This window comes from Lepisosteus platostomus, chromosome 5, assembly GCF_059453375.1.
Source record: "Lepisosteus platostomus isolate fLepPlt1 chromosome 5, fLepPlt1.hap1, whole genome shotgun sequence".
NCBI classification, from domain to species: domain Eukaryota; kingdom Metazoa; phylum Chordata; class Actinopteri; order Semionotiformes; family Lepisosteidae; genus Lepisosteus; species Lepisosteus platostomus.
The window spans coordinates 30,756,344-30,828,432 of record NC_142615.1 but is presented as its reverse complement, the minus strand read 5'-3'; the positions used below and the strand labels follow the sequence as shown (position 1 = coordinate 30,828,432).

Below are 72,089 nucleotides of genomic sequence, written 5' to 3'. Positions count from 1 at the left end.
AAATCATTACTGTCTCAATAAATACTTCAGTCTCTTAGCAAGCCTTTATCCCTGATAATACACCTGTCTGTAGTAATTCCCCAGGCTAAACATTTAATGTATTTTAAAAAATGCATTAACTTTACATAATTTTTATTTAGATATTTATGCCATAATTATGATTTTGCTATAACTTATCACTTAAACAATTTCTAATTAATTGCCACAAAGCTCTATTCAAAATATATTAAAAAATTGTAACATCTCTCCCTTTCATCAGAAGATTAATTGCAGTTTTTTTTTCTGAAGTTAATCAGAGTGATTGTTGAGTCTCTAAACACCATGATCCTGACTCCCAGTGTCTCTGAAGATCATCAACAGAGGCACTATTATTAACACTGCTGCCTTTACAAAAAGAAAAATTGCTCCTGACTCCCTGAAAAAATATATATGATTAAATTACCACAAAGCAGAATAAAAATAAAATATTTCCAATCTCAGTGCTCATTTCCACTTTTTTAGGGTTTATGGGATAATTATGATGAAGAACATGTACATCAGCAAATGAGCATTTATTATTTTTAAAAAATCTGAAATAGTTGTAGACAATAAAAATTCTGTAATTACTTATAGAACCACAAAATAATCATTTATAATATAATATCTGATACATTTCCACAAAACCATATTTAAAATAAAATAGAAAATTATATTAACCCAGGCTCATTTTGACAATACTTTGCTCTCCTTATAGATTTTGGGTTTAATTACAGTTTTTCTGCAGTTAATCAAGCCATCTGATGAGTCTGTGAACAGCCTGATTCTGACTTTCAGGAGAATCAGCAGAGAAACTAAAATTGACTTGCTAGATTAGAAAATGATAATGTTAATAAACAGCCAGTAAGTAAAATTAGAAATGAAAATATTACATTTTTTCATTACTTTATGTAAATGTGCCATTGAGAGATATCATCAGGAGTATGGTTCAATTATAGTTTTCAACAGTTTATCAAGCAGACTGTTTAGTCTTTAAACCTCCTTATCCCGATCTCAAGAGAAAAGAGTAAATAATTCTAAGCAATTAAATATTTTCTTTGTAAACAGACCCAGAAAAACAATTAGTGATAAATACCACACAAAACTGAGTTTAAAATAAAACAGTAAATCTCTCAACCTGGGTTTAATTTCATGTACAGATTAATTCCAGTTGCTATACAGTTAATCAACGTGACTGATTAGTCTCTAAACACCATGATCCTGAGCCCCCGTCTCTTAGCAGAGATGTGATTATTATCACTTCAGTTAAGTTTTTTAAAGAACAGACCAATGTTGTTTTAGACAATTTAATATTTTCCCTACTAACAGACAAAGAAAACAATCAATAATAAAAAACACATAATGCCGCAATTAATAAAATAAAACAGTAAAATCATTGTTCATGTTCAGATTACTTTCGGCTCCTTTTCCTCTACAGATTAATTATTTTTTTACAGTAATCAGTAACAACTGAGGAGTCTATAAACACCCTGATGCTGATCCCCACTTTCTCAGAAGAGAATTGTCACTGCTATTTTTTAAAGACTAATATATTTTAAGGCTATAAATTATTTTAACTAAGAAACCCAGAATACAATCCGTGATAAACAAGACTGAGTCCAAAATAAAAGAGGTTTTTTTGGATCTGGACTCCTTTTGATCTAAATATTACAGTTTTTATACAAACAGTATATTGGGAACAATACCTCAAAACCCTGATCCTGAGCCCCAGTCTTATTTTTGATGAATACCCACAAAGCTGAATGTAAAATAAACATTACAAATTGTTCAACCCACTTATTGCTACATTTACATAAAACATCTAATTAATTTAATTCCAGTTGTTGTCTGTCTGTCTGGACAGGAGAAGACTGGTCACTTACTGGCTGAGCTGTGCAGCACCAGAGAAGATGGACAGGCAGCTTTCCATTGTCATCAGGACAGAGCGCAGCTGAGACCCCTGTCTTCACCCTAAGACCACAGGGCAACTGAGCTGCTGCTCCGCACCCCAGACCCCCAGCAACAACACAGCCCCCCGCCCCGCCAATCACACACAGCACTGCCTTTTCAGACTGACAGCAGGAACCTCTCACACAGGCGGGACGCCAATCACACAGGGCCCTTTCAGTCTTCTCCATATATATCAGAGACACATCACTGTTTCCTCTCCCTGAAGACACTCCCAGCAGTGCGGAGGAGAGGAGAGACAGGAGCAGCTCTGTGTCTCACTGGAGGAAACACAGATACAGATACAGACAGCAGGGCTGCAGGTGCTACAGGGGCAAGAAAGGATCAGAAAAAATAAATTGCACCATTACGTATCTTTAATTAATTATCAAGTTAATCAATTATGTTCAATAAAAAAGGTAAATACAATTTGCATGTCAGTGTCAGGCAGTGTCCAGTGACTGGTGTCTTGCTGTGAGTAACAGAAAGGTTGCTGTCCCTCCAGACAGCAGTGTCTTCTGGTCCTGGTCAAGGACAGTGTGAGGAGAACCTGTCCTCAAGGGGGTAGTGAGGTCACTCACTTAGCAGAGGTGGACTGAATAAGAACTGGCTATCCTGTGGCTGTGATCAGAGATCAATACTTTTAATGAAAAGGAAAGAAAAGCCCAGTGGTGACTGTCCCTTCTGTACTGAGCCTGGTGGACAGCAGCTCTTCCAGTTGAGTCCCTCAGACCCCGAGTCTGTTCCTGTGCAGCTCCAGTCCACACAGATGTTCCAGCCCCTCCAGCTGTGGCCCCAGTGTGTGGAGCTGACTCTGTGACTGACACTCTAACAACACAGTGGAGCTGAACTGATACTTATACACTGATACACCACCAGGCTGAACACAGTGAGAACACAGCTCACCTCCTCCTCCTTATTCTTACAGGTAGTAGTAGCAGTAGGAGGAGCAGTAAAATATTAATAGAAGGTATTAATAGTAACAGTAGGTAGCAGTATTATCAGTGGCAGCAGCAGTTGTGGTACCAGCAGTAGTAATAGCTGTAGTAGTATTAGCAGTTATGCTGTATTTTTTCTCTCCTGTTCAATATAACAGAGCTCCTGTGTTATAGCTTCACCTTGATAACTGCAGTATTAGGAACAGCAGAGCAGGAGTCAGTTTCAAATTTGAAAAAGCAAGAGTATGATGAATTAAAAAAAAACAGTCCATCTTAATACAGCTTAACAGCAGTGATATAAGGCAGAGCTTTATTGGAGCCACAGGTCAGACACTGCAGTGAGTCTGTGGCTTGTGCTCCTCTGAGCTCTTCCGGCACAGGAAGCCAGGCTGTACTGTGAGGCTGTGGGTGTCAGTGTGATGAGGCAGCTGAGAGCTGAGCTGTACAGAGAGACACACAGGGAGCCCAGTGTTCAGAGCTCTAGTGCTGCACAGGGAGACACAGGAGAGCCCAGTGTTCAGAGCTCTAGTGCTGCACAGGGAGACACAGGAGAGTCCAGTGTTCAGAGCTCTTGTGCTGTACAGAGTGACACACAGGAGAGCCCAATGTTCAGAGCTCTAGTGTTGTACAGGGTGACCCTCAGTGTCCTCCTCTCCCTACACAGCTCTCTCAGGGTGTCTCTTAGGGCTGAACAGGAGGGGCTGTTCTTGTCAGAATGGAGGCTGACTTTCAGAGCTCCAGTGTCAGTATGAGGAGAAGCTCTCAGACCTGACTGCTGCCAGAGCCTCTGAGCCTGAGTGGCCATGAGCACTGAGAAATGCCTCCTGTCTCCTGTGGTCACAGTGTGGTTGAACACCTGCACTGTCTTCCTGCTCCTTCTCCTCTCTCTCTCCCTTCCTGTCTCTCTTGCTGTTTGTGCTCTTATCTGTCCATCTCTCTCTCTCCTCTTCTCTCACTCTGACAGTCTGTGCAGAGTATCTAAAGGGGATGTACAGATGCAGCCATTCAAAATGAGCGGTAAAAACCCGCGGTACAGTAACCAACCCGCAGGGCACCGCGGTAAGTGATTAGCTGGCCAAAATGACCGACAGGGGCACTCGTGGTGCATTGGTTGGTAGTGAAAAGATTTAATCATTTAATGTCTTTACTGTGCACATTTCAATCCGCTTAGTTTTTAATATTTATATGGAATTTTACCACTAAAAGGAAATTTTAGTAGCTGAGCATAAAAAGAAGAGGAGCATAACGCATCTGAAGGTCATTAACGATATTCATTTTGGAACATAAACATACAGTATATGGCTGGTCTCGGTACTTTAAAGAAAACATACACACCAGTATTCCATTTCTCCCTAAACATTTTAAGCATCGAAGTCTTTAACTAACACGATACCGGAGTCAACAAGCATACTTTTAGAATTTGATTAAAAGGGAATATAATATGGAATCGCGTATCTCAAGAAATTAATAACGATATAATTATATTCATGTTGCAAAAGAACTGCAACGGACATAAAAACTCCCTTGCTTTTAACAGAGCGTTCCAGAATTTCTAACTACGAAAATGCCAGGTGATAGGATTTGTAAACATATTTTGTTAAAGCAAGTCAGTTTTTTCCGCAAAACATAAAAGACATTTTTCCAAGAAAGTTTAGCCTTTGTCACTAATGAAAAGACTAAATAAAGACATAAATATAGAAATCTTAAGATTTGTTTTATTTAATGTTGGTAGCAGGATGAACTGTCAGAGTGTATATTTTGTCGCAGAGTTGCTGCAAGATGTTAACAGTGAAAAAGGTATTTAGAAATGAGTTATTTCAAGATGAAAATTTTCAGAATAATTGCAAATCTAGCAGGATAGAGAAAGCACAGAAAACTGGCAGTTAAGATTGATCAGATTAGTATGAAAAGTCATTTAGCAAAGGGAATGAGAAGAGTGACAAAATAGTATTCTTTAGATCTTTTTTTCTGAACCAGGGAAAATCTGATCATGTTTCATTATAACAATAATAAAAAACTTTATTTGATATATCACCATTCAAGGTGGCATCTCAAAGCAATACAGTAGATGTAAAAACAGATAAAAGGACCACAGATTACAAAGTAAATGCATATAAGAAAGACAAGCAGTTAGAGGTGCTAGCAAAATTAGAAAATGAAGCAGATACAGACACTAAGTCTTCTAAAAAGAAAGGTTCTGAGGTTAGATTTAAACTGGCCCTGGTGTGTGTGTGTTTGTGTCTGTCTGTCCTGTGATGGACTGGCGCTATGTCCAGGGTGTATTCTAACTTGTGTCCGTCGCTTACTGGGATAGGCTAAAATCCTCTGTACTGGGTAAAGAGATTAGAAATGGATAGAAGTAAAGGCACTGTGTGGATGGAACTATACACTGTGTTAGAAACCCACTAACCCACCAACAGCATCTCACTGAGAATAAAACATTTTATAGTGCTGGCTTAAGGAAACAGCCTTTCCACCTCTCTTGCACATCAGTATCCATACCTAGTTATTTATACAAATTGCCTCTAATTATAAACATCTTAATATGCTGGCTCTGTGGATCCGCATCAGCTATGTTTGCCCATTCCTTCAATTCATGTGCATCCAACATACAGTTCAACGCTAGCAACTACACAAAATCTAAAATATGAGCTCTACTTACCACTTACAATACCAACAGTACCAGCTAACTTTAATAGTGACATTTTCATGGATCTTTTTAACAATAAAATGTACAACATCAGACTTCAGACACAATTAAACAGGCCTCAAAAAAGTCTGGTACAAACATTTTCAGCATGGAATAAACTTTTACTTTAATGGTATAAACCTTAAATGGATTCATATTCTCAATAAGATTTGGTGCTCAGTAACATGACTTAGAAAATGACAGAAGACATACGTATCATGCTTATCCTTCTATTTTTCATAATCGTAAACTCCTTAAGGCAGTTACATTTTCTCTGTTCTGACCTGGAGTTACAGAGAAATTTAAATTCTAATAAGAGATTTGTAATGAGGAAAGTCATACCAATCACTCATACAGTACCAGGATTTGCAATTACAATACAAATACTTTCTTTCTGTATGTGTTTATTTTGCAGTTTGAGTCTATGGCATTCCTTTGGGGGTCTATACTCCAAGGCATGACTTTTGTATGTATAAACATCAGTATTTACTGCTATTAATTACTGTACGATTTATAGTTGAAATCTGAGCCTAGATATAAAGTTAGATATAAAGTTAAAATCTCGACAAAGCAATGTAGGAAATACAGAGAAAATAAATCCTTTCTGACATCTAAAATCAGTTTCGATCAAGGTCTCTAAAACGAACAAGAAAAAGAGGATTTTCGGAGGGCAATTACGCTGTGTTTATATAAAATAAGTGATTTATGAGCAATCTAATTTCTTGTTCGTTTAAAACAGTGAAATGTCAGCTGCAAAAGATCGCACCAGAAACAGCACTCTCTCTAGCTGTCATAGACGTTCAGGAAATGAAGTCATGGCTGACTTCAAGTCAGGCTGAATGAAGTCATGTCAAGTACAATAATTCGGTGATCAATAATAACAGTTGTAGGACAGTATATAAGGAGGATAAGGATTTTGAAGTTGACTCAAAATCAGATAGGTAACCAGTGCAAGGACTTGAAAACAGGTGTAATGCATCCCTGATAGGATTCTTGCTGTCATATTCTGAACATATTGAAGATTGCTCAGTGTGGATTTAATCTCCCCAGTGAACAGGATGTGCATTTATTAATTCTAGAAAAAAAGCCTTTCTTGATTTCTCTAGTTCTTAGTTTCTCTAGTTCCCTTTAAAATAAACTATTATTCCACAATGCAGAGTATTACATGGCCAGTATTTACACATGATATTTGTGATTTCAAGAAATTAACACAAGCAGCTTTTGGAGATTTAAGTGTTGGCTGTTATTGCAGGATAAAAGACTAGAGATGTTGGCAAGAAGAAGATAATTTGGGGAAAGCTGAGGAATACACTTATAACAAGAACACTTCCTAAGGGGGTTAGGCATACTTTTGATGAAGATGATGAAGTTAACAGACTATATGTTTACATAGATACTGAAATAAGGATTGTATTTTAGATTATGTGTAGTTGCTGGCATTGAACTGTGTGTTGGATGCACATGAATTGAAGGAATGGGCAAACATAGCTGATGCGGATCCACAGACCCAGCATATTAAGATGTTTATAATTAGAGGCAATTTGCTTAAATAACTAGGTATGGATACTGATGTGCAAGAAAGGTGGAAAGGCTGTTTCCTTAAGCCAGCACTATAAAATATTTTATTCTAAGTGAGATGCTGCCATTTCATAGTGGGTTTCTAACACTGTGTATAGTTCCATCCACACAGTGCCTTTAGTTCCATTTCTAATCTCTTTATCCAGTACAGAGGATTTGGAGCCTATCCCAGTAAGCAATGGACACAAGGCAGAATACACCCTGGACATAGCGCCAGTCCATCACAGGACAGACAGACACAAACACACACACCAGGGCCAGTTTTCCCATAAACCAATTAACTTACCAGTATGTTTTGGAGTGCGAGAGGGAGTCATATATGGAGAAAAACCATGTAACCCAGAGAGAACACGTAAACCCCACACACACAGGATGGCAGGAATTGAACCTAGGACCCCAGTGCTGCAAGATAGCAATGCTAACCACTTTGCCACCATTATAAATAGATAGATATCTTAGTTATCTTTCTAGTTCACAGGTTTGCATGCATAATTTAATTTTGAAAGCCACTGAGACATCAGGTACTACTGTTGTATTTATGAAAAAGAAACAAAACAAAAAACATACTAACAACTGTGCCATCCTACTCCTTAGTTAATACATTTTATTATTCATAAACAGTTAACATTGTTAGCAAAATATTTTGAATTATATTTAACCCTATTTTTTCTTTAGTTTTGTATTTAACTTATTATATGATAGTCAGATTTAATGTATATTTGAACAATGAAAATATATTTTTACAAGATTTTACATTAAGCACTTAAAATTAATATGGTTAATAATAGTAAACTGTAACATGCTGTAACAAGATCGGTTAAACTGCGAAGAAAATGCTTTCAGAGAAAATGTTTCAGGTGTGAAGAACATAGATCTCCAATGCAATTTCAACCAAACCTGTTCCCACACACCCTGCCCCCACTACCATCAGAATATACACAAAGCACTCAAATCTTTCGAGCTAATGATCAGGTGACCCGAGAGAGAGCGAGAGAAACACCAAGGGGTGTGGAACCAGGGAACTATTTACATAGAAAACGGGCGATCTCCCCAGACTGTCCGCCCGTTTCACTGTTACCTGGATACCTCTTTATTTAGAACTCACTAACACTGATTTTTAGTTTAGAAGGATTCAAGTAGGGTTTTAGATGAAAGGCAGCGACCTTAATCAAGCCCAAATCATAATTGAACCCATTCAGAGCCTACATTACATTTTAGCGTTTCATTCTGAGCAGAAGACCCTCACACCTGAAGAAGGGGGAGGTGTTTTTCGCTGGAAATCTCGCCTGCTTCTACTTTACAACCGGAGTGCTGGCTGTGACGAATTAAACCGGTTTTACAGGTTTCAATCACAGACCATGTGACATGGGAGTCAGGAAACTAACACACAGCGCCACCGGATAACGCTTTTTATAGCGTTTGATAACGCTATAAAAACGCTATAAAATAATGTGACTTGTCACAGAACAAGTTTACAGCACAGTACAATAATAAATGCTGACCATGACTTTAGAAGCATAAATTACCTTACACTCAATTTAAACACAAGCTGTCTTTAGCCCTCTAAGCTGGTTCATACAGAAATGTAGAGATCCAGGCTCAGAACACACAGCTTCATTAGGGAATACATATGCAGGACAACTAGAGAAGACGTTTTACAGAGGATGGATTTTTAGAAACATCCTATCAGTGACATCACTGAAGTCAACTCCTAGGTACTGTAACTGTCGTGTGGATAGTTTCACAAGAATCAGACAAAGGTTTAAGCATCACTTGTTCTAGATAAAACTGCAAAAAAAAAAACAACAACCCATAATGTATTTCTTTGCGGCTCTGTTTGCCCAAATCATATATTCACAACGTGAAATCTAGAAAATAATATTACGTAACCAAAATCCGCAATATGGAAACAGAACCTGTGTAATTGTTGATAGATGATGTACTCGTAACATTTTTTCAAGACGAACTACAACATTTAAAATATGACTTGTATGTACTTGATATCTCTAATCAATCCACGGGTCCCAGCACAAAACGAAACTAAAACGCATACCGTTTCGCGCTTCTTATTAGTTGCTCAAAAGTAATTTGATCGTATGAAATGCATAATATAAACCTAGAAACATATACGTGAGCAGTACTTAAGCACTGTAGTATCGGTGTTAAGACATACCTCTCAAATACTGTAAATCAAGTTAAAAATATCTCAAGACCGATTCTGGTCATAATGAAACCATGTTTCGTGTATGTTTTCTTTAAAGTACTGAGACCAGCCATATACTGTATGTTTATGTTCCAAAATTAATATTGTTTATGGCCTTCACACGCGTTGCAGTATGCTCCTATTCTTTTTATGCTCAGCTACTAAGATTTCCCTTCAGTGGTAAAATTAGATATGAATATTCAATACTTAAACGCGCACAGTTAAGACATTAAATATACATATACATACTGTATACAGTACAGTTTGCATACGGTAATATGTTTATGTTCCTAAATCAATCTCTTTTATGAGCATGTGAAAGGCATGGTGAATCACTGTACTTTGCATGATTGGAAACAAATGCGTGATTGCGAAATGCTGTGGTGTTACTTTTACAAAGACGGTCAATGAAAAAAAGAATGTTGACCAGGGCAATACTTTGAGTTTACACTTACAGCTTGTCCAAGGTCATTCATTATTAATACTATTAGTAATATCTTCGTTAAAGACTTTGATGGCCACAGCTCAAACATGAGAGGTTGAGCTTTATTAGCTCCACCTTGCGGAAATTCCGGATACTATTATTTTGCTTGTCGTATTATAGGAGAATTTACGGTAACTCGCGGTATTTACCGGTAGCTTGCGGTAGACTGCGTACAGCGTACCGCAAAATAATGCGGTATCGCCCGCGCATTTTGAATGGCTGCATCTGTAACATTGCTTGGCAAAGGAAAAGATTTCTCAGAGGCAGGATAAAAAAAAATCTTTATTTCCTCTCAGTCAGAATCACAGCTCAGACTCACACACAGAGCTCTGGGACCCTCAGTACTTTACACAAACTCCTACCTCCTGAACAGACAGAAGCTCATCTCCATACTTCTCTTTATCCTGACAATTCAGAACCAGAGAACATTCAGAGAATCAGTGCTGCTACATGAATAATATTAGACAGAACAGCCTGGACATCTCCCCCTTTTCACCTTCCTCACAGCCTCTTAGAGACAGAGAAGTGCTCCTGGTTCTCCACTCTGTAAACTGGGCTCAGGGGTCACTGATCTGGCAGCTGTGGTATCTGTTCCAGGTCAGAAGCAAGAAGTTTCTATTTACCCTTTCCAGGACCTCCAGCCCTTCAGTATTACTGCCCTGAATGACTGTAAATCAGCCTCCAACCCTCTGTCAGAAGTGTTTTACTGAAAATTGAGCAATATATGATTATCTCTTATTATTATTTTTACTTATTTAATGAACAGCAGTATTGCCACTATCAGTGTATAATGATTCTCAGCAGCAACATACCGATGGTCATGTCTACAATAGTGACCAGTTGACCAGTCTGTACCTCTGAGCAGTGGGACTCAGATCACACAGAAGACCTGTCTGTGTGTGATTGCACACCAGCCCTGGGATTCAGCGTCTCCCACACGTCTCTCAGAGAGAGTGTTATAAATATACAGTACAGTGTCTGATAACAGATATACAGTTAATGAAATCATCAAACTGGCTGATGAACTGAGAGCTCGAGTGGAAATAAAACCAGGAGATGACTTCTACCTCCAGGATCAGGAGTCTGATCCTCCTGGCTTCTATTCTGTGGAGTTTCGTGTAAAACGCTTAAATGCGCTCAGTACGCTTAAAAGCGCTTATTACAGGGGCTTGTGCTCTTTCTCTTCTGCTCTACGGGAGTAAGCTATACAACACATTAGTCTGTAAAGTTAATTATATATTTTTTCTGTTAAATGAATTTAATTCCTCGGTTTGTCGCTCTCCTTCTCCAGCTATTATGAATCGCCTCTCAAAACAGCCCAGTGTTTTTTTTTTTGTGGAGGAGATGTTATATCTATAAGAAAAGCCTCCCGGGCTCCGGACAGTCTCCTCCAGCGGAGACGCACTCTGCTCTGTCAGAGAGAGCACTGTGAAGTCACAGACACCAGCCAGAGCGCCGGGATCAGAGAGCGACCGCGGGAGGCGCGCGGTGTGCACGGAGGAGAGTTATTGATCACTTATCTATCGACAACCAATTAATTCAACTGAAGAACCGTAGAATAATCGATTAACCTTACTGATTGGTGACTACTGATTCTTTTCCCGTTCTTGACCCTGTTTTAAATATCTAGAAAACAGTCAAAACAGCATGTATCGATCAATTACCGTGGTGGGTTTAGTGTTAATAATGTTCAATCTGAAATGTAAGAATTATTATTCAAATTATTATTTAGGAATTGTATCCTAGAGCTAGAAAATTATATTCCAAGTTGATAAATTTGTGTAGGCAACAGTTTAAATGCATTTTTCCACTGTTTACAAATCATAAGTATGGTAACCACGGCAACATGTGCCACGTCACTGTGCCCGGCTAGGTCTCGACTTGTCACAAAGAGCTGTGTGACGTCACGGACAGCAACTAGTACTAATGCTAGTGTATTCATGTTAATAGTAGTGAGAGTACAACTTGTAGTTTTAATATTAATGCCAGTGTTCATGTGAGTATTAATGATGATAGTTTTAATGCTAGTATTTATGTTAATTTTAGTGATAATTATAGAGTTACTTTTAGGGTATTTACACTAGTAGTCATGTTAGTTTTAGTGATAGCATTACTGTTATTATTAGTATTAGTAGTGTAGTAGTAGTTTGTGTCAGTTTTAGTGGTGATGATGATAGTGTAAATCTTAGTGATAGTCTTACTGTTGTAATGTTAGTGGCATTTGTGTTAGTGTTAGTTATAGTGTATTTGTAGTTATGAGTGTATGTTGAGTGTGTTTGTGAGTGTATGGTGTTTGTGAGTGTGTGGGTGTGTGTCTGTAAGTATTTGCAGTGTCTATTTGAGTCTGTGAATGTGTGGGAGTATTTGTGTGAGTGTTTGATTGTGCGTACAAATATGTGTGGTGTCTGTGAGTGTGTGTTCTGTCTATGTATATGTCTGTGAGTGTGTGGTGTCTGTGAGTCTGTGTTGTGTCTACGTGTGTGTCTGTGAATGTGTGTCTGTGAGTGTGTGTAGTGTCTGTGTGTGAATGTGTGTGGGTGTATACAGATGCAGCCATTCAAAACGACTGGGGTACGCCACGGAAACGCAATGGGCGTGGCACGTTCTAACGCAATAATACCACAGTAAGATAATGGTATCCGAAATTACCACCAGGTGGAGCTAATAAAGCTTAACCTCTCCTGTACAGCATTTGAGCTTTCTCCAGAAAACAATTAGTTTAGAATACCGATCACTGCTGAGGGACAATCTTTATTCAATTAAGAACTTAAGTTGTATACTCTTTAGACTTTTAAATTTAAACTGTGTATTACAGCATGCTAACCATTATACATTAAAAAGCTGGCATATTTTATGAAAGCAAGATTGCTCAGTTGGACAAAAGTACACAACCTACCGCCTTTATCATAAATATTTTAATTAGGCAGAAACATCTTATGCATCAAAGTCTTTACCGAATATATTACTAATAGTATTAATAATAAATGACCCTTGACAAGCTGTAAACTCAAAGTATTACCCTGGTCCACATTCTTTGTAACCATCTTTGTAAACGTAAATACTTTATTTTTTCATTGACAAAAAGTAACACCACAGCTTTTCGTTGATCCAATCACACATTCGTTTCCAATCATTCAAAGTAATTCTTGAGAATCTCTGACTCACCATGCCATTCACATGCTCATAAAATATATTAATTTAGGAACATAAACATATTACTTTATGTAAACTGTACTGTACAGATGCAGCCATTCAAAATGGGTGAGGTATTTCGCGGCATACCCCGGTTGCCGTGTCACGGTATCACGCGGTATCACGCATTTCACGTGTGTCACGTGACTAACTATCCGGCGTCGCCTTGTAAAACCGCCAGGGGGAGCTTAACCTCTCATGAACAGCATTTGAGCCTTTAATTTTGAACTGTGTATTACAGCATGTTAATCATCAGTCATTAAAATGTTGGTATATTTTATGAAAGCAAGATTGCTCAGTTGGTCAAAAGTACACAACCTACCTTTATCAGAAATATTTATGCATCAAAGCCTTTACTGAAGATATTACTAATAGTATTAATAATGGATGATTTTGGACAAGCTGTATACTCAAAGTATAATTTCTTTAGCACATTTGTACAAGCACTTGGAATCTGTCCAAGCCATACTTTGTCAGGCATTTTGTTTTACTTCAACGGGCATAAAAACTTCCTTGCTTTTAACAGGGCGTTTCATAATTTCTAGCTATGAAAATGATTTAAAATGCGACACCTATCATTCAACTAGAGCTTAAAATATCACAAGGAAAAATACACACCAGTATTCCATTTCTCCCTAAATGTGTAAGCTTCGAAGTCTTTAACTAACGTGATACCGGAGTCAACAAGCATACTTTTGGAATTTGATTAAAAGGGAATATAATATGGAATCGCGTATCTCAAAAAATTAATAACGGTATGATTATATCCGTGTACTGCGGCAGGGCTGTGTAGGGCTGTATATAATATGGAATCGCGTATCTAAAGAATTTAATAACGGTATGATTATATCCGTGTACTGCGGCAGGGCTGTGTAGGGCTGTTTCGCCTACCTGATCATGCGAGCTGTCTTGTAGCCTACTGGTCTAGGTGCGTGACTACCAACTGGCAGGTTGTGTGTTCAAATCCAGCTGGTGCTGGACTTTTCATTTTTATTTATTTATTTTTTAATCGCGTAACATAAACATATTACCATATGCAAACTGTACTGTATACAGTATGTGTATGTATATTTAATGTCTTAACTGTGCCCGTTTAATTGAATTAAAAAAAATTATTTAACACGAGCATTAAGCTGTTTACATCTTCCGCCTGAGAACAGTCACCCGTTGCTACCCAACGCAGAATGGTGATTGGCTGACACTATCTGACACCCCTCTGATTGGAGAAAAAAGACGTGCTGGTGTGCTATACACACTACCAGGAAGAGGATTTCTTTCTATTCAAAACGTGTATTTTAAAAGTTTAAGAAGTAAAAACCTTACAGCGTACACAGATTTCTAAACTGATCAGGATCGTTATCTTTGTCTTATGCATAATAATGTTCATCGCTCTGTCCAGCAAATTAATAATAAACTTTATTTTATATAGCGTTTTAAACGAATAAGTAATTAGATTGCTCATAAACCTAATCACTTGCTTTTTCTTTTTATTTAGGCTCAGATTTCAACTATAGATCGTATTATTAATAACCATAATAACAACCAATCAACAAAAACAACCATATAAACATAATGGTGGTGCTGGACCTTCCAGTTTTATTTATTTATTTTTTAATCGCGTAACATAAACATATTACCGTATGCAAACTGTACTGTATACAATATGTATATGTATATTTAATGTCTTAACTGTGCCCGTTTAAGTATTGAATATTCATATCTAATTTTACCACTGAAGGGAAATCTTAACATAAACATACAGTATATGGCTGGTCTCGGTACTTTAAAGAAAAAAATACACACCGGTATTCCATTTCTCCCTAAACATTGTAAGCTTCGAATCTTTAACTAACGTGATACCAGAGTCAACAAGTATACTTTTAGAATTTGATTAAAAGGGAATATAATATGGAATCGCGTATCTCAAGAAATTAATAACGATATAATTATATTCATGTTGCAAAAGAACTGCAACGGACATAAAAACTCCCTTGCATGGTTTAATTACGACCAGAATCGGTCTTGAGATATTTTTAACTTGATTTACAGTATTTGAGAGGTATGTCTTAACACCGATACTACAGTGCTTAAGTACTGCTCACGTATATGTTTCTAGGTTTATATTATGCATTTCATACGGTCAAATTACTTTTGAGCAACTAATAAGAAGCGCGAAACGGTATGCGTTTTACTTTCGTTTTGTGCTGGGACCCGTTAATATCGTTATTAATTTCTTGAGGTACACGATTCCATATTATATTCCCTTTTAATCAAATTCTAAAAGTATACTTGTTGACTCTGGTATCACGTTAGTTAAAGACTTCGAAGCTTACAATGTTTAGGGAGAAATGGAATACCGGTGTGTATTTTTTTCTTTAAAGTACCGAAACCAGCCATATACTGTATGTTTATGTTAAGATTTCCCTTCAGTGGTAAAATTAGATATGAATGTTCAATACTTAAACGGGCACAGTTAAGACATTAAATATACATATACATATTGTATACAGTACAGTTTGCATACGGTAATATGTTTATGTTACGCGATTAAAAAATAAATAAATAAAACTGGAAGGTCCAGCACCACCATTATGTTTATATGGTTGTTTTTGTTGGTTGGTTGTTATTATGGTTATTAATAATACGATCTATAGTTGAAATCTGAGCCTAAATAAAAAGAAAAAGCAAGTGATTAGGTTTATGAGCAATCTAATTACTTATTCGTTTAAAACGCTATATAAAATAAAGTTTATTATTAATTTGCTGGACAGAGCGGTGAACATTATTATGCATGCGACAAAGATAACGATCCTGATCAGTTTAGAAATCTGTGTACACTGTAAGGTTTTTACTTCTTAAACTTTTAAAATACACGTTTTGAATAGAAAGAAATACTCTTCCTGGTAGTGTGTATAGCACACCAGCATGTCTTTTTTCTCCAATCAGAGGGGTGTCAGATAGTGTCAACCAATCACCATTCTGCGTTGGGTAGCAACGGGTGACTGTTCTCAGGCGGAAGATCTAAACAGCTTAATGTTCGTGTTAAATATTTTTTTTAATTCAATTAAACGGGCACAGTTAAGACATTAAATATACATATACATACTGTATACAGTACAGTTTGCATACGGTAATATGTTTATGTTACGCGATTAAAAAATAAATAAATAAAAAGTCCATCCAGCACCAGCTGGATTTGAACACACAACCTGCCAGTTGGTAGTCACACACCTAGACCAGTAGGCTACAAGACAGCTCGCATGATCAGGTAGGCGAAACAGCCCTACACAGCCCTGCCGCAGTACACGGATATAATCATACCGTTATTAAATTCTTTAGATACGCGATTCCATATTATATACAGCCCTACACAGCCCTGCCGCCATACACGGATATAATCATACCGTTATTAATTTCTTGAGATACGCGATTCCATATTATATTCCCTTTTAATCAAATTCTAAAAGTATGCTTGTTGACTCCGGTATCACGTTAGTTAAAGACTTCGAAGCTTACAATGTTTAGGGAGAAATGGAATACCAGTGTGTATTTTTTTCTTTAAAGTACCAAGACCAGCTATATACTGTATGTTTACGTTCCAAAATTAATATCGTTTATGGCCTTCACACGCGTTACGGTATGCTCCTATTCTTTTTATGCTCAGCTACTAAGATTTCCCTTCAGTGGTAAAATTCAATATCTACAACGGGCACAGTAAAGACGTTTACAGTAAGTCTTTCTACGACAGACCAACGGACCACGAGTGCCCCTGTCGGTCAACCAATCACGCACCGCGGTATCCTGTGACATCATACCTGCGGTATCTGTACCGCGGTGTCTGTACCGCTCACTTTTGAATGGCTGCATCTGTATATGGCTGGTCTTGGTAGTTTAAAGAAAAAATACACACCAGTATTCCATTTCTCCCTAAACATTTTAATCATCAAAGTCTTACATGTGGTTATTTTGGAAACGTTTTTATGTGCTCCTTCTGACCATGTTATGTATGTTTATATACAGTTTTAAGCTTTTCTGCAAATACGCTTGATACCGCAGTCAACAAGCATACTTTTAGAATTTGATTAATAGGGAATATAACATGGAATCGCGTATCTAAAGAAATTAATAACGATATAATTATATTCATGTACTGTAGCACAAACAGTAGTATATGTTTATGGCTATTTCACCACTTCTCATATGATTGTGTTACTGGTGTGATGTTTAAGTGATTGACTTATAAGTGAGAGGTTGGGTGTTCAAATCCTGCTATTACCACAAGTTTTCTTTGAAAAACTAAAATAGCAATATTATACTATATTGACTTTTTTATATTTCTAAATATCACAACATGTTTGAATCTAAGTCATTTATTAATAACAATGAATAGTTTCAAACTCCTATTGATATCATTATCATCAATATGTGAAAAAAGTGAATCCTGTTTTTTATGGTCTGTAGCTCAAATCCTGCTTAACTAAAAATTAGACACAAGAAGAGTATTATTGGACAATGCTGTGAGGCTAAAGAAATAAATAATGATATTAATGCAAAGATCTACATGTATTTAACGCATACGCCTCACATTAGAGGGTGTGTCTGCTTGCCTGCGTGGTGACGTCACTGTCTTTCCCTCTGAATACTTAGCAGGGACCTGTGCCATGTGGATCCCTTTAGATCTCCCTTCAGATTTAAAAGGTTATTAATAATATCTTCAGTGTCCCATTAACATTGGAATGTACTTCCAAGTGTAAAAAGAGGCAATACACAACGTGTCTCCTTCATACATTTTCAGTTTAAAGACAGTACAAGAACATTTTTTATGAATAACGTCTTCCATATCGCATTAAAATTGGAACGCAAATCCACCTATTTTCTCGCCGCTTCATCCAGGATGGGTAACAGTTTAACAGCTCACCCTCCCCCCTGCCTGTCTGACTTTCTTTTTAACCCTTCTGTGCCCAAATTGTTTTTCGTGCACTAAAAGTGGTTATTAACTATCAAAACCTGTTTTTTCACTTTAAAAGTAATGGAATTTCTAAGTTAAGCAGGAACACAACGTTACATCTCATTTTTAATTTTTTTAAATTAAAAAATTCGATTGCCCAGCCTAAGGGGCATTTATAACTTTGTGGCATTATTATATAGGACGGACACAGTGACTTAGACACTCGTTGAATGAAAAAGGGCACTTTATTTTTTTGTACAGCTGGTACAGCACCCCCCCTGTGTGCCAGCAGAGAGAGAGACACACAAACACACACTTTTTCATTGACAAAAAGTAATGCCACACTCTTGTTTAACAGGAATGTTTTGTTTCTGGACAGACTGTTAAACTAGAAAAGAGTGCCTCCTTCTTCAAAGCATTTCGTTGATCCGATCACATATTCTTTTCCAATCGCAAAAAGTAAGTGTTAAGAATCTCTGATTCACCATGCTACTAATGGTTTCCTGTAGATTGCAAGGCAAGACACTTTTGCCTCTGGACCCATCGAAATTTACTGATGTGGTCCACCCCCAGTAAATTTCAAAAGTCACAAGATTTCAAAACAAAAGGGCGGCGTAGCAGCGTAGCTGTCGGCTCTCGCTTTCCCATCTATGCTGATGCACTGCAAGTACAACCCACCCCTCCTTCTCTTGGCTGATGGGCAACAGTTGGAAATCTGGCATCTGTGAATTCCGCTGTGTAAACGGTGCTCTCCTGAGGGGAGATAGACATGGGGACAGCATCAGCCAAGTCCTGGTGTGTGCTCTGGGGGGGGGGGCAGAGAGCTGTGTGGAGATACGCCTTCCTCCATGCACTGCAACCTGCATTGTGGGGAGAGGCACTTATCAGGAGATGAAGGTCTGTTCAGAGACCTGCCCTAACATTTTAACATACTGTCTCTGGCTTCTGCATCTTCATGAGTGTCTCTAACCTCCCAATCCTCCCCAGTAATGAGTCGTACTGCTGCTGAAAGTCTCCATACAGGTGCTGCTTCTACAGGTTGGCACCCTGGCCAGTAGCCAAGAGCAGAGACCCACAGCCTGTGGCAAAATAACAGAATCCATGTAAGAAATAAAGTCACACAGTAATATTCAGCAGTTGTGGAACAGACATCAAAATAAACTTTTCTTTTCATCCGTCTTACCGCTTTCTTTTAAACTGTCCTGGTAGTCTTCGAAGATCGTTTCGCGTGTGCGGTGTTTTCCTGAAGAACAGGCTGCGAAGAAATATTTATAATAGAATGTATAATTCAATACAGCAATAATACCTTGTAATATGTGCTATAATTGCATATTTCAGATGAAACTTGCTGTATTTGCTTACCCTTTGCACTTTGCAAGCCGAACCACGTCTCTTCCCATAAAAGGTCTTTGTCTCCATACTGTACTATGGTCGCTGTAGTGCAGGCTCTCTGATTTTTTTGTAATGGGAACTCAACCCAATCCCTTGGTGTATTTATATTATATTCTTATATACAATGGCCCTAATGAGCCCAATGTTATGGATCAGATTGTAAAGGCGGTAGCATGTTGCGTCTTCCACCACTGTTTAAAGGGGGTTCTGGTTGATGAAGTGCGGCCTGTTTGATTAATCATCCAGGTCAGTGGGGTCACACATACCTTGCTATCGGGTACGCCGATGCGTACGATGATGTGTCGATTGCTGCATTGGAAATGTATACGTCTCTCAGTTTAGCCCGAATTTTATCAACTGTTCTGTACATTGCCAGGGGCCTGGGTACATATACTATTACACAGGATACTGAGCAGGGTATAAAGCACTTGCTAAGAAATATAATTGACAACCGATCACCATACAAATATGCACACTCCTTACTTGAAAATGTACATGGAAAAATACTAGACATGACTTTTGATGCGTTGCAAAAGAAACATTATACTTATTTTTACAGAAGAGAAAAATATCTATGTAAAACCAGGGCTGTGAAATATTCGCAATGTGAATAGAGCTTTCACTCTGTTTTACAGACACGGGTGAGCCATTGTCCGAAGAATGAAGAATTTTGAATGTATACATCTGCATTCTTATAAAGAGTGATTTACACTCTTCTTTCTGCAAAGCTTGATATGAAAATCAATGAACCGACTGCTAATGCCCATACATTTGTTAAAGAGATAGATGCGTTTGTAAAGAACATGAGTGAAATTATTGCGATTCTGCTGTTTTCAGATCAGAAACTGAAGCCTGGCGGTTTCAGCAGTGTGTATTCCAAAATACAACATATTTTACATAGAACCTGTGGTAACATCGTCCCTCTGATCATGCAGGCAAATTTATTTGCTCTGTTAGACAGAGTCGCCCAGTTCGGTGTTCACGGCTATAGAAATGGCGAGAGAAAGGGCGTCATGAACGCTTTTTCAGATGCTGCTGAGTTTCTGAGCAATGTTGGGGTAATAGCTACCTGTACCGAACTAATTTTCCACACCAACATTTAATTGGCAATTGCAACCAGAAGTCTATAACGTGTGTGAAATGTTCAAAAGTGTATACTGGGATGTTTCTGTATTCTAAAAACTGCGAATGAAATAAAGTGGTTCACATGCTATTTGTCCTGCGAGTTCTTTCCGTGACTTTACTCGGAACTTTACTTTGTCTGAAAAGGGGGTGGGATATCCGCTCATAGCGGCCTCCTGTTGGCTGAAAAGGGGGCGTGGTACCTGTCAAAACGTTTGATGAAAGGTGTCGCTTTATACCACTCTAGTATTCTTGTTAGTATTAATGAAACTGTAACAGTTTTAGTATCAATGCTAATATTCAAGTGATGATTGAGCTACTGTTAGTTTTAGTATTAATGTACTAAAATAATATTAATAATATTATAATATTATTCATGTTAATATTAGTGATAATTATAGTGCTACTGCTACTGTACCAGTGAGTGTGTGAGGTGTGTTAGTGTGTGTGTGTTTGTGGTGTCTGTGAGTGGGTGTGAGGGTGTGTACCTGTGAGTGTCCGTGTGTGTGTTATGTGTGTGTGGTGTCTGTGAGTGTGTGTATGTGAGTGGTGTGTCTGGCAGAACTGACCCATCAGCAAAGTGGACAGAGATGACTGAGGTCCAGAGCCACTTACGAGAGGCACCAGTTTCTAGAGTCCAGGCCAGTGTCCGGAGAGCTGTGAGTCCACTGCTTTCATCATGATTAGTAGTAATCTTAGCAGTAGTAGTAGAAATAATAGTATTAATAGTAAAAGCAGCAGCAGTTGACACCACAAGTTCAATCTGGAATGATGTCCCCTCAAACATTGTAATATCTCCAGACTGTTATATAGTATCGCCTTAGATAGAGTCTTCATGAAGGTATGCATCGGCTAGCTCTGCACTGTCAATTTACTGATCTTTTAAAGAAACCAATCTCATACAATGATCACACAAATTGTGTAATTTAAGGCACATGAAGAGACATCTGTGTGCTAATTGAGACAAAAAATGTTGCTACAAATTAGCCACCAAGTTGTTCTACCTGTCCGACCACCTCTTTCCCTCCAAATTGTGCAGTGAGCACAATTCTTTTAGTTTTTTCTCTTGTATTTTATTTGCTATTGTAGCGGCAAGGCTTAATAATAAGGCAGAATTAAGTGTTTCTGAGCTTCCCAAATGAGGCCCCATTTCTCTGTTCATCTCTGTGGTGCAGCCACAGAGAAACTATTCATGCAGGCTGATTTAAGGTTCCTGATAAGGACAGCTCCCAAAGGGGGATGCACTTAGCTAAGCCTGGCTATCATGATCAATGGTCATCCATTGGCGCCTATTTGTCTAGGGAGTGCCAGATGGACATCTGGACTGCATTCCTAAGTGTCAGGAGTAAGTGACTCATATCTCACCTTGATCAACCAATCAGGGACTGGTAGGGCCGAGTAACCCTAGTGGGACTCTGATGCCCATGGAACTTTCAGCCAATCAATGAGCTGAAATTCCTCCAGGTAAAAACAGGCAACACAGAGAGCCTGGGAGATTGAAATTCAGGGAGATTCAGTAAGATTCAGTAATATTCAGGAGAATTCTGTGGACTGTTCTAAAGGGAATTCAAAGGAGAATTCCAGGTCAGGACGGCCCAGGAGCAGAAGGCTCCCAAGGGCAGGACATTCTTGCAGCGCGCCTCCTGACCATCCTGAGACTCAGCCCGGACAACCACGGAACGGCCAGTGTGTCCGAGTGCCAGAACTTTCCTTTGTTCTAAGAGTCTAGATTGGAGGTTGCCAGAGAGTAACCAGCAGCAGACCTCGTGGACAGGTCGGAACTGTTGACAGCTGAATCACTATTCAGAACTAGCTCTTCATCAGGAACCGGTCCTCTTCCTGACTTGCTGGGACTCATAGTCATCTTTTCTCCTGTGCACAAACTTTGCTAGTTAAAGCCAACAGTGAGCATCAGCAGCGCACCGTCGCAAGCCGCACAGCACAGCCTGGCACGGAGCCAGAGAGCACAGATTGGACAGCAACAGCCTGCAACTGTTTCTTTGTGCCCGCAGGAGATCTGAATCCCCAGAGATTGGATGAGTATTCAACTTCAATGCATTACAGCTCGAGAATTCAATTGCTATCCCAACCAGTTGATATCAATTTAATTCCTATGAGTTATGTACTTGTTTTGAGTATCTAATATAGAAGTTATAACCAAGTTCATTTACGAAACGGTCTTAATGAATGATATACTGAACGTATGTCCTCTTGATATGTGTAACTCTTTGTAACTGACCGAATATACCTTTTGTATTCTGATAACCCTCTCGATAAGATCTGTTAGGTTTACATGCATATTCTATGTATTAATAAATGTATCCTCGTGTATTAGTACCTGTGTGTGTGCTTTGTTTGAGTTATGCCGCATGGTTGGACTCTAAAGCCATCAAAAGAATCAACTTTGTGATTTACTGCTACAATTAATAATTGTCTCAGTAAATGCCCAAACCCTACAGAACTGGTGCCTTCAGAGAGCCACTACATTAAATTTTGCTATGGTTACATATGATTACATATTTGGTGTCCCTGAGCCGGTTTTCTTACACTATTTTACTGTCCATTACCCCATGTGGAGATGAATCCACAGCCGAAACCTCTTTTTCACCCTGTGTTTGTGTGGTGTCAGTCTGTATGAGGAGAGCAACTTGTGCAGCTCCAGTGGTGCTTATACAGCAGTGCACAGCAGTGCATAGTAGAGTCATCCTGAAGTTGTGAGTTCAAATTTTACCTGGAGCAGCATTGTCTATATCATTATCAACTGAGAGTAACTGTGGACTTTGTCTGTTCTTTCCACTTGAAAGAGCTGTATTAATGCAGGCGCACCTGTCTCCAGAGGAAGGTTATTGCAGCTCCAAACACAATATACTGCAGCCTTGTCTGATACTGATACTGTCACTGCTTGTGGGCCACGTGTCCCTGCTGTCAGCCTACATGTTCATACCAGGCTCATACCTTGTTCAGCCACTGATAGAAATATAACTGCTCTAATAAAGGAGCAAAAGAGAAAAGAAAGCATACCAAGATTGAAAAGAGCAATCTTCTCAAACTCTTAAGTCAACACAGATGGGATCTGAAACTCACATGCATAGAACAAGGCAGTCTATACCCTTAGCAACTCAGCCACCTCATCAAGGGAGGGGAAGGGGGGATGGCACTCAAGATGGTCATCTTTCCCTGTCCTCAAGGGTCATTTTCCTCTTATACCTGCCATTTCACTATTTTCCTTGGGAGATGTCAAGTCACCAAACTTGTGCTGTGCTTCAGTGACGGGTGTAGAGAACATCCTGTTGTAGACGGAAAGCACATTGATCTCCTTGGACATGAAAAGTGCCAGATAAAAGACATCTCTCATTGTTTCCCTTAATGTTGGTGTTTTACAGCATGTAAAGGTGGCAACTTGCTCAGCGAGCAAGCTCAGCACACAAAGAACGCAGATCTCTTAGAGTGGTGTGTCCAAGTGTCTGTAAAAGGGCAGTGATCTGCTGGTGCTGTGCCTTAGTTGGTTAAAGTGCCTACCTGCTAAACAGGAGTTCCTGCCTTGTCAAACAGAATTGATCATCACGGACAATCACCTACCACTTAATTTAGTTTAATGCAAATATTCATTTCCTTTGTTGAACAGCTTGTTTTTCAAGAAATTCATACAGCTTGTGAAAAATGAAATACAAATCTTGCTTATGAGGTTGGAAAAAATGCTAGTGAGTTTTTTCTTTAATCAAAAACCTGCAAATGGAGATAATTAAATGTCAGAGTCACATTGGTGCAATTGGTTAGCATGTTTGGCTGTTATCTGACAGGTTGGTGGTTTGAGTCTGTCCAGAGAAACTCATCTCTTTATAGTAAACATCTCTGCAAAAGAAATGATTGAATTTCTCTACAGAACCTTGACTCTTTCCATATCTGCTGTTTGCAACGAGGCTGAAGTTGGCTTCTTATTCACTAGCATCTTCGTGTTTTTCGTTCCACCATAAATGCTGCTGCAGTGACGTTATATTGCCTTTCGCCTGTATATTGCTTTCTTCGGTCAGTACTAATCTGGATGGAATACTGTTGATAGATAGGTAATACTTTATTAATCCCGTAGGGAAATTAATGAAGACATCCACAGTGAAAGGGAATATCAAAATAAATAGCTGTAGGGAAAACCGGTTCAGGGACGCCAAATATGTAATCATAGTGGCTCTCTGAAGGCACCAGTTCTGTAGGGTTTGGGCATTTACTGAGACAATTATTAATTGTAGCAGTAAATCACAAAGTTGATTCTTTTGATGGCTTTAGAATCCAACCATGCGACATAACTCAAACAACGCGCACACACAGGTACTAATACACGAGGATACATTTATTAATACATAGAATATGCATATAAACCTAACAGATCTTATCGAGAGGGTTATCAGAATACAAAAGGTATATTCGGTCAGTTACAAAGAGTTACACATATCAAGAGGACATACTGTACGTTCAGTATATCATTCATTAAGACCGTTTCGTAAAGTGAACTTGGTTACAACTTCTACATTAGATACTCAAACAAGTACATAACTCTTAGGAATTAAATTGATATCAACTGGTTGGGATAACAATTGAATTCTCGAGCTGTAATGCATTGAAGTTGAATACTCATCCAATCTTTGGGGATTCAGATCTCCTGCGGGCACAAAGAAACAGTTGCAGGCTTGTTGCTGTCCAATCCGCGCTCTCTGGCTCCGTGCCAGGCTGTGATGTGCGGCTTGCGACGGTGAGCTGCTGATGCTCACTGTTGGCTTTAACTAGCAAAGTTTGTGCACAGGAGAAAAGATGACTGTGGGTCCCAGCAAGTCAGGAAGAGGACCGGTTCGTTCCTGATGAAGAGCTAGTTCTGAATAGTAATTCAGCTGTCCACAGTTCCGACCTGTTCACGAGGCCTGCTGCTGGTTACTCTCTGGCAACCTCCACTCTAGACTCTTAGAACAAAGGAAAGTTCTGGCACTCGGACACACTGGCCGTTCCGTGGTTGTCCGGGCTGAGTCTCAGGATGGTCAGGAAGCGCGCTGCGAGAATGTCCTGCCCTTGGGAGCCTTCTGCTCCTGGGCCGTCCTGACCTGGAATTCTCCTTTGAATTCCCTTTAGAATCTTACTGAATCTTGTTGAATCTGAATCTCCCAGGCTCTCTGTGTTGCCTGTTTTTACCTGGAGGAACTTCAGCTCATTGATTGGCTGAAAGTTCCATGGGCATCAGAGTCCCACGTGGGTTACTCGGCCCTACCAGTCCCTGATTGGTTGATCAAGGTGAGATATGAGACGCTTACTCCTGACACTTAGTAATGCAGTCCAGATGTCCAATTGGCACTCCCTAGACAGATAGGCGCCAATGGATGACCATTGATCATGATAGCCAGGCTTAGCTAAGTGCATCCCCCTTTGGGAGCTGTCCTTATCAAAAGAAAACATCTTGCATGAATGGTTTCTCTGTGGCTGCACCACAGAGATGAACAGAGAAATGGGGCCTCATTTGGGAAGGCTCAGAACACTTAATTCTGCCTTATTATTAAGCCTCACCGCTACATATCCCCCCTTTTTGAAGGCCACGAGGTCCCGAGGCATTGTTGCCTTCAAAACAAAACAGAGTTAAGTGATGTCCCTTGCCATTAGAACATTAACCTTAAATGTCCACATTACTCCTCGAGAATTCATACCGGAACCAGCATTGGATACAAACAGGATGAATAACATCTGGAGTATGTATAAACACGGTAGGAGACATTATCTCAGTCTAGGAATTACACATCAGGAAGTTCACTGTCAATATCTGATACCTCTTTAGTAGATATTTGGGGAGAAGTCACTTCCTTTCTTTTGACATGCTACCTTTGACTCATTCATGCTACCCAGAGTACATTTTGATGCAAGAGTACAGCATTCAGAGAACACTGTCAGTCATGATCCAGCTACTCGGCAGTATTGTTACAATAACAACAGTTCCTGTTCCCAGCCCCCGATAAACCACAACACCTGTGTTGGGTATCTGCTAGGGTGGTTTGGAGGTTTGTTCCATTAAAGCAAACTAACTACCTGTACCTCTTCAGGGCTTACTGTTTCTTGGATTTCTATCCAATTCAATAGTGTGGCACCTGAAGGCACCCAAGACCTCAAGTTTGGTCTTATATTGTCTGGTTCTAGACAGTACAGTGTTAAGTTCAAGCTGTACTATGGCCTCCTCGGGAACTTGCAGGAAAACTGTTTGATTAGGTAGCTGCATTGTGGTAGCTGTATCATGCCTGTCACAAGTCATAGTGACAGTTAAATGTGGTGTGCTTACCAGCCATTTACTTCCCACCTGCTCTTCATGGGGTTCATTAACCTCCCTCTGCTCGTTAGTAGCTTTACACCCTTCATTGGTGAATCATTTAGACACAGCCAATGGATAGCTTTGGTAGCCATACCCATCTCAAGATTTGGAACCGAATTCAATCTTGGATTGCCTTCTGGGTGAGCTATGAGCGATGGGGTTAATGTCACATACTCCTCTACTGAGAAGAGTGGAATCAAGTGGGTTGGGATTTGTGCCTTGGTTAGACTGGCTACAGTGGCACTAAACTCCCTTGACAGGTCTTGTGTCAACATTCTGGCCTGTTGCACACAAGCATAAACCCACTGTATAACACCAACAATCATGTCCACTGGTTGGGGAATAAGGTTTAACCCTGTTGCATAGGAAGTTGCCTGTAGGGTTTTCCCTAAGCTTTCCAACTTTTGCTGCTGTTGATACAGTCTGTCACTACCCTCTGGCATTTCTGACACCTGCCTTCTTGGGGCCGTCAGGGTGAGAGTGCCGTTAGCACACAAACCTACCAGAAATAGCAAATGTGCAACAGTGGTGGCAGCAATCAGTCCTCCCAAAAGTCTTTTCGGGTGGCTGATCCCAGTCATCTCCTTCTGAGTGACCGTTGCCTTTCTAAGCTGGCGCAGCGTGTACATGGTGTCTTTCTCAGTATGCCCTGTGGCATCTTGGGCACCAACATCCTGGAAATCTGGGGAGATCTGACGCAGCGGCTGATGCTGCTCCTCCGTTTCCAGGGCATCTGCTTTTTCGATTTGTCCATGCCTGTGCTCTAAGAACCCTGCAGGGGGCGGTGCAGCGGTGGAGCATGCCCGACCCTCGGCTGAGTGGTCATCTGGAGCACCTGAGTGATCTGGGATTGTTACCCCATTCTCACTGTTCAGGTCCACCCTGCACACTTCCTGATTGAGGAATCCCTCTATCGGCATGTTTACAATCGTTCACTGGGCGTGGGTGTAGGACACCTGCTCGCTCCCCCTTTCCCTCGCTAGGGGTTCAGGGAGCTGCCCCAGCAGTGGGATAGCTAGTTCACTGTCTTTGAACTCACTATCACTCACCAGGCCCATGTCAGTGCAGGCGGGGATTCTGACACCCCTCTTGCGATGTCCTGCACTGGCAGGCGGGTGACTTGACCATCCAGCTCCAGTCTGGCTGAACCACTGTTGGTCAGACTCAGACTGACAGACTGAGCTGGTGGCTGTAAGGAAACCGGCTCGGCTTTCATTCCCTGTCCCTTCTGGGGGACTGGGTGTGTTGGCAACCCTGCCGTTGAGGCAGGAACAATCAGGTCAGTCTCACTCACTACCTGGTAGTTGTGAGAAATAATGTTACCTGACTGCAGGTTCCCTGGGTCACAGCAGAGGGAATCAGCATCTGGGATCAGGTGTGTCCACAGCGCAGTAGCCTCAGCGTCCAGCTGGACCTCCTGTCTAACCTGTGAATGTTGCACCAGGGGCACCTGGCGGTGGCCCTGTGACAGCTGCTCAAGCAGATCCTCACTAATAGAGGACTTCTCAGGGCCAAGGGTGAGGGCCACATCACCAACCTGCTCTCCTGCCATCTGGATCCCTTCCACCACTGCGGGGTCGTGGTCCTGACCCCTCTTGGGTGCCAGGGTGCACAGGGAAAGCTCCTTTTCATCGCCAGGTGGGGAGATCTGCTCCTCTTTAGGGATGTAAAAGGGGTGTGCTTTACCTGGTGGATCAAGCAGCTGCTTGGAGCACCGCTCCTGTGGCATGGAGGCTGTTGGGACCTCAGCCGGGACACGACTTCCCTGTATATCCGGGGAACAAGGAAATATTTTTATTTCTTGTCCAGAGGGAACAGAAAGAATCTCCGCATAGGCTTCTGTGTTCGGTAGGCACTGTGTGAGCACAGTCTGCCTCTTGGACCCCTTTCCTTCTGTACAGAAGGCTTAGGAGCCTTGACCTGTTTCCACACCTTGCCTTTCTGGTGATCCACCAAAGGTTCCTCTCTGAGTCGCATGCCCTTTTCTTTTTCTACCCGTTTGAGCTTGCCGTGTGACATCAAACACCTCTCAACCTCAGTGTCAATCAGTGTCTCACTGGGTAAGACATCTCCAATGGCAGCCTTGAGGTAAAAGCTTCTTGCTTTTCCTCTGCGTTTTACTGCCTGCTCTGTGACTTCAGGGGTGGAGTCAGCACTCACTTGGGAGTGGCTGACCTTATCCAGGCAGGAACCCTTCCGCTCAATCAGATAGACTGAGGGAGGGAGAGGGGGCGGGTCTCCGCCTCCTCCAGTGGAGAGTATCAGCTCATTCACGCTTCCGGCAGCCTTGGGGAGCGGTTGTCCTTGTTCTAATAAAGCTTGTTCAAGCCTGGCCAGGCGGGCGGCTACTGAATCCTTAATATCAGTCATTTTCATGGTCTGTGCATCTGTATGCATTAAGATCATCTTTCTGACTGATGGGTGGAGATTCGCAATGAATAAACCCTTGAAATGTGTGTTCTCTTCGCAACCCTCATCATTTCGCCCTGCAAAATAAGTTCGTCTAAGTCTCTCGTAATATTCGCGAGGGGACTCTGCTCTCTCGTGCTTAATGTTAAGAGCGGCGGCTATCGCAGCAGTCGGGTCAATAAACGCACTGTATTCTTCGATAAGTGCTTGACAAAGCTGCTCAAAATCATTACAGACTTCTTTCATCTGCCTAGCCATCCACTCATGTACAGCTCTGCTGGTAGTTTTCCTGACCAGAAACACTTTCTCCTTTTCTGTGGCGTTTGGCAGGTACTGCAGGTTATACCTGAGGTCCTGAATATAAATCTCGATATTATTCTCTGACACTGCGGGGTCAAATCTCTCTATGTCCTTCGCTAGCTCTCTCAGAGAATGGAGATTTATTCTTCTAGCTTCTACGCTGACGGAGATATGGCAGAGATTGTGGTCAGACCTGTCGCTGCTAGAGAGAGTGCTTAATAGCGACTCGAATTCAGACCTTTTAGCAACCATCGTTAAACTTAAAGAGTATTACTTTTAAGTACGAAATCACAGTTTTACCACAGAAAACCACAAGATCTATGCAATCAACCCGGTAGATTGCAAAAGATCACAAAACAATCAAGCACTGCTTAAAGAGCAAAGAGGAACTTTTTTCCTTTCGGCTTTCAGCACACTGTATTGTCGTGTATGAAACCCGCGGTGTTTTATATGAATTATTCCGCTTGGTTGACTCATTTCAGTCTTGCCACGCCCTTGCCAGGGACGCCAAATAATGTAGGGAAAACCGGTTCAGGGACGCCAAATATGTAATCATAGTGGCTCTCTGAAGGCACCAGTTCTGTAGGGTTTGGGCATTTACTGAGACAATTATTAATTGTAGCAGTAAATCACAAAGTTGATTCTTTTGATGGCTTTAGAATCCAACCATGCGACATAACTCAAACAACGCGCACACACAGGTACTAATACACGAGGATACATTTATTAATACATAGAATATGCATATAAACCTAACAGATCTTATCGAGAGGGTTATCAGAATACAAAAGGTATATTCGGTCAGTTACAAAGAGTTACACATATCAAGAGGACATACTGTACGTTCAGTATATCATTCATTAAGACCGTTTCGTAAAGTGAACTTGGTTACAACTTCTACATTACATACTCAAACAAGTACAACTGGTTGGGATAACAATTGAATTCTCGAGCTGTAATGCATTGAAGTTGAATATTCATCCAATCTTTGGGGATTCAGATCTCCTGCGGGCACAAAGAAACAGTTGCAGGCTTGTTGCTGTCCAATCCGCGCTCTCTGGCTCCGTGCCAGGCTGTGATGTGCGGCTTGCGACGGTGCGCTGCTGATGCTCACTGTTGGCTTTAACTAGCAAAGTTTGTGCACAGGAGAAAAGATGACTGTGGGTCCCAGCAAGTCAGGAAGAGGACCGGTTCGTTCCTGATGAAGAGCTAGTTCTGAATAGTAATTCAGCTGTCCACAGTTCCGACCTGTTCACGAGGCCTGCTGCTGGTTACTCTCTGGCAACCTCCACTCTAGACTCTTAGAACAAAGGAAAGTTCTGGCACTCGGACACACTGGCTGTTCTGTGGTTGTCCCGGCTGAGTCTCAGGATGGTCAGGAGGCGCGCTGCGAGAATGTCCTGCCCTTGGGAGCCTTCTGCTCCTGGGCCGTCCTGACCTGGAATTCTCCTTTGAATTCCCTTTAGAATCTTACTGAATCTTGTTGAAGCTGAATCTCCCAGGCTCTCTGTGTTGCCTGTTTTTACCTGGAGGAACTTCAGCTCATTGATTGGCTGAAAGTTCCATGGGCATCAGAGTCCCACGTGGGTTACTCGGCCCTACCAGTCCCTGATTGGTTGATCAAGGTGAGATATGAGTTGCTTACTCCTGACACTTAGTAATGCAGTCCAGATGTCCAACTGGCACTCCCTAGACAGATTGGCGCCAATGGATGACCATTGATCATGATAGCCAGGCTTTGCTAAGTGCATCCCCCTTTGGGAGCTGTCCTTATCAAAAGAAAACATCTTGCATGAATGGTTTCTCTGTGGCTGCACCACAGAGATGAACAGAGAAATGGGGCCTCATTTGGGAAGGCTCAGAACACTTAATTCTGCCTTATTATTAAGCCTCACCGCTACATAGCGATTGTCCGAATTACACTTTTCTATGGAATGTATTTCAGAAAACCAGAAAATAATTTTAAAAACTCACAATAACATGAACTTACACTGGAAAAAGGTGATTGTACTTTCTGCTTATTACTATGGCCCTCCCTCCTGATGATAAAATCATCTTACAATTCTGACACCGAGGTGTGAGAGACAATGTACCAGACTATCAAAATCCTGACCTTCAGGAAATTTTACTGTACAATTTATTAAAATATTACCCTCTGAACATTGCATGAGAGAATACATTGGCAAATGGTGAGTTTTATTCCATGTTGAAAAGAGAAGAAAGAAAACACAATTTTGTGGAGCCTTCTTCAGGTGCAGTCAGCAAAGATAATCTTTCGGTAAGAGCGGTTGAGGTCGACTTGGGTTTATGGGATGTCCTGCTTCTTGGGGACTGAGGCCTTTGCTGGGAAGAGATTGCTCATCCTGTGAAAGGGAAAGGTCAGAAGGTATAGCAACAACAAGGTTAGGATTGGTGGAGGTGGTAGGGGTCTTGATGTTTTTTCCCTGTAGAGGATGATTGAGTTTCTTATCCTTCTCTGAAATGAGAAACTGGAAAGATTTGGAGTTAAGGGATCTTATGAGGTTAATTGTAAAAGGAAGATGATGTTGAGCTCTTAGCATGAAAAATTCCTTAACGTCTTTGATGTTGTCATCAAAGATAAAATGCAGGTCAGCAAAGATAAAAAGATAATTATCTTTGCTTACTGCCCTATCTTTCTTACACTGAAGAAGGCTCCACAGCCAAAACATTGTGTTTCCTTTCTTCTCTCCGTAAAGGTCGATTGGATTTGTCAGTGAAACCGAAACTTAACCCTTTTTATAATTGCAGGAAATGTGAGTGTTTAACACATGTCAGTATCACCGGGAATGTCCAATAATGCCCAACATCCCAACTCCCCAGAAAACCATATTCACCCATGAAAAATTATCATCGAATGGCTGGCAGGAGACATTATTTATACTCCCGTTGCATCCTCTGCTCAAATATTTTAAAAATACAACCCAGATTTGTTTGAGAATGTGACAAGCATTGTTACATTAGCGCTGTGCATTTGGATTTTGATATTTTGACAATTTTATATTTACCTTAATTTTAACATAAATGCTATACGATCTATTGTAATTTTGTTGAAATTTTAAAATATGTCAGCTAAGGATGCAAAGGGACGAAAGGGAAAGGTCAAAGGGTATAGTAACAACAAGGTTAGGATTGGTGGAGGTGGTAGGGGTGATGATGGTTTTTTTCTGTATAAGATGATTGAGTTTTAAGTCCATTCTCTGACATAATAAACTGGTAGAGGTGGGAGTTGAGGGGTCTGATGAGGTTAGTTATAAAAGGAATATGATATGGAGTTGTTACCCATAAAAATTCCTTAACTTTCTTGATGTTGTCATCATAGATAAACTGCAGTCAGCAAAGATAAAAAGATAATTATGTTATGGGAACTAGAAGGTGTGGTGGTGGTGGTAATTAATTTAAGACGTTTGTGGGAATTACAAGGTGCTTGATTAGGATTACCGGGAGGTGTGTCAATCTGGCGCTGATGATTGTTCTGATTAATGCAGTATCAGTAGGTAGCTGCGTAAGCATGCGTAGGCTACAAAGGAACAAGTAAAGGTTTATTCAATGCTGAAAAGAGAAGAAAGGAAACACAACGTTTCGGCCGTGGAGCTTTCTTCAGGTCACCCATATGAAACGTCGTGTTTCCTTTCTTCTCTTTTCAGCATGGAATAAAACTTTTTCCAAATCGATACATTGTTCTTTGGTGATTCTTCAGACTATAACATTCAGTATAATACTGTAACAGTATTGTAGAACTCACATCTTTAAAAAATATATATGAATATTTTATTATCATTGTGTTTATATTTGGAAATGTTAATAATTACTTGTTAATTTGGAAAATTCCTTCCCCCCAAAAAAGCAGGCATTCTAACATTTCCAGCAGACAAAAGGTTAAATGAGTTCTTAAGGGTTCATAGTGAAAATCTATGAAACATTGTTTTACACAATATCTTCCTGTTATGCAAGTATACAGATGCAGCCATTCAAAATGCGCGGGCGATACCGCATTATTTTCTGGTACGCTGTACGCAGTCTACCGCAAGCTACCGGTAAATACCGCGAGTTACCGGTAAATACCGCTAGTTACCGTAAATTCTCCTATAATACGACAAGCAAAATAATAGTATCCGGAATTTCCGCAAGGTGGAGCTAATAAAGCTCAACCTCTCATGTTTGAGCTGTCGCCATCAAAGTCTTTAACAAAGATATTACTAATAGTATTAATAATGAATGACCTTGGACAAGCTGTAAGTGTAAACTCAAAGTATTGCCCTGGTCAACATTCTTTTTTTCATTGACCGTCTTTGTAAAAGTAACACCACAGCATTTCGCAATCACGCATTTGTTTCCAATCACGCAAAATACAGTGATTCACCATGCCTTTCACATGCTCATAAAAGAGATTGATTTAGGAACATAAACATATTACCGTATGCAAACTGTACTGTATACAGTATGTATATGTATATTTAATGTCTTAACTGTGCCCGTTTAAGTATTGAATATTCATATCTAATTTTACCACTGAAGGGAAATCTTAGTAGCTGAGCATAAAAAGAATAGGAGCATACTGCAACACGTGTGAAGGCCATAAACGATATTAATTTTGGAACATAAACATACAGTATATAGCTGGTCTTGGTACTTTAAAGAAAAAAATACACACCAGTATTCCATTTCTCCCTAAACATTTTAAGCTTCGAAGTCTTTAACTAACGTGATACCGGAGTCAACAAGCATACTTTTAGAATTTGATTAATAGGGAATATAATATGGAATCGCGTATCTAAAGAATTTAATAACGGTATGATTATATTCGTGTACTGCGACAGGGCTGTGTAAGGCTGTTTCGCCTCCCTGTTCATGCGAGTTGTCTTGTAGCCTACTGGTCTAGGTGCGTGACTAACAACAAACAGGTTGTGTGTTTAAATCCAGCTGGTGCTGGAATTTTCTTTAAACAAACATTTCTTCGAAAAAATAGAATAGCGATATTATGGACAATCAATTGACTTTTATATTTCAAAATATCGCAACATGATCGATATTTGCGATATTTTGAACATATCTTCCCTTCTGACAGTGGTTCCTGCTTCTATTGTGTGTGTGTTTGCAACAGAGTAAATTTTTATAGAGAAATGGAGGCTGGACAGTATGCGTTACAATATAAACATTTATATTGATTTAAATCGTGTTCTGATTTAAATTGCAAACCGTGTTTAATTATGTGTTTTTTAATCATAATCAGGCTAATGCATTTCTACATTTTCTGTATGAACCAGCTTAGAGGTTCATACAGAAAGACAGCTTGTGTTTAAATTGAGTGTAAGGTAATTCTACTTACACTCAATTCCCTTACTCAAAGCAGAAGGGAAATCTTCTGCCCCTTATGCAAAACCCTTATGCAAAATCAAACCCTCCTCCCATCCCAGTTTACCCTCTTTATCATCCTCAAAATCTACCTCAATTTTCAACTTAAAGCATTACTGCTTACTGGGTTTTTGAGGGGGAGGTGTCTTTCGCTGGAAATCTCGCCTGCCTCCACTACTCAACCCCCTCTCTCCCGGAGTGCTGGCTGTGACGAATTAAACTGGTTTCAAAGGTATTCAAAGTAGGAAGTACAGTGTTAAGTGGTAGCTGGGCTACTCCCTCAATAGAATCGCTTTAACATGCTAATGCGTTGGTTTAACAGTACGCTGGGCAAACATTCCGAGGTCAAATTCTTCCAGCACGGGGGTACCTTTAAAGCGGAGACGAAGAAGACAGTACGTACAGTTATAATTCAAACGGAATTAAAAACTACACATCCCAGTTACCATGGTGGTGCTTGTGATCATTGCGTTTAACCAACGAAACAGGGCGAAAAATCTTTGGGGCAGAGTTTCGAAAGTCCCTTAAATACATTGAGCACAGCTTTCTCACCACTTAAGATTGCTTTTGATACCATCCTTACACAAAGCAGAAGGGAAATCTTAGTGCCTGAGCATAAAAAGAATAGGAGCATACTGCAACGCGTATGAAGTCCATAAACTATATTAATTTTGGAACTTAAACATACAGTATATGGCTGGTCTCGGTACTTTAAAGAAAACATACACACCAGTATTCCATTTCTCCCTAAACATTTTAAGCATCGAAGTCTTTAACTAACGTGATACCGGAGTCAACAAGCATACTTTTAGAATTTGATTAAAAGGGAATATATTATGCAATTGCGTATCTCAAGAAATTAATAACGATATAATTATATTCATGTTGCAAAAGAACTGCAACGGACATAAAACTCCCTTGCTTTTAACAGAGCGTTCCATAATTTCTAACTACGAAAATGATTTAAACTGCGACACTTATCATTCAACCAGAGCTCGAAATATCACAAGGATCCTCTAGAGCACAGCAAAGACTGTATTAAAAGAATCGCGTATCTCAAGAAATTAATAAGATATAATTATATTCGTGTAATTCGTATAATTATATAATCAGTTTCGATCAAGGTCTCTAAAACGAACAAGAAAAAGAGGATTTTCAGAGGGCAATTACGCTGTATTTATATAGAATAAGTGATTTATGAGCAATCTAATTTCTTGTTCGTTTAAAACAGTGAAATGTCAGCTGCAAAAGATCGCACCAGAAACAGCACTCTCTCTGCCTGTCATAGATGTTCAGGAAAGGCTGAATGAAGTCATGTCAAGTACAATAATTCGGTGATCAATAATTACAGTTGTAGGACAAGAAACAAAAGATAGTGAAAACTTAAGATTTTTAAGGCTAAAACTCAAATTAATTCTACAAATTAAGGCAAATGAAAATTCAGGATGTTAAAGTGCTAGAGGTGTAAAAAATACAAAAATGCACATGAGCAAAAAGTTTTAGAAATTGAGCAAACAGAAAAAAAGCCATGCCTATAGTGCAGAAGAGGGATGCAAGAACACTTGCTTAGATATACAAAAAAATCACAAAAAGGTGTATGTTACAAAAGAACATGCAAACATGTACATCAATTTCCCTTCGCGATCAATAGTCTTATCTATAAACATGAAACAGAGTGAGGAATCAGAAATTAGCATGCATACAAAACAGCAATTCTGTCAGTGAGCCCTAAATGAATTAATAGCAACTATGGTTTCATGGAGGGCTTCTCAGATAGTTGGGCATTCAGGTAAACTGCCAGGTGAAAGGATTTGTAAACATACTTTGTTAAAGCAAGTCAGTTTTCTCCGCAACACATAAAATACATTTTTCCAAGAAAGTTTAGCCTTTGTCACTAATGAAACCACTAAATAAAGACATAAATATAGAAATCATAAGATTTTTTTATTCAATGTTGGTAGCAGGATGAACTGTGCTAAGTGTATATTTTGTCGCAGAGTTGCTGCAAGATGTTAACAGTGAAAAAAGGTATTTAGAAATGAGTTATTTCAAGATGAAAATTTTCATAATAATTGCAAATCTAGCAGGATAGAGAAAGCACAGAAAACAGGCAGTTAGATTGATCAGATTAGTATGAAAACTTATTTAGCAAAGGGAATGAGAAGAGTGACAAACTAGTATGCATTCGATCTTTTTATCTGAACCAGGGAAAACTGATCATGTTTCTCTATAACAATAATAAAAAACTTTATTTTATATATCACCTTTAAAAGTGGCATCTCAAAGCAATACAGTAGATATAAAAACAGATAAAAGGACCGCAGATTACAAAGTAAATACATATAAGAAAGACATGCAGTTAGAGGTGCTACCAAAATTAGAAAATGAAGCAAATACAGACACTAAGTCTTCTGAAAAGAAAGGTTCTGAGGTTAGATTTAAATGCACTCAGGGTACGTGACTGATATCACTTGGAATACAAATTGAGAGCTCTGGGGTGCAGCTAGAGAAGACCCTGTCACCCACCGAATGTAGATGTTCTTGAAGACAGCTAGAAGACCAGAGTCAGACGGACAAAGGTGGGGAGTAGACAGATAATAAGCCATATATTGTAGGTACTGAATGAGGATGAGGATTTTGAAGTTGACTCGAAACCTGATAGATAACCAATGCAAGGACTTGAAAACAGGTGTAATGCATCCCTGATAGGACTCTTGCTGTCATATTCTGAACATATTGAAGATTGCTCAGTGTGGATTTAATTTCCCCAGTGAACAGGATGTGCATTTTTTTAATTCTAGAAAAAAACAGCCTTTCTTAGTTCTTAGTTTCTCTAGTTCCCTTTAAAAAAAACTATTATTCCACAATGCAGAGTATTACATGGCCAGTATTTACACATGATATTTGTGATTTCAAGAAATTAACACAAGCAGCTTTTGGAGATTTAAGTGTTGGCTGTTATTGCAGGATAAAAGACTAGAGATGTTGGTAAGAAGAAGATAATTTTGGGATAGCTGAGGAATACACTGATAACAAGAACACTTCCTAATGGGGTTAGGCATACTTTTGATGAAGATGATGAAGTTAACAGACTGTATGTTTACATAGATACTGAAATGAGGATTGTATTTTAGATTTTGTGTAGTTGCTAGCGTTGAACTGTGTGTTGGATGCACATGAATTGAAGGAATGGGCAAACATAGCTGATGCGGATCCACAGAGCCAGCATATTAAGATGTTTATAATTAGAGGCAATTAGTTTAAATAACTAGGTATGGATACTGATGTGGAAGAGAGGTGGAAAGGCTGTTTTCTTAGGCCAGCACTATAAAATATTTTATTCTCAGTGAGATGCTGCCATTTCATAGTGGGTTTCTAACACTGTGTATAGTTCCATCCACACAGTGCCTTTACTTCCATCCATTTCTAATCTCTTTATCCAGTACAGAGGATTTGGAGCCTATCCCAGTAAGCGACGGACACAAGGCAGAATACACCCTGGACATAGCGCCAGTCCATCACAGGACAGACAGACACAAACACACACACACCAGGGCCAATTTAAATCTAACCTCAGAACCTTTCTTTCGTACACGAATATAATCATACAGTTATTAAATTCTTTAGATACGTGATTCCATATTATATTCCCTTTTAATCAAATTCTAAAAGTATGCTTGTTGACTCCGGTATCACGTTAGTTAAAGACTTCGAAGCTTAAAATGTTTAGGAAGAAATGGAATACTGGTGTGTATTTTTTTCTTTAAAGTACCAAGACCAGCTATATACTGTATGTTTATGTTCCAAAATTAATATCGTTTATGGCCTTCACACGCGTTACAGTATGCTCCTATTCTTTTTATGCTCAGCTACTAAGATTTCCCTTCAGTGGTAAAATTCAATATCTACAACGGGCACAGTAAAGACGTTTACAGTAAGTCTTTCTATGACAGACCAACGGACCACGAGTGCCCCTGTCGGTCAACCAATCGCGTACCGCGTCATCTTGCGTCATGATACGCAATACCACAGCCAATTACCTGTGGTACGTGTCTGTACCGCGCACTTTGAATGGCTAACAGCTGGCAGGTTGTGTGTTCGAATCCAGCTGGTGCTGGACTTTTCTTTTAACAAACATTTCCTCAAAAAATAGAATAGCGATATTATGGACAATCAATTGACTTTTATATTTCAAAATATCGCAACATGATCGATTCTAAGTCATTTTTGATAACAATGAATAGTCACCTTCTTCCCTTCTGACAACGGTCCCTGCTTCTACTTCCTGCTTCTATTGTGTGTGTGTGTGTAACAGAGCAAATTTTATAGAGAAATGGAGGCTGGACAGTATGCGTTACAATATAAACATTTATATTGATTTAAATCGTGTTCTGATTTAAATCACAAACGCGTGTTTAATTATATGTGTTTTTTAATCATAATCAGGCTAGTAGTATAAAGCGACACCTTTCGTCAAACTTTTGACAGGTACCACGCCCCCTTTTCCATCCAATGGTCGTCTGCGGTGTTTGGTTGTCCCGCCCCCCAGCCATCCAATGGCGTGTTGTTATTTGTGCATGTCCGCCCCCTGAGGAGCCAATGGTGTGGGTCGGAACCCCACACCGGTCGGTCGCCCCGGCGCCTCGGGGTCCCAAAGCCCCCAGCCGGCGCATCCCTGGGTGTGTGCGAGTGTGTATTGGTTTGGAATGGGGAGCATGTCTGCCGCGGGGTTGAGTGCGCTCTATTATAACCCTAGGAAATCGGGCAGTTACGGCGGCGCAGGGGGTCTGTTGCGGGCCGCGAGATCCCGGGGTGTGTGCGGCGCCAGCCGCGGCCGGGTGGTCGAGTGGCTGTCCGGCCAGGCTGCTTATACGCTGCACAAGCCGGCACGCGTACGTTTTAAGAGAAACAGGACGCTGGTGTCCGAAATGGACTGGCAGTGGCAGGCCGACTTGGTGGACATGAGAGAACACCACGCGTTCAACGACGGTTTCTGTTACATCTTAATGTGTATAGACATGCTGTCTAAATACGCTTGGGCCGTGCCACTGAAAACCAAGACTGGTGGGGCCGTGACAGGCGCTTTCCGAAATATACTGCAAGAGGGGCGTGCTCCTAAAAAGCTACAAACGGACGAGGGTAAAGAATTTCTTAACAGGACCTTCCATAATTTTCTCAAACGTGAGAATATTGAACATTTTGTTACGGCCAGCGATGTGAAGGCTAGTGTGGTCGAGAGGTTTAACAGAACTATTAAAACAAAAATGTGGAGGTACCTGACACACAAAAACACCTTTCGTTATATCGACGTCCTTTCAGATCTTATTTACGCTTATAACCATAGTTACCACACGACTATTAAACGAACCCCGGCTTCTGTTACGCCCGACAACTCCCTTGAGGTGTGGAGAACGGTCTATGACGCGCACTTTAAGAGAAAACCGTCAAAGTTTTCATTTAATGTGGGTGATCGCGTGCGGGTGTCCAAAATAAAGGGAGTGTTTGAGAAGGGATATGAACAGACCTTCACAGATGAAATTTTCATTGTCAAAGAGCGGTCCGCGGCTCTGAGACCCTATTACAAACTGCAGGACTACGCAGGCGACGATATTAAGGGTTCCTTCTATGCCGAAGAGCTACAGAAGATAAACCCGGATGTTGAGAACGTCTACCGCATCCAAACGATTTTAGCAAACAGGGGTCGTGGCAAAAACAAACAGCTTTTGGTAAAGTGGCGTGGCTGGAGCGATAAATTCAATAGTTGGGTGAAGGCTTCTGAGGTCCGAGACATATAAAGGTGGTGAAAAATGAACCCCAATGGTTTCTATGTGACGCTGGCCAGTAATTCATCCTCAAAGATGTTTCCAAAGAACACTAACGCCTGCTTCACAGAGCATCTGGCAAAGGCGATTGACCTGGACGGGGGCTGGGAAGTGGGCCTGGTCGAACTACACTATCCGAATACACTAAATACTTTTGATGAAGACGAAGTTTTTCTGTTCATCAGCGAGGAGCTCAAGACTATCTGGACCTGTACCTTACCGAGAGGGTACTACGGCAACATCGAGCAGCTCTTGCATGAAATGAAACGGGCTGCTGAAAAATCCAAGTTAACGGCTGTAAGTCTTAAATACAACCCCATTAGCCGGTCGGTAAGAATTGTTAGTGATAAACGGTTTGTTATGCAGCTGCGTAATCGCCTAGCGCGGATGTTGGGTTTCAATTCGGGTGTCGCGGGTGTAAAATCACCGCACCCCGTCGATATGACTGGCGGATTTAACACCATGTATATATACACCGATATCATAGAACACCAGTTAGTAGGCGACGTCTACGCACCGCTTTTGCGTTGTGTGCCCTTCAGAGGCGTGGATGGTGAATTCGTCACAGTATTGTATGACAAACCCCATTACGTGCCGGTGAGCATCGACCATTTTAACAACATCACTATTGAAATAAAGACGGATCAAAACGAACACGTGTCATTTGCATTTGGAAAGGTCATCGTCAAGCTGCATTTCAGACCTGTGAAAGCGTCAAACATCTAAAAGGATGACGGTCATCAAGAGCTACGGGGATCCTTCTCTGTATACGCACTACTACAAACAACAGGCTGGTTATGGATTACCAGGATTTTCAGGGCTACCGGTTCAGTACGGCGCTGGTATCGGGGGTATTTTCAGAGCGCTATTTAGAAATAGCGTGCCTTTTCTGAAACGCGGGTTTGAAATAGCTAAGCCGCACATGGCATCGGCAGCTAAAAACATCGCCAAAGACGTGGTCGGCAACGTTACAAGCGCGGTCATGTCTAAGGTGGCTGCACATCAGCAGGAAGGTTCGGGTCTCGCATACATCCGCAGGGGTGTCAGTAGAAAAAGACAGACGTCATCATCCCACCGTCGGGGGCCGCCGAAACCTGATAAAAGAACGGCTAAGCGCAGACAGGCAACTCATAGAAGCTTCAGGTCGACCAAGAAGAGCGTGACACACCGCAATCAATGCGACACGAAAAGAGACATATTTTAAACATGGCTTTTGATCACGGCTGGTCTGCAGAATGCGCCAAGTCGGAGCTGGACATATTTCAATTAGCACCTACCCAAACAAGCGTCGAGAAAAGTTTTTACATAGAAGTTCCACCCCTCACGGCCCTCACGGAAAACGCACCTCTGGAGTTCTACGTCGCAGGCAACGGTGAAGATTATTTAGATTTAAACAACACGCTGCTCTATTTGACCTGTAAAATAACGGAAGCAGACGGTCGGGACATTGATGCGGCAGCCCGTGTGAGCCTGGTGAACTACCCCATCGCTGCCATCTTCAGCCAGGTTGACATCACCGTAGGAGACCGATTGATCAGCCAGAGCAACAACTGCTATCCTTACAAAGCCTTTATTGAGTCGGTCCTGAACTACAGTGACGCAGTATTCAACAGGTCTCTTTTACAAAGACACAGCCGGGGAACACGAGTCCACAATTTTGGATGGTCCCAATCAGGGGTTCCGAAAAAGAGCATCATACACGGCGCAAAGCCGAAAACTGGAGCTCCTGGGTCACATTCACGCCAACCTGTTTTTTCAGGACAAACTACTACTGAATGGCGTAGACCTGAAAATATAACTGACGCGAAACAGAGATGCTTTCTGCTTAATGAACAACGCCGGAGAACACAAACTGAGCGTACTCTCTGCATCTTTGTTTGTGAAAAGAGTCAGAGTGTCACCCGGGGTCAGACTGGGACACGCCGAAGCACTCCTGATGGCCAACGCTAAATACCCCATAGACCGCGTACAGATGAAAGTCTTCAGCCTGCCAGCAGGGAGCCGTGTGTGTAACCAAGAAAACCTCTTTCTCGGGCAGTTACCCAAAGTGGTCATTTTGGGGTTTGTGGACAACGCGGCATTCAGCGGCAGTTTTACCCAAAACCCCTTCAATTTTAAACACTACAACGTTAACTTTCTGGCTCTCTACGCGGACGGGGAACAAATCCCCACTAAACCGCTTCAACCAGACTTCCAGAATGGACATTGCGTCCGTGAATATTTTAATCTGGTGGAAACAGCTGGGAAGCGTCTGAAAGACAAACCAGTTCTGGTGGACCGCGAGGAGTACGCGCGCGGTTACACATTGTTCGCTTTCAACCTCAGCCCCGACGACGAGTGCACAGGACATTATTCACTTATCAAAACGGGTAATCTGAGAGCTGAAATACGCTTCGCGACCCCGCTACCCACTACAGTTAACATGGTTGTGTACGCGCTGTTCGACAACGTGATAGACCTGGATATGAGACGTCAAGTCATTTACGACTTCAGCTAAAAAGCACTGGGAGACCACACAACCTGCACATAAAGATGAACACCAAACAGCTGGAAGACATTCTAACCCGAGACCGCTACACCCGAGACAGTTTTCTAGGCGTGTTCCCCAGTGATGCCCTACCGAGCGAGAGACTGGCGCGGCGCCCTCTGAGTTTAATAGTTAATACTCACCCACACGACCGCCCCGGTGAACACTGGCTGGCTATTTACTTACCCGACGACGAGGGCGCAGAATTTTTCGACTCCTACGGATTTTCACCCGAAGCCTTTTTCTTTCCCAAGAACATTATTGATTTCTTAAACAGAAATGCTAACTCCATATTTTACAATAACAGACAATTGCAAGATTCTTTTGCAGTGACCTGCGGTCTACACTGCGTCTTTTTTCTATACCATAGATGTAAAGGTTTATCTTTTAGAAACATTTTAGAACTTTATTCTACGGATGCAATCCAGAATGACCGCATGGTGGAAATGTTTCTGAAAAACCGACGTCGTGTGAGACGGAGACCCCTGTACCCTTTCAAGCCCTTTGAAAATACGAATGTTCAATTATGCGGGTGTTTACGACAATTTAAAACATGTCATAAATGTTAATCGATCGTCTAAAATAAAAATGAAATCGAACCATTTCGACGTCTGTGTGGTTATTATTAAAAAAGAACACAAAACATGAATGAAAATCAACACAATATTTTTATTATACATTCGCTGTTACGGCGCTCAAGCTTTTTTTAATACACGTTACAGACAAACCATTTTTAAACATATTGCGCACGCTTTTTAATATACATTTCAAGTCATTTAACACAAACACACAGACCCAGAGAAAAAAATGCTACAAAGACAGCCATGTGGGTCTAGGTATTAATGATCGTCTCCTTTCAGCGGTTATCTTAGAGACCGGGTCGACCGTCGACAACTCTACCGGTTGTTTTAAAGTTTTGGCCGACACGGCACACCCCGGCGGGGCAGCCTTGAGTTTTTCAAGTAGCTCTCGGTTACCAGCATTGGCTAGCAAGGTGCCCGGCACGTTGATTTCAGCCATAGCCTCCATGAACACATCCCAACCTTTTGGCTTCTTACCGCCAGCAACTGCTTGCTGCTGCGTGAGAGCCCTGACAAGATCAATCATGTGAGAGCCCTCAACGGGTGCCCCCTTGTACACAAATTCCCCCTTTTCATTCCAGGCTATTAGTGGTTCATTGCGGGCCATGGTCTTTAACAATATCTCGGCATTTCTCCGGAACCTCTGAGACACGCTGTCCAAAATATACCCAAAGTCAGCCTCGCTCGATGACGGCGGTTGTGCGAACGTACGTGATAGTTCGGTGGGTGCATTTTCCGGTAGTACAACGGTTAAAGTCCCCTTTTCGGAAGTCTCCTGGCGTACTAATGTCAAATACCGTTGCAACACCTGTCTGTACAATTTCACTTTTTCATATTCGGCCAGATGCGCGTTCTGCAGAATGTCACGCATTTCATCATCCAGCCGACGGGCGGTTATTTTTCTTACATCGCTTTCGAACCCAGACCGCTCTCGGAGTCGATCGAGCTGTTTCTGAGGTACCAGGTACATTTTTTCAGCGTGCTCCATTATCGACGTTGTAGAAGCCCCGTAATCAGTGGTACTGCAATACTCAACAGGGCCCCGATAAAACCACCGGACTGGTTCACCAAGAGTCTCTTTTTTTTAAGAGAAAGACCCTTTCGACTCAAAGTCTTTATAAGCTTACGCTTTCTCTTCAGGGTCCCAAACTGCTTAGCAGATAACGGTATGTTCCCTTTCAAGGTATTCAAGGCGATTTCAGCTATGGCCTGTACAAGATCATTTGTAGCCCCGCAGAGAATAGCTTTCCGCTGTTTGGGGGTGGCTTTTACCAGAAAATTTAAGAGAGTCAGGTTTCTCCGAACGCGTGAAGACATGACGACGCCCCGAACGTGTTTTTTCGACTGAGTCGGTGGTTGTGAGATCACCGACTTTTAGATTTTTTAAACACATAAGCCGTGGGTACATCTGGGGGGAAAAGACCTGTTCGCAAGCGATAGTCATCTGGGGTGTCGGCATTTAAATCCACCAACAAGTAACCGAAAGGTTTTTTAGTAGCGTCATCGAACGCTTCCAAAAAAATTGGGCTTTACCGGGGTACATCTGCCGGGACAGGGTTGTAATCTGTAGTTTATTTCTAGGGTTTTTAAACAGCACCATGTACTTTGTATTTAACGCGATGGTTCTACTTTTCCGGCCTTGACAAAACACATTTTGGACGATATACATGATGCTGAGGTTTCGGTGGTGTACGTATTTGGTAAAAGCTTTTTCTATCTCATTATTTTCACACGCAGACTCCATCAAATCATCCACTATAATCAAATTTACTCTACCCAGCGGCAGTAGCTGGTCGTTGGAAAACGACGTCGGTAGTCCTTCTATAAACTGAATGTATGGAAATTTCACAAGCAACTCGTCGTATAGAGGTTGCCAGCAGCTGTAACACCAGACTATGTTTTCGGGTTTACGAGTCATAACGGTATCACCGCTCTCCAAGAGCTGTTTTATAAAATAACTTTTACCGCAATTCGAGGGTCCGGACAAAATGCACGAAAAAGGGTGTTTTAACCTGACATCGATCGTGTTAGTATCCGTAGGGCAACGATGTCAAATTTTCTTGCAGCACCCACTTGTCGTACACCACCTTCTGGGTTTTCTTTAAGGTCCGGGTCTCAATGCGCCAATCCTTTTTAACACGCACGATCATCGGCTGTTGAATAGAAATGTGTTTAAATTCCCGGCACTCTGCATAAGGGTTAACGCCATAGTCAAAAACCAAGTCCCGCAGACTCTCAAAGTTAACTTTTTCACAATTGTTCACATTGAGCGTAATGCCTTTTACCTTTAAACAGGCTTTCCCTCCAGACAGTTTGTACCCGTACGACTTGGGTCCTGTTGACACAAACTCGGTGATGTGTTGACCAGCATCGATTTCGCTGGTCAGCTCACCCAAGTAGTCGCCCAGTTCCGGATTCCACTCACCCTCCCGGCTCACAAAGATAACAGAATCTGTGTCATGGTAGAGACAACGGCCTTGCAAAGCATTTAGCAGATTGTATAACTCCAAGCGGGCATAGGCGGTTGTAAAGCTAGGGATGAAAATGTTAGTGTTTGAATGGCCCGTATAGTGGTGTTTAGTGTGTTTCCACGTAACACAGGCTGTGTTTTCATCGATAAACTCGCAGGCTGACACCTCATGATATGGCGTAAATAAGTACCTGAACAATTCATCGGGGTTTCTCACAATGGTGGTCTGTGGTAAATTGTCTCTTTGCCCATACTTGCCCCACAAACTGTTCAAGGCAATTTTTGAAAGCTGTCTTTTGGCCGGATTCTTTTTAATGTTGCCGGGGTCCAGCCGGACACCCTCTTTTTCATAATATTCGCCGATATATCTTTGTTGTTTCGCAACATCTGTACACCACTCTGGAAACCCCGAAGCTTCCTGCTTCCCTTTCAGATGCAGTTTGATGTAGTCGGTAAAAAGATCGTGTGAGGCCTTTTCGAAATGCCAAATTTCGTAAATTTTACACACTCTATACCCCAGGTCTAAGGCCTTCTGTAATTCGGGGGTGCACCAGACACCAGTCAAGGCGCGATCTTCATCACCGTGCTCACAGGGGGTGGTCTGTTTTGTTTCAGCACACGTACGACACAACGTGAAAAACAGTTTTTTGTCAATTTTGGTTGGAAGAACTGGAAAGTACAAACGTCTGGGTGGGTAAACTTTCACCTTCGCTAAACCGAAATACCGTTTTAAATCTTCAAAGTTGTTATATATTATTCGGGAGTGGCCCAGTGGGTATTTTTTAGTTTTGTTCACAAACGGATACAGACTGGTGAAATCATAGTAATGAATTTTTTCACCCGGCTGCGCTGTGTAATGCAAACAAATCGCATTTGTTCTCCCCCCAAAAAGCGACTCGCGAGGTTGCAGAGGCTCTGGTAATTGTGCGGCTGTTAGAAATTTAGCCAAACCCCCATTTTTAACAAGCGTGTCTCTGAACTCGTGCTCCCACAAAACACGCACTTTAAAACCTCTCATTTTGAGAAAATTAATTTTCACCATCGTCTTTCTGTACAACCAACCAAAAGTAGTGTTTGTCAGCTGATTAAAATCGTTTTCACAATAACAAACGCTACAACCGTGAAAAAAACAACCGTTGAACTCAAAGGCTGTCGGCACGCCGTCAATTACAGCATAACCATCCAGAAAATATGGGCCAACCTTGAACTCACCGGCCGTGGTTAACGCGTGTTGGATTTTAACGGCTCTGTGTGTTCGATGTACATAAGCCATTGAATGCTGGGTGTAGAAAATCGCTTTTGCTGGCGGTGGTAATTGTCATGGGGTAGCAACGCAATCGTCTCTTCCTGTAAAAACATAAGTCTGAACATGGCCATGCAGACACTAGCGATGGTCACAAACTGAAAGGGGTCGATGCAGACAACGCAGGCGGCCCCTGACTCAGTCACGCGTGTCTGTCTGGTCATATTCATGACCTCGTCCCGAAACCTGATACAGCCTTCTCTTAGAACTGCCACATCCAACTGGCAGTAACGTTTCAACTCTCTCTGTAAGTTAAACACACTTCCCCGGCATTCTTCATACCAAACCAAAAACTCTGCTTTCTCGCTCGGCAGCATGTAGTTAACGCCGTAAAGTTCAGGCGGAGGCATCGGTCCGACATAATTTTGGTTTTCTGCAGTGTTCATCAAGTGTGGAAAATGACCCTTACACCCGGGGAACCCCATGGCGGCCGGCAGTTTGCTTAATTTCATAGGCAGAAAGTTTAAAGAATCGATAAATCGGATGTTCAGAGCTTTTACGGTCATACACATTATCTTACCACCCTGATTAATTAGTTCAACGTCCATCTTTTCAGCTAACAACTGCCTGATCACTAGGTAATTGTCATATCCCTTGCCATTGTGCGATATGAACGTATGGTTTTTGAAACGTCTATCGATAAATTTACACACAAAATCCTTTAGACAAGTTTCACCATAAAATTCCCAGCTGCGTTTATTGTCAATATGAAGGGCGTGGACGTAATTTGGTATGTGGGTCCCCGTTTCCTGCATGCATTCAAAGTCGAAAAAAATGTACTTGTTTGAAATTTTGGGGTTGTCCAAAGGCGGTATGTAGCACAAATGTGTGTCCGGGGTGTCGATCACGTTGTTACAACGCGAGCACAGTTTCTCTTTACATTTGTGACTTGCGAGGTTATAAACCCCACATTTCTCACAAAAGACACTGCGCTCACACTTACTCACACCCGTTGCATTCCGCAAGTGTCTCGCCAAACACTGTGAGCTACGACAAAAGACCTTACAGGCCGGGCAATTCTGAATTTCAGCATCAATTTCGCAACACAGGTTTTACAAGCTTTAACACAGGCGTGTGCGTTCTTGTGGCTATACGCTGCGTGGCAGTTAGTGCAAAAATACGCCGCCCCCACAAAAGCTTTAATATTTAAAACCCCATAAAAATGCTCTTCATGCAGTAGAACAAAAAGTATTTTAGAATTTGGTGGTGTGGGTCCCGTTGTAAAATATTTCCAATCACCCTGGTCGTGGTACAAAATTTTAATAACCACCTTTAAATGTTTTTCAAAAGCGGTAATGTCTGACAAACTAATTTTCCGATTCTCTGGAAAACCCAACTCTTTGTGCATTCGTTTAGCGCCCTGTAACATTTCCCCGTCGGTACAACCCTCATTCAACAAACCGTACACACTCCCGGCTAAACACAGATTACCGCCCGTGTAATGTAAGTCGATAAGGTGCGCTTTTTTCTGCGCAATTACCCGGCTGTACAGAACGGATTTAAATCTTCAGCGGGCACCCCCCTGCATATTCCTAACTATCGTCACCACTAAGCGGAGGGTGTCATCGGTGAGAACCTCTGTGTGGCTCTGTAAGAGGTCCGAGATGTGGCTTAAAAAATCGGCCGCATTTAATTCTCCGGGGTGTCTCCTGGGTGAGAACAAGGGTTTGTTAAAACCACCCGCTGTCAAACGCAGCTGTACAAAATCATTCGCCCCGATGTTTGGAGAAAGTTCATCCAATATTCTCTGGACTGCACCATGCACAGCGTCTATAGCCTGTACATACGAGGTTATTCTGTCGAGATTAACAAAACGAAATTCTTCATGGTGCTCTGTTGCTCTAAAATTATTATAAGACCTGTTATAACGACGTATACACTCCAGGAAAACCATGGGGTCTCTATTCACCCCGGCACCGCCACCAACCTGATTCAGATCGTTCAGTACAACCGGTTCTGGGTTACCACCATCCTGTTCTGCCACAACAACCTCGGGCCTTAAGTTATTTTCTACCACTGCATTTTCATTGCGTGGCTCGGGCGACCCTTGGGAAATCTGATGCCTCGCTCTGAATCTTTGACAACGCAACAAACATGCTTTTGCCAGTTTAATTCTTGTATTTATGTACAAAAGCTTGCGGTTGGCAAGCGGTTGGTCTTTTAAGCACTTTTTAGACCGCATGTTTAGTCATTTATCACCGGGGATTTGCACCGATGAAGCATGAAATAGCATCAACAGGTTCTGAAATCCAGAGGTTAGATCGGCATCCTCTTTAGAAATTATATCTAAGAGGTTAGCGGTGAAAACCTGGATCAGTTTTGGAAACAAGGTCTGTACACCGGCTAAAACCGCTCTTAGACGCTCTAAAGCTCGTTTTTTGGTCACCTCACTAGTGATCGCCGTTGTTAGTGTCTGTGTAATACCGCGCACGGAATCTAGCACATCACCCAACACCAAGTCTTTAGGCGCGTTATTATTTCGCTCCGCAGGCTTGACACGTCTGGCTTTGGTCGACGTCTTAACAGTCGTCTCGGATGCAGTCACCACCTTGGGTTCCGACGTTTCCACCGCATTTGTTTCACCGCGCGTCGATACAGATGCTGTGTGAAAAAATAAGACTTTTTATTACCACGCCAATGCTCCACATCTCAAAATCTGAAAACAACACTGTGATAAAAATAAAAGGCTTTTCAACACAACAATCAATGAAATCTAAACTGTCAAAGTCAGAAAACTACGATAACTATGATAAAAACGCCACGCATATGGTGCATCCTTACACAAAGGGCTGTGGGTGAATGGAGCAAGTTACCCGGCCATGTTGTTACACCGGTTTCCTTGACGTCGGTGGTGGCGCTACTGGGTCAAGCGGCGTGCTAACGGCCTGTAGACCCTCGCACACACCAGTCGCTTTTAACTTTAAAAGCTAGGCAGTTTTAAAATAAGGTTTTTTAACACCCCCAAACAGAAAACTCCGCGAAGTAGGATCTTTCAGCGAATTAACATCCTAACAAAAGAAGTAACGTTTACCGTAAGTGGATCATAACACATCTTGACCACGCTTAAATTATATTAACCTTTGCTTGTTGGTTTCAGCCGTTTTGAGCTCGATGCCCCAGTTAACTTGTTGGCGCGCCGCAGTTTATTTTTTGAAGGTCCGGGGTCTGCACGGAGTGGGAAAATACCATTAGTGAAAAATATAGAAAAACGGTATGTATTTTTATTATAGACACGTTTAAATGACCAGGTTAAAAGAATGTTTTATATAATACCAACCTCTTCTCTCAGGCGCTCTGATAATATCCACCGCACCGTCTGGTATGATGTGAACATCGGCCTGTGTCACCACAAGGTTTTGGGTTGGTAATGCAAACCCCAAACGGGGTTTTTTAAATGTGTAGCGACTTGTCCCCTCGCCCGCGTCTGTGGAATAGACACATACGCGTTTTGGTGCGGCGTATATACCCCTGTGTCTTTAAGACTCACATGGGCGTAAAGCGTTATTCAAAACATTGTCGTAATTACTCACCGGTGTTGTGCTGCGCCGTAACTGGTCTTTTTACACCCGTGGTTTTCGGGGCTATTGGAAATGAATGGATACACACAGTCACGACCACATTACGGCCCCAATCCCCGGTAATTCCATTATATTCATTCAATATTACCTAGTATACAAATATTATACAACGTTTTGTAACTATAGCTAACACGAGACATGCACCGCGACGTTGTAATTGTCTCACAATAAGCCAGATATACATACCGCTGAAATTCGTGGAATCCGCGGCTTCGTCTATCAAGTCGAACAGTTCTAATTCTGTAAACAGACTATCTTCAGACTGTTGCAATTGATCGGCGTGGTCCATTCTGACGAGTTAGGCGATAACGTGAGACTGTAGGAATTGGAATGCAGCTAAAACTTCGCCTGTTAAACCGCTGGTACTTATACTCAAGCCGCTAAACATTCTCTTCTAAGAAACACACATGGTCCCCCCATAAAACCATTAATCTTAGGTATCGTTGGGGGGTGCACGTACTGGTCTGTAGAAATTATTTTAAGAAACATTTTAGAAAACGTTTTAGACCGTTATAATGTTAAAATCTATATTATTTTAAGACATACAACGGTGTCTAAAATTTCATAGCTGTTAAAACGTGGTGAAAACGTACCGCGATGTCTTTGTTTGATTCACCAACAGACCGCTAAGAATATTATCAAGCAAAATGTTTTTTATTATGTATCTTTATTCTTTATAGGGACGTGTTCACAAACCAAGCTTGACGTTTTGAGGTTTTATTTTTCCGCGCTGCGCTGTTAAGAACATTTTTGCGTGAAATACATGTGGTGCTTGTAAATTAGAAAACTTTACATGAATTTAAAATGTTTGTAAACTTTCACTGGTGTCAATTTTAGCACCCCCTTGGCATTCCGGAGCCTGTAACCCCCCCCACTCGGCATTCCGGAGCCTGTAACTAACCCCTCCCCACACCCCGTCTCCAATATCATCACAAATCATCTCTACCGGGAAACAATTTTAAAACTTTAAGAACAATCCGTTACAGTCTGTAGAACAACACCCCACCATTTGTTGTCTGTTAACACCTTAAAGACTTTTATGCTGGCGCTGTGTGGAAATTTATCCCAAACTTTCGAAAAAGCTGTCGCGAATGTGTTATTAAAAATAAACTGTGTCTTATTACGTTATTTTAAAAACTTTAAGACCAACCCTGCGTGTTCAAAATTTATTTTCGGGTGAAACACATCATTTGTGTTTGCGTTGTGTGTTTATACTTTAAAACTTATAAACTGATATGCGAATACTTTTCGCTCTCGATAAATCGGGGGGGGTCATCACAACCAATTGTAAAATGTCTTGTAATGTAGGCGTGTTACACCATTGGCGCATATTCTTAAACGCTCCGACCTGACAGGGTCGCAGTGCGTGCTTGGAGCTGTCAGACACCACAGAGCTGCTGAGATGGCTTCTTTGTGTGGAGAAACAACGGGGTCCGCTACTCTACAAAGTGAAGAGGTAGGCGGCTAAAATATTTTTCGGCTCGTGGAATTGTTGTATCGGTGCTTAGCGTATGTCATTTTAATACTTGGTCTTCTTTTTAGCAAAACCCGAACCCACCCTCTGAACCCTGTGACAGCGGCGGGGGTGTGAGTTGAGCTGGGGTACCAGATGTTGAAGAACAGCCGGGTGCTAGCGATGATACCACGCTACAAATGGTAAATATTAACGAAAAACCTTAGCTCAAAAGTGTAAATGCTCGGTATTTTAGGTGCAAAGCATGTCTATTTTGTTAAGCCTTCCTTTTCTTTTTCCTTTAATAGAATAAAGAGGATGTGGACGGGTCAATCTTCAGCCTACCGACACATGTGAATGTCTCGTGTCTATGCTTGTGTGTTCGCCCAAATGTTAATAAAGCTGATGCCCCTGTCCCTAATGAACCCGATGTTATGCCCCAGATTGTGAAAGCAGTAGTTTATTGCATCTTCAAACACTGTTTAAAGGGGGTCCTGGTTGATGACTGCCCGGCCTGTTTGATTGACCATCCTGGGCAGCGGGGCCACACATGTCTGTCTGTCGGCTACACAGATGGGTTTGAAGATGTGACGTTTGCCGCTTTAGAAATTTATAAGTCTCTCAGTTTAGCCCGAAATTTTATCGGTTGTTCTGTACACCGCCCGGTGTCTGGGTTCGTACACCATTACAAATGACACTGAGCGGGGCATAAAACAGTTGCTAAAAAATATAATTGAGGACCACTCCCCATACGAGCATGTACACGCCACCCTTGAACAGCTGGATGAAAAATTAGTAGACGTGACTTTTGATGTGTTGCAAAAGAAACACTATTCTTATTTTTACAGACGCAAAAAAAAGATCTATGTAAAATGTGAATACAGATTTCACTCTGTTTTACAGACCCGAGTGTGCCATCGACCGAAGAATGAAGAATTTCGAATGTATACGTCTGAATTCTTACTAAGAGTGCTTTACACACTTCTCTCTACAAAGCTTGATATGCAAAACAAAGAGTCGAATGCTAATGTCCTTAAATTTGTTAAAGAGATAGATGCGTATGTCGAGAACTTGAGTGAAATTATTACAGATCTGATGTTTTCAGATCAGAAAAGGAAGCCTGGGGGGTTCTACAGTGTGTATTCCAAAATACAGCGTGTTTTGCACAGAACCTGTGGTAACACTATCCCGCTGGTTACACAGGCAAATATTTTTGCCCTGCTCGATCGGATCGCCCAGTGTGGTTCGCATGGCTTTAGACACGGTGAGCGGAAGGGGGTTATGAATGCTTTTTCAGATGCCTCTAAGTTTCTCAGCAGTGTGGGGGTGGTGGTTACGCGTACCGAACTAATTTTCCGCACCAACATTTAATTGTTGAATGCAAACAGGAGCCGGTAATGCATGTGTGCTGCGTTGTTTCACTGTTTGAAAACCCCTGTTGAAATAAAGCGGTTCACATTTCACATACTTGCAAACTGGAGTCTGTAACTTGTGTAAAAAGTGCTGCTGCGCTGTTTCTGTGTTTGAAACCCCACTGTTGAAATAAAGCGGTTCACATTTCACCTGGTGTTTGCCCTGCGATTTCTTTCCGTGAGACTTTACGCAGACAGTGTGTGTGTGTGCTTGCACCCCGGCTGTTTTGGAGACACGGCTTCTGCAGCATATAAGCAACCACGGCCCAAGCGTATTTAGACAGCATGTCTATACACATTAAGATGTAACAGAAACCGTCGTTGAACGCGTGGTGTTCTCTCATATCCACCAAGTCGGCCTGCCACTGCCAGTCCATTTCGGACACCAGCGTCCTGTTTCTCTTAAAACGTACACGCGCCGGCTTGTGCAGCGTATAAGCAGCCTGGCTGGACAGCCACTCGACCACCCGGCCGCGGCTGGCGCCGCGCACACCCCGGGATCTCGCGGCCCGCAACAGACCCCCTGCGCCGCCGTAACTGCCCGATTTCCTAGGGTTATAATAGAGCGCACTCAACCCCGCGGCAGACATGCTCCCCATTCCAAACCAATACACACTCGCACACACCCAGGGATGCACCGGCTGGGGGCTTTGGGACCCCGAGGCGCCGGGGCGACCGACCGGTGTGGGGTTCCGACCCACACCATTGGCTCCTGAGGGGGCGGGACATGCACAAATAACAACACGCCATTGGATGGCTGGGGGGCGGGACAACCAAACACCGCAGACGACCATTGGATGGAAAAGGGGGCGTGGTACCTGTCAAAAGTTTAACGAAAGGTGTCGCTTTATACTACTCAGGCTAATGCAACATAAATTGATACAGTATCTTTGTCTTCTAAGTATCTTAATAAATTTTCAGCATAGCTTTCTACCCGTCAAGATTTATATTTCTTGGGATTTTGGGATCAAACGTGGAAGGATGAGATTGTAATCGTTTTTATTTGTCAAATACGTGATTGTATTTCTGAATGTTATGTGACACCTACAGTAGTTCACTGCTTTAAATACATCGAATTAAGAAAGTTATGTGTAGCACTTGTGTAACCAGGGAAAATCTGATCATGTTTCTCTATAACAATAATAAAAAACTTTGTTTTACATATTGCCTTTAAAAGTGGCATCTCAAAGCAATACAGTAGATCGAAAAACAGTTAAAAGGGACCAAATTAAATACCAGACAATCACAAACGCGTTTTCAATAAAATTATTTTATTCATTCAGCAGAGAGTGAGAGGGACATCCAGCAGAGAGAGACACACACACCAGTTTTCATTGACAAAATTGTTTTTTTTCAATTCCTCTTGTCTAACAGGAATGTTTTGTTTGTGGACAGACTGTTAGACTAGAGGAAAAGAGCGCCATTAATCGTGTATCTAAGGAAAATTGCAGTATACCTTTGTTCATGCACATCATTATACAGTATCTCATTTTGTATTTCGATAAAAAAAATAGTTTGCCCAGCCACTATTGTTGTTATTGTTACATTATAATTTGGGTGTCTCCTCTTGCCAGAAAGCTCTAAATTGCAACGTAAATTGCAAAAATGCACTTGGAATCTGTCCAAGCCCTCATATGAAAATTATTTAAACTGCGACACTGATCATTCATCTCTATATAAACTTTATTTTATATAGCTTTTTAAGCGAATAGGTAATTAGATTGCTCATAAACCTAATCGCTTTTTCTACATAAACACAGCGTGATTGCTCTCTGAAAATGCTTTTCCTTTATATTTAGGCTCAGATTTCAACTATAGATCGTATTATTATAAACTTTCTTGGAAAAATGTATTTTATGTAAACCATGTTTGCTATTAATTCATTTAGGGCTAAAATACGTTCATTGTCTTCCAATCGAGTCAAGTTGACATTGGAAGCTTGCCACTCCCGGACTGTTACACCAATGCATTAGCATGTTAAAGCGATTCCATTTAGGAGCCCAGCTACCAGTTATCTGTACTTCCTACTTTGAAAATACCTGTGAAACCAGTTTAATTCGTCACAGCCAGCACTCCGGCAGAGAGGGGGTTGTACTCGTAAAGTAGAAGCAGGCGAGATTTCCAGCGAAAGACACCTCCCCCCCCCCCTCAAAAACCCAGTAAGCAGTAATGCTTTAAGTTGAAAATCGAGGTAGATTTTGAGAATGATAAAGAGGATAAACTGGGATGGGAGGAGGGTTTGGTTTTGCATAGGGGCGGGATTATGATAATTGGAGGAATTTGCGAGAGTATAATTTGATTTTGTATTGTGGTCGTTATCTATGTTTTTGGTTGGTATTATGTTTATATGGTTGTTTTTGTTGGTTGGTTGTTATTATGGTTATTAATAATACGATCTATAGTTGAAATCTGAGCCTAAATAAAAAGAAAAAGCAAGTGATTAGGTTTATGAGCAATCTAATTACTTATTCGTTTAAAATGCTATATAAAATAAAGTTTATTATAAATTTGCTAGACAGAGCGGTGAACATTATTATGCATAAGACAAAGATAACGAAATCTGTGTACACTGTAAGGTTTTTACTTCTTAAACTTTTAAAATACATGTTTCGAACAGAAAGAAATCCTCTTCCTGGTACAGTACTGTATGTATAGCAAACCAGCATGTCTTTTTTCTCCAATCAGAGGGGTGTCAGATGGTGTCAGCCAATCATCATTCTGAAGCCCTACCATAATCTCTGGTATGGGGAGACCCCAGAATTCTGTCCCATAGTTTAGACAGATGATAGATACTTTTATCGATCCCGTGAGGGAAATAAAGTAAATCATTTTCATTTTAGGAAATTATTAAACGCTCGGTTAAAAGCAAAGGAGATTGTCTGTTATAGTGGACATAAAAACAAGAGTTCGCTGGCATTATATCCTAGAAGACACAGACCAGGAGAATGCCCGCAGCGTAAAACAAAATGCCAGATGAACTGGGCGTTTGCCCAGCGTAGTTATAGTGGACATAAAAACAAGAGTTCGCTGGCATTATATAATTATACGAATTACACGAATATAATTATATCTTATTAATTTCTTGAGATACGCGATTCTTTTAATACAGTCTTTGCTGTGCTCTAGAGGATCCTTGTGATATTTTGAGCTCTTGGTGAATGATAATTGTCGCAGTTTAAATCATTTTCGTAGTTAGAAATTATGAAAAGCCCTGTTAAAGGCAAGGAAGTTTTTATGCCCGTTGAAGTAAAACAAAAAGCCTGACAAAGTATGGCTTGGACAGATTCCAAGTGCTTGTACAAATGTGCTAAAGAAATTATACTTTGAGTATACAGCTTGTCCAAAGTCATCCATTATTAATACTATTAGTAATATCTTCAGTAAAGTCTTTGATGCATAAATATTTCTGATAAAGGTAGGTTGTGTACTTTTGTCCAACTGAGCAATCTTGCTTTCATAAAATATACCAACATTTTAATGACTGATGATTAACATGCTGTAATACACAGTTCAAAATTAAAGGCTCAAATGCTGTACATGAGAGGTTAAGCTCCCCCTGGCGGTTTTACAAGGTGACGCCGGATAGTTTCCGGCAGAGCGTCAAATGACGCGCGATTAACCACGTGACACCACGTGACACTGCATGATACCGCGTGATACCGCGACACGCTCACCGGGGTATGCCGCAAAATACCTCACCCATTTTGAATGGCTGCATCTGTAGGTGGGCTTCAATGAGACTCTGATTTATGGGATCTAACAGCTTTTGTCAGGAACAGTTCTTTCCGGGCCCTATGCGGACGATCCGGAAGGTGAAGAAACAATAGGGAAAAATATCATGCAGGAGTGGGTCAGGAGACAGGGGGGCGTGTCCAAGGTGAGCAGGTGTCCAGGGGAAGTTAGTCCAGGGCGAACAATCCAAGCATAAATCCAAAAGGGAAATCTAATACGGGAGGCAGAGTCCAAGACCAGGGGATCCATCCAAAGTAAGTTAAAACCAGAACCGGGTCGGGACCGGCGGGGCAGGGAATCAGGAACAGGAAACTAAAAGCATAATGGAGCCAGATGCAGCAGGACCCCAGGCTTTCACAAAACAGGATTCAATGAGAAGCCTCTTGTAGTATTCTCAAGTGCGCGTTTCCAAGCCTTTTGACTGATCTCCTGTTACGAATCTTCTGCTTACGCCTCTTGACCTCGCCTTCTGGATTTTGACTTTTGGATTGTTTTTGGATATCTCTCGTTACTGGACCCTTTGCTTCCCTTATCGACCCAGCCTTTGGATTTCGTCTTTCGGATCGTCTCTTTGCTACTTGCATTCTGTGGGATTCCGGTCACGCATAAGGATCCTCTAATTCTACCTATAGGTTTCTTGACAGCTTTATTGGCTAATATTGATCTCTGCAGTTGGATTACTCGGGATAATCCCCATCCCTGAACTACCTCACCCACACTGAGCCCCCTGTCTGTAGCCCCCTTTCCCTGAAGTGGGGTCTCCCTCACTGTCCCCCACATCACTGTATCCAGAGGGTGTCTCATCAGAGAGGAGTCTCCCTGTAAACAGAAGAGCAGGTCCAATAAGAGACCTCTTCTCTTCCAGTTAGTGTTTATTTTCTGGTGTGAAATTAGTCTGAGACTCATTTCTAATGACAAAGGCTTATGCAGGCTGGTACTACTGAGTCTTATTTATAATAACTCACCTGACACAGTGTCTGGACTTTGGGGCACAGTGATGGCATCATCATAGCAATCTGGGGCCTCTTCTTCCACAGAGGACATCAGGTCTCCTGAACCACAAAGACAGTTTTACTGTCTCACATCAGATTTTAAATACAGACAATTAGGGAACTTCAGTATATATTACATTTCAAACTAATTCTAGTTCTTTTATTATTTATTGAGATGGAAACAGTGCAGCCTGTATCAGGACAGATGGCACAATGCTGTGAACCCTTGTGAAATATATGAAGAGGAGCTGGACACCAGCAGCAGAATAACCCAGAGAATACTTCAGACTCAGTGTGATGTGCTGTGCAGTGCACAGAGGGAGAGAAAGAGAGACTCACTGGGTTTGGTGCAAGGTTTCTCTTTGGGACTGAAATGAAATAACCCACCTGACAACGTATCTAGGCTCAAGGGCACAGTTACAGCATCATCATAGTAATCTGGGATCTCTTTTGTCACAGGGTACATCAGCTCATCTGAAGAACACAGAGCACAGATTCACTGTCACACATCAGAACACTGACTCATGCTGGAGTTCCTCAGAACCCACTGATTAACTGAACATCTTGCTAGAACTAAAACATCAGACTTTAAATACAGGAGATCAAGGAACCTGATTTCCACTATTATTCACTTCTGTAATTAATTTAAAACTATGCCTAGATTTTGAACAGTGAATGATGGCTGTATTTGGACAGAGAGAGAGGTGTTGTGCGCACTGTGAGATATCAGAAAGGGAGCCGGACAGCACAATAACACAGACTGAGTATGCAGGGCTGAGATCACACAGATAGAGTCAGATTCAAATAACGGGTGCAGAATAACACACAGACTTAGTAATCAGAGGCTGTGTTCAAACTAAGAGAGAGTAGAGAGAGTCAGACTCACTGGGATGGGTGCAGAGTTTCCCCATTGCACTGGACTAAAATAACCCACCTGACAAAGCATCTGGACTCTGAAGTATAGTTATAGCATCATCATAGTACTGTGGGGCCTCTTCTTTCACAGAGGACATCAACTCTCCTGAATCACACAGATAGACAAAGAATTTACACTTTAGGACTCTGACTTACTTAACCACAGTGCTGCAATAACTTTAGTCTTTCATAACACTTTGATGTTCATGTGAACTAAAAAGTACTGTAACTAAAACTTGTTTTTTATTTGGTTATTGTAAAGTGCAATTTTAAATTCTTTGTAGTGTATAATTAAGGAAAGACTCCAGGGTTGTTGATTTAACATTTACTTTGAAAGACAATTTCTACTGCATAGCATACTACTCCCCAGTCATCATACTGGGACACTTCTACTGAACTTTGGACTCGAGGCTCCATCTCCTGCTCAATCAACACTATTAGAGAAGCATCTTGACTTTCCCTTAAATGTCTCCATCCCAGTATTGACCAGGTCTAGTTTTGCTCAGCCTCTGTGATCTGCTGAGGCAACACCAAAGAGCAGAAGTTATAAGCTATCAAACACATGTGGTTATACAGTATTTGAAAGATTCAGGATTTTCTACAGGAGTTCCCTATATGACACCCTGGTTTGAGATGAGAGTGAGTACTGGACTGAAGATCCCCCATTCCCATACTGGCACCTGTGACTCCACCCCCTCTTACCTGGTACTGGGTCTCCCTCACTGTCCTCCATGTCATTGTATCCAGAGGGCAACTTGGCAGAGAGGAATGTCTCTGTGAACAGAAGGACACATCAGTTAAACTCACAGTCAGACTGCAGCCGCACTGTTCTGTTTACTTTTCCCACTGGGAGTTTGGGACTGATAATGCAGGTCAGGAGCTATTTTTGCTCACTGTAAGCAAACTAAAATCTCATATCAGCATGACATGAGGTCATGGCTGTACTTTACATGCTGTACTGGGTTTTTCCTGACTCTTTCCTCTGCTCGTTTCAAGAGCGTGGCTATAGAATTACTAGTGTGAGAGATGTGTGACTGAGAGGAAGGAGCAGCAAGAGACTCAGCACCTCAAAACTGAATTGTTTAATTAATTTAATTAATTTACATCTAGAATTGAGTAGTTTGTGATATTGAGGTGATTGTCCTCTGCATATGCAGTATGTGTCTGTATTTGACAGTCTTTGCTATGAAGGGCTATACAGACCCTCTGCTGGGACCAATCATGTCTTAAGACTCTGTCCACTCACCTATCCTGGGAGCACTGTAGGTTCCCTCTCTGGCCAGTTTGTACTCTATTTCCTCATAAAGAGCTTCATGCCCCCTTGTAGCTGTATTTGTGTTCAAGAACAGATATTTACCTTCCTGCTTTTAATTTTATCTTCTGTAATGTGGCTGATTAAGTGGAAGGACACTGAACCACCATCTAAAAGTTGTGCTTATAACTCTAAGTAAAATTTTATTTATGTTTCTTTTTTACAATTTTGTAAATAGAAATATTTTTTTCTTCTGTGGTGATTTTAGGTTTAACGAGTTTTTCTAGTGCAGGAATTGCTTCTGACTGTTCTAGAGTGTTCAGTACCTAATTTATCCATTTAATCTCAAAATTTGCTTTAATAATACAATGTTGTATTTTCTATCCACAGTTTTGATTAGTTCTATTTCCAGGATAAACATGGTTCAGGTTTGTTATTTCTCTACCTTTCCTCAGCTTCCTGTTCTGGATCAGCTGCCCCACTAACAGTAACAGCAGCACGAAGAACAGAGCCCCCAACAGCAGGAGGACCTCTGCAGTGACAGACAGGCCTGCTGGGAGCTGATGATCCAGGATGAGCATGATATGTTCAGAGCCAGGTTTTCAGCATGGATTAAATAACCTTGGCCTGGCACTGTCTCACAGGTGGTGTTAGTTTGTGCCTCAAAAGAAACAATGAGGTGGTGACATCCTCTGCCAGTGACACACTGAGCTTCACACAGCAGGAAGGAGAAACAAGCCCAGCATCTACAGTGAGAACCTGAAGCAGCACAATAATTTAACAATGAGGATAAATCAATTACAAAATAAGGAAAAATAAATTAACTATTTTATGTGCTTGATCTCACTCCTGGATTGACTGTTGCCTTTGGCAAATGCGAAGAAGAAAAAATTGAGTATTAATTTATTTCCTTTGTTAAGGCTTTCAGATACATTTTAAAGGCAAATAAACCTGACAGGGTCTGACAGGGTAAGCCTCTCAAGAGCATTGATGGATTCTGGCCAGTGTCATTCAGCTAAAGTATAATAAAGACGGCAGCGTATTTTAGGTCAAATTAGTGTTCACTTTCATTAACCTGCTCAGTCAGATTAAATATAGAGGTAATACTGATAAAATGAAAACAAAAGCAAAGATGAACTACCATTTAGATAATGCTATTACCCAGAGATGTCAAGGCCTTTGAAACCAAGACTCCCTCACCTACACAGACAACCCCAGCATTTTCCTTGTGTCCACAGTTGGCCTCATTCAGAGGAAAGTGCCAGCAGTCACATAGGTGGTGCTCACTGACTGCCCCTGCAGTTCACCTTATATGGCCAGATGGTGCCACTGCCTTTTCCGAATTCAGCATTTCCAACTGCTTTCATTGCATCCCCACAGCCCAGTTGTCTGCAGACCACCTGGGCATCCTGCAAGTCCCAGGAGTCATCACAGACTGTCCCCCAGGAGCCCTTACACCACAGCTCGACCCGGCCAGAGCAGTTAGTGCCTCCAGCCAGGCGCAGAGGCAGCGGGACTGAAAGACAACAGAGAGGTTATTGAGTGTCCTTGGCTCAGTGACTGTAGAAGAGAGCAGGGCTGTGGTGCGATTGACAGTTTTACTGGGTGAACTGACCTGAGCATTGCTCCAGATTAGGTAAATCTGGACATGGCCTTGGAGTTCTTTGGCTTGTGAAGAAAAAAAGTATCAATAAATGAAAAAAAATGGATTCCAAAGAAGCTTAACTCAATTTAATCTGTTTAATAAATAAACTTTGCTTAAACATAATTTGGCTACTGGTATGGTATATTATATACATGTTTTACACTTGCAGGAAGTATAGGATACAACTAATATTTCTGAAAAATAATGCGAAGTGCATACATGTATAATATTTCAAAACAAACAAAAATAAAATTTTGTTCGTCTTAGTATTGATCATTAACATAATAGAACTTGTGTTTTTTAAACTTTAAAAAACTAGAAGTCAGAAATTTTAAAAAAGTTAATAAATTCAAGAACTGCAAAAGATATGGCCAGATGAGTGGCTGCTTGGCTGCTTCCAATACAACTAAAAGTGGCCTGTGAAGGAAGATTTCAGAAATAAAAATATTCAAGTCCAGAGAAACTGGAAACAGGGACATGACATTCTGGAAAAAAAAATTGAAGAGATACCTCTCTCTTTGATTATATGTTCCTGTAATTTGCACCTGTTTCATATGAAATGACTATTTTCTATATTTTACTTTGTTAGAACATTTTGTATCCTTGGTTTAATACATGGTGCCTTTCAGTTATCAAGTGTGGAACTGTGGTCAATTGGTCTTGTAGCGAAAAGTTAACTTAATGTGTAGATTTCAATTAACCCATGCATAGTCCTAAAAAACATCTTTAAATGCAATATTTGAAATGCCACCCTTGGAATACATCACTATAACTGACAGGGCATCTGAGGATAGCACTGATATAAATTGATAAACATTACATTATTTTAAAATAAAATACTTGTTTCAGTATACTGCTTGACACCTGACACATTTAAATGCCTGCATCAACATGTTAGCTTAATGTCATATAAAGCATATACAGTATTGACGTACTGTCTTTGGAATCCATTATTATGATTGACAAGGGCTGCTATCAAAGTGATGTGTGATTGTTAAATAAAACAAAATTACAAAGTAACAGATATCAGACACGGTTTTAAATTATGGAAAAAGTCCACAAACCTACTGTGGAAAGCAAGAAGAAGCCTTATTCAACTTTGATCCCCCTGACTATCACTTAACATTTATTTTTGGATGTTTAACGACAATAAAAACTTTGAACTACTATCAGTGTTACACCAAACAATTACAAAAGCATTAAAATTAGAATTATTTTACCTGAACAGGTGATCTTAGCGGCTTCAGTGCTCCAGCAGTCATTCTGACCCCAGGGTGAAAAGGGACACTGCCACAGCGTGGAATCGTGCTTTCGACACTGAACGTTATCCAGCCACCGAGGGCCAGCACGGAGCCTGGACACCGTCTCTTTAAACTTAACCTTGTCTCCACAGCCCAGCTGCTAACAGATGATTACAGCTGTAGTGTCTGTCATGTCGTTGGCACAGACGCTGCCCCAGGTGCCATTCTAGTAAACCTCTGCCTGGCCTGAGCAGCTTCCAGACAGCCTGAGCGTCTTGAACTCTGTTTAGGACATGGGATACTAAGAACAAGAAATTGCACAAAACCAAATAAATACCTTAATGTCTTTTCCTACAGCACATCCGCTGTCTGGGTTGGAAATACTCTCAAACCCCCAAAATACCCAGTGCCTGTCCATTACTAGACTGGATTTCCAAGGCTGGGAATCCAAGGCTGTCAAAGTCCCTAGTGGTGTGTTTTAGTCTAATGAGTTAAATGAAGAAAAAAAGCTACCTTCAGACACTATTGTTAACTGCATTAAGTAGATTGAAAGATATGAATGTCTAGAGCATTTAAACAACATAAAAGGAATGAACATAAGACACAACAACACAACGTCATTAGCATGTAAACTCCTTAGACAATGGTAGATTTTCGATGGAAATATTATGGTGTCAAAAGGGCTAGTTATTATAATATGCCACTGAGTTAAAGAATGTATATATACACTCATACCCCGGTATCCAAACCTTATTTGTTCCTGAAAATCTGTTCAGAAGGCAGGAGATTATAAATTGAAAATAAAAATTCCATTATTTATTATGGGGAAAATCCCACCCCATTCCAAACTGAAGACATGTTCTCTCTAAAACCACCCTAAACATATAATACTATACAGACTTTTATAGCAAGCTTAGTGAACAACACGGTTCTACTCAAATAAGCAAACAATAGCTGTAAAAAAATTAATGATATCATATTCACATTTTTCATTCTTTCGTTATAGATCCTTATCCAAGCGATTGGCTAGAAGAATGTGTATACTGTTGTTGACTATTACGCTAAATAATCTTTTTCTCTTCCTTAAGACCCTATAATGAACTGCAACTACAAAACAAACACAAAAATAGTTTGAAAATGAAAGCACTGTGATTGAAAATGAACACACAGTGAGTTAAGACTGTAATTGTAAACAAAGCACTGCTGCTTCACGGTGTCCTTAACCACAGTGTCTTGCACCCACACAGAAACAAACAGCTGTCTGTTGACACTTAATTCAAATGTTCACAGAAGGTTCTTAGCCAAAATCAGTCAGTTTTGAGGTCTGCATTAGCAAAATTTAGTTCTTGCCACGCCTTCATCCCACCACATTCTCACACGGAAGCGTATTCGCACTAATCACACTCCAGCCCTGAGCACTTCTGCCAAACAGCCAATTACGACACTCCATCAATCAGTGCGCCTTCTTCCTCGCACAATACTTAAACCCTCCAGAAGCTCCTGTTCATTGTTTGGTTTTGGTTGTTTGTTCACCTACCTTGCCTTTGATTCTCTTTTCCTTCTTGCTCTTTGTTACTTACCTCAGAACTCACTTTTAACTCACTACTGTCTTGCCCCTTTGGATTTGGAAGCCTACTTTTATCTGCCTTCTTGACTACGACCTCAGCTTTGCCCTTCTCTGGATTGGAAACCTTCTCTCCTGCCTTTGCCTTTTCCTACGATCCTTGGAACCCAACTCGGACGTCTCCTCTTGCCTAGCCCCCTAAGGTACCGCATAGGGTCCATCCTCCCGTTTCTTCAGCGGGTCAATCCTGACAGTTCTTATTACAAATTAGAAGGTCCAAATTTTTCATGTTTGGATAAGCAAAAAATCATATACCAAACATTCTTATACCAAGGTATGAAAATATGTACATTGACACCTGAAGAAGGCTCCATTGTCAAAACATTGTTTTTTCTTCTCTTTTCAGTATGAAACAAACATTTACTTGTCCCTGTATGTGTGTGTGTGTATATATATATAACTTGTCATATCCAGAGGTAATATTTTTAAGTAACTTGTGTAACAATTGCCCTACAGTTATGGCAGATTCAATATTGGCAGGAACCTCTACTGAATACATCTATAATAATATTGCTCTGAAACTCCAAAAAATATACAAAAGTAAAGAATTATAATTGAGTCCAATATAGATTTTCTTATTTGGAAAAATCCAAATGATGTCCCTGCCCAAGATTTTTATTACAAAAACTCATGACTAAATTAACACTGCAGATAACGGTGAACAGGTGACACCAATTATAACCCAGTTTGTTGTCGTGGTAATTATTTAACCTTTAAATGTTGTTGATGTGATTTACTGCTTCTCTGGCAAGAACACAAATACAGGATGCACACATTCTCTGGTAAATTCAGCAGATGCTGTCTTATTGTCTCACTTGAGCCTTGGTCTTCCAGCTAGCAGTTATATTGTTTCTGCTTGATATAATGTAGTTGCTGTCAGATTGGTACAGAAAAGAAACTTTCTTTATCAGTTACATCACCGATACAATTTGTTCTTTGAAACTCCATTTTTTATTAGTACCTGAACACACTACTGTCACGTCCTCATTGTGTCCACAGTTGTGCTGTCCTCACCCTGCTGAGGGACACTCCCACAGAGACGACTCATTCCCCAGACAGCCCACCTCGTCCAGCCAGATGGGTCCAGTTCCCTGGGTGAAGCAGGCCGGCACTGAGGGCCATCCCACACTGGAGCTGCCTGCATACCACCTGAGAGTCTGCCATCACCAACACCCTCCAGATCCTTGCCCTCACACTGTCTTTCTCTGCAGCAGAATATGTGCCCCAGTCTGGTCAAGATCATAGCATTTACTATTCACAGAGTAGGCTCCCTCCTGAGTGCCACCATGTGCATAATCGCTGGAACCCTACACTCCATACCCACTCCCCTGGAACCCTGTCCTAGCAAACATCGCTCTGCCACCCATCCGACGAGTCTCAATCACCCACAAAATGCTGAAAAAGTCCGAAGTGGCTCACCTGCCACCATACCCACATGACTACCTGCACAAAAACCAATCTGGAATAACCCTCCCCAGCAAGACTTCACTGTAGACTCCAACTGAGCTTAAGAACAGGAATCACAGGACTTCTCACATTCAGGGCTGCTCATGATCCATGTCTTCCCAGCCTCTATAGATGGAGATCAGCACAGCCCTCTACGTTCCTGTGGGATGGAGAAACTATGCAGCACATCCTTGAGGACTGCCCAGTCCACAGACTGAGGAGAGGCCTACACACCCCCAACTATGAATGCAACTAGGAAGGCCTAGAATGTATTGCACTGCTCAGAGAATTTACATTTGCTAAATAGTCATTCAGAATGTTTATTACAGCTTGGTTAACGTGTGTGTACGTATACTGAGAGGTAAGGAGAAAATATAGTAATGAGCGCATGTCATGCTTTTCAAGGATGTGTTTCAGGTGAATGGATTGCATGGTTTAAATAAATTCAGATATATTGTTTTCCTATGTATTCCTCTAGAGGATACTAAACTACAGGACTAAGTACAACTCTTGTTTTAGACTTAAAAATTCACAAGTCATAAACAGTGTTCCCGCAGTTCCAGTGGTGGCCAGGCTCCACAGAGGCAGAGCTTCTCTTTTTGGAGCAGTTCCTTTCATTCTTTGCACTTCACACTTTTGAGTGAATGTTTTTCTTGGCCTTATTTGTAAATACATTGTTGTCCTCTATGCTGTATTTTCATATAATATTTGTATTTATTATAAAAACAATAAACAGTCTTTCAAACAACTATTTTATACTTTTATCAAATATTACAACTTAATATTTAAAACAGTAATCAAAAACCAGAACACAACACCCCCTCCTACCGCACTCACCCATCCTCCTACATCAGTAACCCCCTGATGAAGAAAAATAACACATAATCGTAAAGCCCACTTCTGTAGCAATGAGAGGAACAGAATACACATAAAATGCATACTGCACATATAAAACTAAATGATTTGAATGATTTAACTACGATAACTGCTGACTCCAATGATCTGATTGTCTGCATCTTAGGACCATGGATATGGGCTGAAGCCTGTCTGAACTGACTGCTTCTTCTGTGCTGATGAAGATAACTATGGAGGCAGCACAATGAATCTTGAAGTTTACCAGAGCTCATCTAGAGTCAATGACATGATCTCTATCCCTATCATATTATGTATTTTACACTAGGAGCTGAAAGTAGCTGCAGTAAAGTCTGGAGTCTGGTGAGCTGAATGAGTTGCAGATTTCATGAAGTTAACATCTTAAAGGAGTTTGTGCCAAATATTTACACTCTGAAGTTTACTTAAAAGGAACAGAATCCCAATACTTTTGGTGAATTAATCTCTGCATTAAAAATATAAACAAAAGAATTGCAGGTACAGATTGGTAAAAATGTTGACAGTAGACAGTGGGTCATGCAGGAGTATGATTATTAAATAAGTAGAATAAGCACACTGAGCTATATTGTAACATGAAAAAAACAGTGTTCTTCCAAAAGCCTAGCCCTGTCCAAGCTACAAATACACGATAAGCAATTGCTCTACAAGCAACTGGGCAACTTTGACTGCCCCAAAGCAATTATAAAAAAACTCATTATCTCTTTGTGACTCTTGGAAAAATTCACATCACTCCATAGTCTTGTCCTTCACTCACTATCCTCCTCTTATAATCAGAAACAAACAAGATTATCAGTCCCTTTTCTACTACCCCATTGCTCACATGATGGCAGGTCATTGCCCATTGCACTCTGGGGAATGTGGTTCAAATCAGTGCCTCCATTTGTCTGAACCTACAGTCCTCTTATAATATTTTTTTTTACAAATAAAGAGCTCTGCAAGCCACTATATTCAGAGATATACCGTGTAACTTTATAAGGCTACATGCACCATTGTGACTTTTATCTGTACACATGTACTCTTATGATGGTCCAAACAGCTGCATACATGAGATACTGCTATAGACAGAGAATATACAATTTCAGCTCATAAATACAACAGCGGTGGATTTTTCATGCTAAATAGTATATATTGAAATCATTGTTATTCTTTTAAAAATAGTCTGTGAAATTATAAACGGCTGATTATTCAATGTGAGGTTTAAGGATGTAAAAAAAAGGTCAATCACACACTATTACACACACGGCTTCAGTTGATGAGCTGCTATATGTCCATGGGTGTATGCAATACATTATGCCCAAGTAGTGCAGTATGCTGAATACAATGAAAACTTTATGTCCATGTAGCCATTACGGGTGATTTGCTATTTAGCAGTTGTATTGCCTGGAGGTAGAAGCTGTGAAATAAATAGGTACAGTATGTGACCTCCTCTCTGGTGCTTCCTATAATCCACAATCATCTCCTTAGTCTTACTAATGTTCAGAGATAGTTTGCTGCCAGGGTTTCAACCTCCTCCCTGTACGCAGACTCTTCACCATCTGTGATCAGGCCGATGACTGTTGTATCATCCGCAAACTTGATGATGAAGTTTGAGTTATGCCTGGCAACACAATCATGGGTAAATAAGGAGTAGAGGAGAGGGCTAAGCACATAACCTTGGGGGGCTACATTGTTTAGAGACAGGGTAGAGGATATGTTGGTGCCCACCCTCACCACATTCGGACATTCCGTCAAGAAGTCCAGGATCTAATTACAGATGGAGGTGTTCAGTCCCAGGTCCCGGAGCTTGATGACAAGCTTTGAGGGCACTATGGTATTGGATGCTGAGCTGTAATCAACAAACAGCTTTCTCACATATGTTCTTTTCTTATCCAGGTGTGAGAGGGCAGTATGGAGGGCAGTGGCAATAGCATCTTCTGTTGACCTGTTCTGGTGATACGCAAATTGCAGTGGGTCTAGGGTGTCAGGCAGTGAGGAGGTGAAGTATGCTTTGACCAACCGCTCGGAGCACTTCATGATAACTGATGTGACTGCAATGGGGCGATAGTCATTCAGGCAACTGACTCTGGGTTTTTTAGGAACAGGACAATGGTGGTTTTCTTAAAGCAGGAAAGAACTATAGACTGAGCTAGAGAGAGATTGAATATGTCCAAGAAGACACCTGCCAGCTGGTCTGCACATGCCTTCAGAACACGGCCAGGGATAGCATCAGGGCCAGGAGCCTTGAGTGGATTGGTCTTTTTAAAAACTTACACACATCCGCTCTGGGTATGATCAGCGGGTATTCGCCCTGGATTTCTGGAATCCTCCTGGCTGGATCTGCGTTACAGACCTCAAACTGAGCATAGAATGAATTTAGCTCATCAGGAAGAGAGGCAGACTTTTGTGTGATATACTGCAGCTGGGTTGCGCTTTGTAGTCTGTAATTGTGCATATACCACTACAAATGGTATATCTTCCTACAACGCCATCTTCTTCCAAGTAGAGGTACAGGTGAGACACAACAATAATTGCTGACTATTAATTCCAATCTGATCTTTTTGTCTAATCTGGACAAGGAGCTCTTGCCTTCCCTCTTCTCCTGTTTTTCTTTACTCTTTCTTTAGTCTATACCCCCATCTTCTTCTGTAATTGTTTTAAGCTTTGTTCCTGGACTGTTGACAATTAATCATTTACCACAAACTTTATTTAATAGGTACTAGGTAAACTAGGTAAACCAAGGTAAACTTTATGATTGTTTTGGTCACTGAATTTGGACTCTAGCAACTATACTAGATATTACTACTACTACACTGCTGCTGCTACTACTACTACTACTACTGAAGTGACTGCAATGGGTAGTACTACTACTACTACTAGTAATAATAGTTTAGGAGGTCTTAATTATTAAAAAGAAGTACATTCTGTTCTGCTCGCCAGACACCCAGCAACAACACAGCCCCCCGCCCCGCCAATCACACACAGCACTGCCTTTTCAGACTGACAGCAGGAACCTCTCACACAGGCAGGACGCCAATCACACAGGGCCCTTTCAGTCTTCTCCATATATATCAGAGACACATCACTGTTTCCTCTCCCTGAAGACACTCCCAGAGACAGGAGCAGCTCTGTGTCTCACTGGAGGAAACACACAAATACAGACAGCGGGGCTGCAGGTGCAACAGTATTAAGATCACTTACAGAGCTGTTTGTGTTACAGAAGTCAGTATTTTCATAGACTAAACTAACATCATTAATATGAAACCATGCATTTCTAAAGAATGTGTGAAATTGTACATAAATGTAAATTCTGATTTTTAAGAGTGCCACTGTATTTCAAATGTACCTTTGTACCTTATCATAAAATTGCAAAGGGATGATGTTATTACTAGTTTTAATTAAAATGTAAATTTCTAAAGAAATAGGCATTTCTTATTCCATTAAAATTCAGATTCTTTTTTTTCCCATGAAAGACATTTTTACATGTTTAAACAAAATATGCCATTAAAACGATACACCATCAAACTAAGAAGTGCTACTTTGCAAAATAGAGAATATAAATGCATTCAGGTTTGGTGTTAATAGTCACACTGTACATAATTCTGACCAATCCATTAAATTCAATACCTCAAATTGACTTTAAGACTCCAAAAGTAGCATAGTACACATATATATATATATTTAATCAGAATTGGGTGGACTGTATTGGGATTACAGGTTGCAGCACTGATACATGTTCTTAATTTAATTGGATGATTTTATGGGAGGAAACTGGAACAGCCACAGAAACAAAAAACAGAAACACATGTGAAGAACATGCAAACTCCACACAGAAAGTGCATATATCAAGAAAACCCAGTCTGATACAAGAACATCGGAAACCCACATACAGTGAGAATTTTTGCCACTCATTAACACAAGGTACTCTATAATGTCAAAGAAAAAAAATATTCATACATTTTGCTAAATTAATTAAAAATAAAAAAAATGAAAATATTTTTTTCTCTTGAATTTTTTTTAATTATTATTTAAAAAGTCTGGATTTTTTTTACTTTGACATTAGAGTACTTTGTGTTGATGAGTAGCAAAAATTCTTAGCTAAATACATCATGGTGCCATGCTGTAACACAATAAAATGTAAAAAGGTCCAAGGGGGTGTAGACTTTATATAGGCACTGTAAAAGATGAACAGGAAACCCTATTCATGCAAACTCCACACAGAATGAAAGCAGTCTAGAATCAAACACATAGCCTTCAGAATATAGAGGCAGCAGTGTTAACCACAAGGCAAAGTCAACTCTCAAC

At 41.0% G+C, this 72,089-nt stretch overlaps 1 protein-coding gene and 2 long non-coding RNA genes across 6 annotated transcripts; 1 reads left to right on the top strand and 2 right to left on the bottom strand.

Moving 5' to 3' along the window:
• Positions 1-31,737: 31,737 nt before the first annotated feature.
• LOC148665512 (uncharacterized) lies at positions 31,738-61,542 on the bottom strand. The gene is made up of 7 exons (XM_088632892.1): positions 61,407-61,542; positions 60,956-61,036; positions 60,412-60,483; positions 59,729-59,815; positions 59,182-59,268; positions 58,768-58,854; positions 31,738-31,914 (listed from the first exon to the last, which is right to left on the bottom strand). Exons 1-7 carry the CDS (start codon positions 61,540-61,542, stop codon positions 31,910-31,912), a joined length of 555 nt encoding a protein of 184 aa, XP_088489018.1. The 3' UTR covers positions 31,738-31,909.
• On the bottom strand, positions 49,170-51,043 carry LOC148665514 (uncharacterized). The gene is made up of 3 exons (XR_015936901.1): positions 50,905-51,043; positions 50,706-50,792; positions 49,170-50,228 (listed from the first exon to the last, which is right to left on the bottom strand). It is a non-coding gene; the product is annotated as an uncharacterized LOC148665514 (long non-coding RNA).
• LOC148665513 (uncharacterized) lies at positions 50,525-54,121 on the top strand. 4 transcript variants are annotated; one of them, XR_015936890.1, is made up of 4 exons: positions 50,525-50,659; positions 52,561-52,661; positions 52,748-52,861; positions 52,967-53,548. It is a non-coding gene; the product is annotated as an uncharacterized LOC148665513 (long non-coding RNA). The 4 variants fall into 4 exon arrangements; XR_015936889.1 differs by lacking the exon at positions 50,525-50,659 and adding an exon at positions 51,185-51,264; XR_015936888.1 differs by lacking the exons at positions 50,525-50,659; positions 52,967-53,548 and adding an exon at positions 53,562-54,121 and having other exon boundaries at positions 51,302-52,661.
• Positions 61,543-72,089: the final 10,547 nt, after the last annotated feature.

Bases quoted from the DNA above. Each gene is read 5' to 3' on its own strand.
- LOC148665512 (XM_088632892.1), bottom strand. From the start codon at position 61,542: ATGCTCATCCTGGATCATCAGCTCCCAGCAGGCCTGTCTGTCACTGCA. The intron at 59,269-59,728 runs GTGGGTTATTTT...TGTGTTCTTCAG, and splicing joins GAGTCCAGATGCTTTGTCAG to ATGAGCTGATGTACCCTGTG. The intron at 58,855-59,181 runs GTGGGTTATTTC...TTTGTGGTTCAG, and splicing joins GAGCCTAGATACGTTGTCAG to GAGACCTGATGTCCTCTGTG.